This window comes from Parasteatoda tepidariorum, chromosome 7 (assembly GCF_982258835.1).
Source record: "Parasteatoda tepidariorum strain Cologne lab strain chromosome 7, Ptep-v5.0, whole genome shotgun sequence".
NCBI lineage: Eukaryota > Metazoa > Arthropoda > Arachnida > Araneae > Theridiidae > Parasteatoda > Parasteatoda tepidariorum.
Window position 1 is genome coordinate 21,907,341 of NC_141761.1, and position 72,089 is coordinate 21,979,429.

At 29.2% G+C, this 72,089-nt stretch overlaps 3 protein-coding genes and 1 long non-coding RNA gene across 4 annotated transcripts; 3 read left to right on the forward strand and 1 right to left on the reverse strand.

Annotated features, from left to right (window-relative positions):
* Nucleotides 1-21,539: 21,539 nt before the first annotated feature.
* On the forward strand, nt 21,540-22,661 carry LOC147806943 (uncharacterized). Its single transcript, XM_087168705.1, has one exon. It carries the CDS (start codon nt 21,540-21,542, stop codon nt 22,659-22,661), a length of 1,122 nt encoding a protein of 373 aa, XP_087024831.1.
* Nucleotides 22,662-23,320: 659 nt separating this feature from the next.
* On the forward strand, nt 23,321-24,400 carry LOC147806944 (ATP-dependent DNA helicase PIF1-like). Its single transcript, XM_087168706.1, has one exon. The coding sequence runs from the start codon at nt 23,321-23,323 to the stop codon at nt 24,398-24,400; it is 1,080 nt and encodes a 359-aa protein (XP_087024832.1).
* A 19,578-nt stretch (nt 24,401-43,978) lies between these two features.
* LOC147806945 (uncharacterized) lies at nt 43,979-49,513 on the forward strand. Its single transcript, XR_015435401.1, has 4 exons — nt 43,979-44,018; nt 45,232-45,311; nt 46,472-46,547; nt 49,352-49,513. It is a non-coding gene; the product is annotated as an uncharacterized LOC147806945 (long non-coding RNA).
* A 6,811-nt stretch (nt 49,514-56,324) lies between these two features.
* On the reverse strand, nt 56,325-57,217 carry LOC107444646 (uncharacterized). Its single transcript, XM_087168707.1, has 2 exons — nt 56,704-57,217; nt 56,325-56,602 (listed from the first exon to the last, which is right to left on the reverse strand). The coding sequence occupies exons 1-2, from the start codon at nt 57,215-57,217 to the stop codon at nt 56,325-56,327; spliced, it is 792 nt and encodes a 263-aa protein (XP_087024833.1).
* Between the last annotated feature and the right edge of the window lie 14,872 nt (nt 57,218-72,089).

Consider the following 72,089-nt stretch of genomic DNA (forward strand, 5'->3'; position numbering starts at 1 on the left):
ACAAAACAAATTAAAGTCCTCAAATTTAGCATGAAGTTGTAAAATGTAATGAAAGAGGGTCATAGCAATAATGTAAGTAGAAGTAAAGTTAGTACTGTAAAATAAAAACAATATTTTTAATCAATGAGCCAAGTTCTTCAAGAAGCAGTTGTAGAAGTAGCTAGATAGAAGTTTCTTTATATGAAACTTTTTATAGAATATCTTTAAAAGCACAATTGTTAATCTGGGCATTTGGCGATACAACACTTATAGAATTGAAGGATTTGTTACGTCAAGCGCTCAGGTATCATAATTTTGATCTAGTTGCGCTTCGATGTCATTTTGATTTATGTTGCTAAGTTAACTTTCAAACAATTCTATGGCTGGCAACAGCATTTATATTTTTTAAGTTGTTTATTTTTATTTCTTTTGAAATAACAGAATTCTTTGCCGACTGTTCTCTGTATATAAGATGAAAATAAAGTAAATTAATTAATTCCTAATTGAGTTTAAATTAAATATTATCATATTTTTAGGGCAGGAATCTGAATTGAACAACCTGATAATACTCACTCTGGTTATTGTTTCCGTTTTTAAAAGCGCTATATGTTGAGCCACCTCATCTAGATTTGCCATGTGATATTTTTAGCAACAATCATTGATCGATTTTCTGACGTTGCCATTCGGGAAGTTGTAATGGGGCTTTTTTTTTTGGTGTTGTGTAAGAGAAATATATATATAGATTCTTAATTTCGTTTGTGTAGAAGAATTCTTTTTCAGTAAAAATTTAAGTATTTAGTTATTTTTATTATCTACGCAATTTAATGCTAAATACGTTTATATAATCTCAGTTTTTCTTTTAAAAATTAGTCACTTAAGTATTGATTGCATAACGCTAAATCTGTTAATTTAAGAATCTGTTAATTTATTTTTACCGCAATATAATTGCTTCTCTCAAGTTTTTTTATTGAAATAGCTATTAGTGTAATTTTAATCATAAGTGTAGTAATTTGTAAGTTTAATGCCAGAGATGACTGACGATAATAACACGAACATATCATTTTCATGGCATTTTTTGGTTAACCTTGCGCAAGCAAAATATGTCAAAAAAATTTATACCTTCACCAAACTTTTTTAATTTACATTAAATATATTTTTTAAAAACTACTTTTTTAAAAATGTTTTTTTTTTAAAAAAATGGTTGAATTTCTTTGCTTCCGGCTAACCGAGCAGTAACCATTTTAGTGTGGATCCTAGACTAGCCCAACTGGTGGCAATTTTTTTAAATCACACCAGGAAAGTTTTTGAAATCTCTACAAACTAGGTTTCCAAAAGCTATTTTGGGGAGATTATTTTGAACGTCTGATCACACCACCAAAATTCTTAAATCTGATTGGTCATTTGATATCTATACCTACTCGAAAGTTGGATTTCGTTGGAAAAGAGTTAAAGGGTTTATATTTTTTGCCATTTATGCATCTGATCGCTTGCTATTAAAATAATCGTTATTGTTTAATTTTTTAGCTGTTATTTCATTTATTGCCGTTATTTTTTTATTTCTTTTGTGTATGATACTGATTTAAAATGGCGAGAAAATGGACAAGTGAATCAAAATTTAATTTCGAAAACGTATGAATGTCAAAGATGAGATATCAGAGTGAAGGTAAATTATTTTTTATTTCATTAAAAATATATTTTAATAAATTTGTAATAGTTTAATTTTTTTTTAAAAAATAATCAAAAAGCAACGTTAATCCCAACAATTACCGTGAACTTCGCGTGATTTCAAATAATCGCGAAGAGGGGGCTATTCTAGGATTTTACCCCCATTTTATTTATCAGTTTCTTTCAGCTACCGATGTCCCCCATCAGAGCAGAGTAATTCTTCTATATCTATCCTGCCAGCATTCTTTATTCCTCTCCACTCACCATCTGTTGGTAAACATTTAAAAAAAAAAAACTTCAAGAACTGCAAGGAAATGAAGAAATTGATCCAGATCCTGAGAATATTCATCCAAATGTTTAAAGCTTATCCAACACTTTCAATTCTCACTTTGAGTACTGCGATCGACGATTTTTTTGCCTCACTTCACAAGGATTTTTCGCCTATGTTTTTATAACGAAAAGCATCTTATATTTCAATAAAGAAAAGATTTAACATTCTCACATATATTTGAATATTACAATTCAAGTAAAAGAAACAAATCAAAGCAAATATATATCTTCTTTTGATGAAAATAAAACTACAATTGACTGCATAATTTTAGAGTTGCAAGTAAATAAACATGGTCTTTAACTATGGAGATGAACTGTTTAAAATATGGACAGAGAGGAAAAATAAAAACAATCGTAATAAAAGAAAATTTGGAAACAAAACACAGCTTTGTACAATGTTAAATTATTTCTAGCATTCTAAGCACAATTGATAAAATAAAACACATTTATCTTACGTAGAACTTAAGGATGCAATAAATGTTTAAAATGAAATTTATAGCTTGAAGAATGAATCTTTTAGAATCGAGAAAAAAAAAATACGGAATGAATAAATAACTTTGTGTTCTTGCCAGCTTCGGGATTTTAGGTTAAGTTTTGGATCTTTCAAATGAGATTACAATCAATCTCGCTAAACATATTTTTAATTCTCTCATTTGAAAGAGATTTCATCGTAACATAGTTTTCATTGCTTAACAAACTCTATTGATTGCTTGTTTTTTTCGCTCACATCAATGAGGAAAAATATATTTACTGGCTTCTTTCAAAAATCACTTAAAATATGTTCGTAACAAGTTTTGCCAGATTACAAAACAAGGAAATAGAGGATCATGTTACGCGCGTAGATAGAGTGATCATGTTAGTTCATCATCTAGTCCTGCTGATCATGTTACTTCATCATGTCACTTCATCATCTTACATCATCTAGTCCTGCTGATCATGTTACTTCATCATGTCACTTCATCTTCTTACATCATCTAGTCCAGCTGATCATGTTACTTCATCATGTCACTTCATCATCTTATTTCATCTAGTCCTGCTGATCATGTTACTTCATCATGTCACTTCAACATCTTACATCATCTAGTCTTGCAGTCAGCCTTATTGTGGTGAAGAGGTGTCCTTGAGCAAAACGGGCAAAGTACGTCGGGAGTGTATTCTCCTGGCAGGATCACCAAAGGCGTGAAGGCCATTTCATTATGTTTAGCTATTGATTGTAGGCAAATTCTGAGGTTTAGTTGCTTTCAAAATTAAATGAATTAGTTATTAAGGATAATATATAAAATTATTGTTTACAGGAAATTGCTTTAATGTAAAGAAATTTTGTAAATGTTATATCACTTGTATGTTCACAGTTTTGATAATTTCAGACTTCACCTGCAATGTTTTTAAGTAAGTAATTGTTATGAAAGTAGCTAATAAAATTCGAATACATTTTAATACATCGTTATAGATGTTATGTGACTGTGTGCTATCTTGTAGAGCGAAATCTGCTTGATTTGTGAAGAGCAATTAACGAAATCAAAGAAAAGTAATTAAAGACGAAATTAAGAAAGGTCATAAAAATATTATATTGCTTCTTTAAATAAGTGTATTAATTAACGAGTCAATTATTTAATCGACTTTACATTGAATCAGTGAGAAAAAGAATCAATTAAATTGAGAATCGGAGAATTAATATTTACGTTAACTGGCGAATTAGTGGATTGTCGAATAATTTAAGAATACATCAATTTATATAAAGTAAAAAAAAAGTTATATAACTTATTTGTAGCATTCTAGCAAATATCAGTCAAACGACGAAAAGTTGAAAAATAGATCAGGTAATTGTACACTAAGTAAAAAGGAAGGTCAAAACTTCCAGAATGAGGTAAAATGTGCAGTGTTTCTGACCCAAAGGAAGCACTAAAAAGCTCAGTAATTTTTTCCGAAGTGTTTGGATAAAGATTTAGATAACAATAAATAAAGTTTTTAGAATATGTGACAAAATTTGGTAAATGTGGTAAAATTTGGTATTTTTATCATAATATCATACAGCATGGCATAAAAACCTATTTTTTGGTTAAATTTACTTTTTAGTCTTGTATTTTTTTTCCTAAATGGATGGCAATAAGAAACCAGAATTTCTGTTAAAGCATTTTTATATAAATATACATTTTGCCAAATAAATGGTTTAAACTCAATTCAATACTATAATAATTAGATTTTTAAGGCAAATTATATTTTTCTTATACCAGAAATGTTAAATAGTGAAGTCAAATGACGAATTTTTAAAAAAATCTTTTCTACAAATGCTCAATCAATGCACTTAAAATATAATTTGGGTGTCATGCAGATTTTATTTAGGTGCAGGTGCAAGGAGTATTGTAAGCAAATTGCATGCTTATCTAATTATCTATAAGTTTACTGATGGCGAAAGGAAACTTCATTCTCTTGAAACTGAGAACAAACTAAAAAAGGGGAAAGAAAACTTCACGCTTAAGGCCTTAACTCCAGAGCGAAGCATTATTTGAATTATTAATGCTGCAAATATGATTTTTCTGCATTAAAAATTTCTGGCTGTTAATGGGAATTAACATAAATAAATGTAACGTTGTTATTTAGTTGCTGAATTTTTAAGCACTGAATTAGATCCTGAAACAAGTTAAATACAAGTTAACTCTTCTAAAATACATTTAAATTTTCTCTAAACAAATTTAGCAGTAGTAAATCTATTACCATGCAAGTGCTTCTGTGAAACGTATCAAGCTAATTTTTGTTATAATTTCTAATTCCTACTAAGTTTTGAATAATAACCATCAAATATTTCAACATTAGCATTTTTAATTGTCTATAAATATTGTGACTTTATTTTTTTCCTACTTTCCCCTTATCGATGAAATGATGTATTTTCAATTAGTTGCTATGTAGATTCTAATTATTTTTTTTCTAATAAATATACTTATTTTTAAAAAGATTAATTAAAATATCATTTTTAAATATTGCATTTCACAATTTTTTTCATACTTGATGCGTAGGTTTTTTTTTTTAAATTTTTAGGGCTTACTTTTGTCTTAGACAAATACTTGAAATTATAAAAAAATCATAAAATTATCCACAAGCTTCGACGTTATTAACTGCCTTTACCGAAAGTGGCCAGGTACAAAGAAAACTTAAAAAAATATTTTAAGGCATAGCATAGCAGAAAAGAATCAATTTACGGATCAATGGTAATTTATTAAACTTTATACAGCGACCGTACACTTTGAGGTTAAAAATGGAATTTATTTTTAAAATCTGTGGTTTTGAGGTATCCCTGCTTAAAGTGAACTGTCGTCTTTCCCCACCCCATTGCGAGCCTTAGTCACCATCTTGCTTTTACCATGGGGGGTAGGAGTTGAATGAGGAAAACACGCATTGCTACTTAGATAAGTGAGATATTGCCGAGAGATGTTACTTACATTTTGCCTTTTTTAAGCTGAAATGGTGAAACGTATGAACACAAGTCTATTATATTAATAGTTAAAAAATTACAGCATCCCTTACGTCCATTCCTTCCTAACCATTACCAATATTTCCATTACCAACCATTCCATTACACTAATCCATTCCATTTCATTACACTAATCCATTACCAACATTTAAACTTTTAGAATTATTATTATGTAAATCGAGTTAAACTATTGAGTTTGTAAGTCAATTTATTAAATAATATTTTCTCTGTCGTCAACATGAGAGCCTAGTACAAGCCAGAGATTTTCCAACTCGTAGATCTCAAGTTGGTTTTAAGACACATAAGCTATTTTCATATTTCGAGTATCCTTTAATTATCAAAATGGAATTAGTTGAATCAGTTATGTGTTTTCTATAAATGTAACCCCAAAACCTAGTTCTGCTCCTTACTCTCTACGTCAGTCTGGGTAATTTGAAAAATAAAATGAGATTAGAAAACGTGAAAATGTAAACAGCTTGGCAACTATAACTTACAGTTAAATGATAGATATAAAAAAAATCACCACAAAAGAACAAAAACAAATGTACTTCAACCCTCTTTTCCCTTTTCCTCTCATTGCAAATGCGGCTTTTACAGTTTTACTTAGAAAAACAAAAATATTTTTATACTTTTGATAATATTAAAATTTATTTTTCTTATTTTAATGCTTTCCGTTTCAAATATAAGTTTATATTTTATTGTTCCATTCCGAGCAACTGAATTTTATTGTTCGATGCAACTGAAAAGTTAGAAAACTCTATCAGGAGTTAAAAAAAGATTCCCAAAAGCTTAGGGAATTCAACAGAATAGCGATATTATCTTAGGTATTTTATACATAGTAAAAATATTGATGTTTGAGAAAATTAATCAAAATTTAAATACAGACACAATTTATGAAAATATTTAATGTTCAACAAACTTTTTATTTTAAATACAAATTCAATTGTCCTCAAATAAAAAAAATAATGATTTTAAGCAAATAAGAATAGAATAATAACTTCTCAAATGTAGAAAAATGTGTACTTTCCTTTTGAAACTTACATAGACAAAAAAAATAATAATAATAACTTTCGATATGTAATTTCGTAATGTTATTATAAATTTGCCTAAACCGATAAAACTTAATCGATAAAACTTAATCTGAACTGTCGAAAATAAGTTTGAAAGCAAATTTTTTGAAATAGCAATCAGAATACATTAATTTAATAATAATAAAAATATAGCAAATAATCATTAAGAAAAATACCTTAATTGTAACTATGTCAAAATAATAAAAAATAATTCAATCACAATAATGGGAACTATTAATGAAAAATAATTTATTCACGACTATGGTAAATAATAAAACATAATTTAATCGTTGCTATGGTAAATAATAAAATATAATTTAATCAAATACCTCTGGGGGTACTGGATTGGAGATCGATCGTTCTCTGATTCAGGTTAAAATTACGATCTGTGGATGAATGAATGGATTCATGAATATGTCTGCCTTTTAAACAGGTGTGACGTATGGTGTGGCGAAGTCGAATTCTTGGTCATAGATGGCACCAATGAAAAACAAGAATCGCACACTCTGCCTTAAATTTGCTCGGTTTCACCAAGCAGGCTTGCCCGTGTGGCAAGTGGCATTAGAACCGACCGACCAACATAATTTAATCGAACAATGGAAAATAATTAAAAACTAATTTATTTTCAACTATGGCAAACTATGGTAAAAAATTGTTTGCTCAGAACTATGGCAAATAATAAAATAAAATAAAAAATAATCGCAATTAAGAAAAATAATAAACAAAGTATGAAACGAATATACCCGATCTCTAATTAAGTTTTTCATTTCGAAATGTATATTAAACATCAATGAAGCTAAAATTCATTCTCTAATGGCAAATTCAGTTTTGAGTGCGTTGTATTAAAGTACATTTTTTAATGCATAATTGTGAGTTTCTAAGTTTTCCAGACTAAAATAAATTATTAATAAATATTAATAAATGAATATATTTGTGTGATTTTTATGTAAAATTAATATCGTTTTGGTTCAATCATGTTCAATATGTCACTGGTGCTGTGTTTCAGAAATTTAATTCCTTTATTTAGAAGTAATATTGTTACAGTCATTAAGAAATAATATTGCAGCCTTGTTCTTCTATTTTTTATTCTATTTGTATTTTGATTTATAGGGTTCTAAATACTTTGTAGTTGTTAAAAGTTTGAAAAAATATTATGGATCAACACACTTTCAAATTCATGACAAATTATAGGTGAGCACTAATAACAGAACAGCTAATTGGACGCTAACGCAAAATACTCATACAAAAGAAAATAGCAATTTCCCTCTAAACAAAAGATACAATCAATTTCAAGAAACTAAAGGGTAATATAATAATACAAGTTCCGAAGAAATTAGCAGTAGGGACTTATTCAATCATATATAAGCCAATAGGATGTGCTAATTTAGAAAAATTTGCACATCAACGTGTGTAAATAGATATATGTTATAAAAAAACATGTAACACAAAGTAATAACGTGTTTAGCAACTAACTCAAATGATTGAGACATAGTAAAATGACACAATAGAAGGATTATCTTCGAAGTTCATAAAACTGCTTTATTGAATAAAGGTGCCAGATATATAAAAATATTCCCTTAGCATTTATAACAGAATGGGATTACGTCTCAGTTCAACTCAAAAGCTTATTAAATTGTGAAATATTATTATTAAACTCAAATAATCTTGGTAACAAAGATTTTAGAAATAGAATTGGAATTTATAACTGCAAAAAAAACCTGCAAAAAAGAATTTATAACTGAAAAATATTTATCTGTTCATTCAGATAAAATCAAAGTTTCTTAATTTAGATTAATCTCCTCTTTTCTGAGTCATTTAAATACGAAATAATGCTCTAAGTATTAAGAAAAAAGCATTGCGGCTCCTTTTATAAATCACGCTAAATAACATGAGATATTTTTATCTGATTTATTTACTCAATTACACCAGGAAGAAAAAGAATGAAGAAGACAAAAAAAAAATATCTGATCATCAGTAATAGGATCACGTCAAATAGTTCCGTTTCAGTCTTACTCAAGAAATGGCTTGTAGTGTTAGATTGTAGGATTCGTCTTTGATGCGATTTCTGAGAGTCTAGAATAAATAAAGACTGTAGATTTTGCAATGCTTCAATAGAATTCGAATATATTCACTGTTATATAAACATCGCGGATTAAATATTCTATAACAAACAAAAAAGCCTGGAGATCAAATTTTCACCCAAATCAAAATAAAATATTTTATTAAAAAACTTACAATCATGTTTCATTAAAAAGCGTTAAAAAATAATGGCTAAAATGCAATGTTTAAGGTAATGTGAAGAATAAGAAATAAAACTTAAATGTATTTTCAATGATAAAATTCCTGATTTGAGATTTTAAGCTTTCTTGATAATAATATAACACTATATTTGAATTGTGGAGATTTTGTTAATTATTTATTTAAACTATATGCTGATATCTAGTTTTTATGTGAGACGGAAAATTTAAACTGTAATATGTATGCGTTTTTAAATTTTGTATGCAATAAATCTGGAAAGTATAATCTATACAATATAATCTAGATAATATTCGGCTATTTAATAACAATTTCTTCATAAGTTACTCTAAAAATATTCATAAATTATAGGTAAATGTAATGGTTATATTAATAATGAGAAAGAAAGTGTAACCGGTATTTACAACCGTTTATTAAAAGTATTAAATCTGTGAAGTTTATGACAAAAAGCAAAAAAGAAATGAAAAATAGCGTAGAATAAAAAAAAAACAGTAAGTTTAACTAATTACGAATGTTAGCAAATTAATTATCAAATTGTTAAGCAATCAAGTAACTCGCATTCATCCCAGTTTTGCTCTTTAATCAAAGTTTGCATCAGAATTTATAATTCTGAAAATTCTTAGGTAATTAAAATATATTTATTCTAACTAAAATTATAGATATAGATATGATAACTTCATGCATTGGTCCCGTTATAGTACAAGGAATTCGGGACAATAGTACTACCAAAAAATAATTAATAATGCACACAATAGTTAATAATGCAAATAATTTTATCTATTTGCACACTGTATTAAGAGTTTTTAAATATCGCCTCTACTTGATTGCCATAAGAAGCCCAACAGTTGTTTGAATGGTTTTAACTGTTATCATAAGGGGAAAAATTCTACTGTCATTGCAGAATATTGATGAGTCTTAAAACCGTTGAGCTGTAACGTAAAAAGAGCACGCGTATCAAGGTAATTTTTGTTCTCGTAATAAAACCACGGGAAATGAAAGCGAATTTAGAGAGTAATTTTCTATTAACAATTTCCTCTTGTTATTTTATAAAAAAGAGCGGAAATTTTAAAGTAGAACGGACGGAAATTTTAAAGTCAACATAGTAATTTACTGTGTTTCATTTTGTAGTATAATAAAATTTCTTAAATTTCTTAATTTCTTATACCTTTCAGAAGTAAGTTAATTTGCCATTTTTGAAGTCATAATTGTCTTATTCATTACATAAATAAACTTCCAGTATGTTCTTTTTTTTAAAAAAAACATCCTATGAATGCCGATCATACACTTTCTTTCATCCTAAAATCCAATTTTATACAGTTTATACACATTAAAAAACTTGGAATCAAAAATTATTTTTGATCTAAATAAGTTTTGCCAAAATATGACCCAATTCTTAACTGTCTCGCTAATAATAACGCTCCTGAATCATTTAACTTTCCCCCATTACCCTTATAAGCACAAATTACGAATTTACCAGAAAAGATAAATGATCTCGACTGTCATACGACGTTCTTCTTTCTCTTCCAAAATCACAAAATATCAGTCCTTGTAGCACTGTCCATAAGACTTGATAAACCGTGAGCTCTTAGCCCATTCCAGATGTCTAACTGTCGTCAATCGAGTTCTTAGATTATATACAAGTAGGATCTTAAATACAAGACAAAACGCAACAAAGAAAATATCCAAGAAATTCAGTACTACAATATAAACATCTTCAATTTACTTTCTTTATTATTATTTAAAATTTCATTCGAATCATTGCTTGGATTCTTGTGTGGTATATCATTCTCCAATAATATTAAATCAGTCATCAATTCTGACACTGCGCTCATTAGAGAAATACCAAAGTATCTTTATCGTTCCAAGGCTATGGAAAGGTCTGTTACGCTTCAGACTGAGGTTTATAATGAAATATGTATGTGAATATGTTATGTAGTTAGAGATAGATATAATTGAGCACCACTAAAGACTAGAATTGCTGACATTGAATGCGTTGTAGATACAAAAAGGAATCTTAACAATACAGTCAGTCAAAGAATCCTACTAATTTGAAAATCTTTATAAATATCTATAATAAAAATACCACCAAAAATTCGATAAATTATGGTTGCTTGGGTAGGGTTCAGACAAGCAAACATCTTCACCGGATGAGGAGTTCTGGGTCAATCTGATCTTATCATAATGAGGGAAGAAAAATGGATTTCACAGTGAAAATTACGAAAACTTAACTTCTATTTTTTTTTTCTTAAACAGTCTTACACTATAAAAAATAACATGTGAGCGAACAAAATTTTAAGTACAAAACCTAAAACTTAAGCACATAATCAAAGCAAAATGAAATTCTAGCCTGGTTCACGTACACAGATGTAACAACGTAAACAACTACCACTCCAAATTAATGAATTGAAGATGGTGCTTCATAAATTAATGTAAGTGACGGTTACGCTTTAGGAATTGTGGGCTGTGTAAATCATTAAATGCAATTAAATTAGGCCAAAAAAGGATTGATGAAATTATTTGGAACATATTTGGAAAATTAGCTTTAAAATTATTTTTGGAAAATCAGCTTTTAAATTAGCTTTAATACATTATTTAGAAAATCAGCTTTATAATTTTCAACTTCCAAAGTAAAGTTTATTCTGTTGTTGCGCATTCTTTTGAGTCTGATAATTTGAGAAATAATAAAACCTCTTAACACCTCACCATTGATGTAACAGAAATAGCTCTGTAGACTGAGTACAAAAGACTTCAAATTTTAGGTACTCAGTCTACAAGACTGCTTCAGTTACTTTAGTGTCAGGACACTCAGAGGTATTATTATTCAAAAGAATTCGACTTTTTGAGAATTACACTGCCCACAAATGCCTAATTCGACACGGGTCACTTATATTCATTTATGATGCACCATCTTCAATCCAATAATTTATAAGGGATGGCATTTGATGTTGTGATAACCGTGTGCCTGGACCTGGCTAGAAATTGGTCTTGCTTTGACTGTGGACTTAATTTTTTGGTTTTTTATTTAAAATTGTTACGTTCTCATGTCATTATTGAAAGTGTAGGATCCAGCCAAACGCAACATAGCTCACAACTTTTGATGTTCACCACGTAGCTATAACGGAACCCAATAATTTTTCGTTCAAAGGTATGTGGTGTTGTTGAATGCTGATGAGTTACAACACTTTTTTATTATTTAAATCCTTTTGATCATTTATCTATCATGTATCTGCTCTAATTTTCGTCAACTGTTTCTGCACACGTTTATTAGAGTATTCATTACCTATTTGTATATATATCTACACACACTGGCGGGAAAAAATCCTAGCACCAAGAAGAAATTGTGCTAGATAAATCAATTCAAATTTAGCGCTTGATGGATAAGTTTGGTGGTAGTAGCGCAACTGTAAACATGCAAATCAAGGTTGCTTTAAATGCGTACTTTACAGTTCGTAAGCGTTATTTTTTGTTAAATTTTGACATAGAGAGTTGCTGTTAGTTAAGAGTGCTTTTAAGAAGACGGCGAAGCCATTATCTACAGCTCACTGACTTTGACCGTGGTTGTGTAATGCGGTTGTGAGAAGGTGGATTTTCTTTCCGCGATATTGCAGAAAGATTGGGGATAAATGCATCTACAGTGCATGATTTCATAACCCTATTTTGCAGCCGACCCGATTTTGGGTTTATGACTACTGATGTCTAACTCCGTAGCTAAGTAATTTTGAACCCAATCCAGAAGATAAGGGAACTTCTTGATGAAGTATTGGAAGAAATTTGCCCTCGTGGAGTTTTTTTTTTTTTTTTTTTTTTTTTTTTTTTGATGGAACTAACCCGCGTTAGCGTTACATTGAGAAGAAAAGCTACAAAAAAAACGTGGTTAATCCGACGGCAATATAGCAAAAAAATATGACCCCAGAAATTTGTTTCTTATAAAAATTTTCATATATCCATAAATCTCCTCAAAGTTGAAGCTAGGCTTACGAAATTTTGTGCAATTATTGCATATAATAACCAAAACAATCGTCACAAGTTACAAATTTATTACTTCATTTTTTGGTATACGGTGTTCAAAAACACTATCGATTTTCTCTGTCAGTCCCTCAAACCTCGAAAAGCTTTAAACTTCGTTGATAAGTATGAGAAATAGCATCAATTTTTCTTCTTTTCTTTGTATTTATAAAGTTATATAAAGTAAGTTTTACATTTCTTCAGTTATAAAATGATTCTTCAAGTATTTCTAGAGAAATATTAAAAAAAATATATCAATATAGAAGTGTTTCCATTATCTTGCCACCTCCTACGAATATATATATAGAAGCAGAATTAAAATTAGTTTGCATGATATTCAGTTTTATGATAGTATTTTATTATTTTATAGCCGTTATTGAACAGCCGACCCAATATTTTGGGTTTTTGAGCCTTGTAATTTTGAACCCTAACCGGGAGCAAGGGAACTCCTAGATCAAGTACTGGGGGAAATATGCCTTCATGGAGGACTTTTAAATGGAACTAACCTTCATTTGCGTTACATGGAGAGAGAAATCACGAAAGTCTACCATGATTAGCCTGACAGCAAGGGGATTCTAACCCATGATCGGTCTACAACTGAGGATATTTTACATCAGCAATGCGGTCGATGAGAGCCGGTTGTGGAACTCGTATCGACCAGCCATCACTGTGCTTGGAACTCGGTTCACATCATTGGAAAGTGAACGCTCTATTTCCTGAGCTCCTACTGTTAAGTACTTTATTATTTTTCTATACCCTTCGTTGAACGATTGGCCGAAACTGGGGTTTACGGTTACTAATGTTCAACACTGCAGCCTTGTAATTTTGAACAGAAACCTGAAGTCAAGGGAACTCCTGGATCAAGTACTGGGAAAAATTTGCCTTCGTGAGAGAGTTTTTGATGCAACTAACCCGCATTTAAGTTACATAGGGAGGAAAACCACGAAAACCGTTAAACTTGACGACAAGAAGACTCTAACCCATGATTCGTTTACTACTGACGATATTTTATGTTAGTACTTTGGTCGGTGTCTGTCGGGTGAGGAATTCGAATCGACCAGCTATAGTTAGGATCGAACCCGGGTCACCTTATTGGGAGACGAGTGCTCTATCCCCTGACCCACCACGACTCTGTATTTTATTATTGTTAGAGTAACAGTTAAAAAAAAACAATTTTATACGCAGAATTCAAGAACACAATTTTTATCTTATTCGTCTTGTAAAAAATCCCGCCTTCCAAATAAAATATTTACATTAATTGCACAAAATTTTAAAGGGAATTTTCCTCCGGCATTTTATAAATGCTGCATTACATTAGCGTAACAAATTGTAAACTTAACAAGCAATTACTTAATACAATGCAGAAAAGAAAATTATTTATACTGAGGGGTATTTCTTGATGCATCGATTTGAAACTTACTTTAAATGGAAAAGCTTAAATAATGATTTTATTATAATTTTTCTTCTATTCAAAATCATTGAACTTACATCGCATTTAAAACAACATTAATGACTCTATTTATAAAAAAAAATGTTATTTCAATAGAGCATGTCTTTTCAAATTAATAAAAGAAATGCTGTTTTAAATTTCAGCGTATGCTGAAAATTTAAACCCGAGTAACTTTTTTTAAATAGATCAAAAATGTTCACATTTTACATTAAAATATAAATATTTATTCCCTTAGACCCACTCTTTTTCTTCAGTTTTTTCTAAATGGTTTAGAAAAAAGGACTTGATTTCGCAAATATGATATTAACTTGAAAAAATATTCCAAAAAAATAAGAACTGAATGGCAAAAACATTTGTAATTAGTCAATGGCCTCTTTTTAAACTTAGTTTCAATGCATTTAGTTTCTATGCATTTTAGTTTCGTTCCTGCAGTTTTATGACACACAATATCGATATTTTTTTGGTCTTTACTTGCGCTCTTTTTAATAAATGTCTAGAAAAAAAAGGAACCGTCGGATAATGTTCAGATAGGAAATTATCTATTTGAATAAAATGGTCAAGGACAGATATGCCTTCAAATGTCTGAAATTATTTTTTTTTGTTTGTTATGAAATAATACTAAAAGGTAGGAATACGATGTATTAGTCTCAAATATAATACTTTGATGCCGAAAATTTAAACTAATTTTTCTCAATAATTATTTTTTTTTCTTAACTCCAATATGATTCCATAATACAAGAAAAATCCTGGATCAAGCATTGTTATTGTGTCCGATAATGATACTAATTTTATCTCTAGAATGACCGACATTTTTATTTACCTAGAAAAACCATCGCTGTAATTTTGACTGCAATAAGAAAATGAGAGTAAATATTTTATTTCTAATTAAAATATTATTAAAAACAGTTTTATTTGTAATAATTATAACATTATTCAGTATATTTAAAGACATTAGTGTTAATATACAGAAAAATTACCCTTTTTTTTAAAGGAAAAACAACGTAAAACAGTTTCATATCATAGATATCTATTTACACATGTTTCGAAAAAATAGTTACTGACGAAAATGTTTTAGCTTTTTGCACAATTAAGCTTTAGGCATGACGAACATTTTCGTTTATTGTTGATAAAAAAGACATTCTCAACGTTTTTTTTTTTTTTTTTTTTTTTTTTTTTTTTTTTTTTTTTTTTTTTGTAGTTTCAGAAAAGTTAGGGAAGAGGAAAGCGGGCAGTTCCTTTGCAGAAATATCACTTCGTTGACAAAGTTTCAAAATAAAGGACTTTCGAGAAACTTGTGAAGAGTTACACGCTTTACAGATTTTAATATGCATTGGATAAATTTCCCTTTTTCAGAGAGATTTTTAGATTTTTAGGACTTTATTAAAGCTTCCATGGCTACGAATAGTACTTAAGACGCAGACATTTTTTTTCAGTTCCCAGTTTAATAAGTTTTTTAAACATGTACCAAAATTTTTTTTAAAAAAAGTGTAAGTAATTTGAAGGTTGGTGGATTTCTTTATAATTCATCGGTGTTGTAATAACTATTGAAAATCCCTGTGCCCATAAACAGTGAGCAAGTTTTGTAAACGTAAGAAAATGTATGTTTAATAAGCTACATATGTTGTTGTCTTTTCCTGGATGTGTCAAACTGTTTAAAAAATATTTAGTAATAAATTCTCTTAATTAAACTCAGTGGCGCGACAGCCCATAGAGGGCCAAAGCCTACTGCACCCATCTCAGTTTTCTAGACCTTGGGCTCTGGCGTGCAGGAGCAGATGTTCCGGTCAGGTGGTCAGCCGAACGCGGATCCTCCAGTGTTTAGTTCCCAAGCATGCTTGGTACTCATTTATCGATGGGATGAAAGGCTGAGTCAACCTTGCCCGGCCCCAGGATCGAGCCAGGGATATGTGGCACGACAGCGCGAAGTGCTACCTTTCAGCCACCGGGCGTCGTAATAAATTCTCAGTCATCCAGAAAATAAAATCAAAATTCCCAGTTTTTTTTCTGAATAAATTTCTAACGTACGTACTTTTTAATGTTAATCAAGGGCTGTTTATTTGATTTTATTAGTTTTCCTCCATGTAGAAATACAAATTCAAATGTTTTTTTATTAAAATTAACCCTTACTCAAATGGTTGGGCAAGTTAGTCATTTCTAAGCAGTTTGCAAGCTCATATCTCAAAGTAATCTAATGTAAATGTAATGCAATCAAGTAGGTATGTTTATATTTAGAAAAGTTTTGAGAGCAGAAGTGATCAAGAGGGAATTTCCATCGAGAAAAAAATCCTTCAAGGTTGTTCTATCCAGGCTTGAAAAAACGTTTGCGTTTTAATAAATAGTGTTAACTTAAAAACAGTAAAAAAAAACATATAGCATATTTTTTTCTTTTGCTAAAAAATGAGTCTTTTGAGTGTTTTAGTTTTATGTAAGTTGAAAAGTCTTATATAATTCGTTGCATGCTCACACTCTGAGAAAATTGGGTTCAATGTTGAAACATAACATCGGTTTCTTGAATCATGATACGATACCACTTTTCTGCAATGTTAATAAAGTGTTAAATTAAATTATTTCGTACAGGTTGAACCAGAGCTTCATGCTATCAAACTTAATAAATTACGGTTGATTACTAAAACTGAAAAAAATATTAATTTTACCGCAAGTTAGAGCTGCATTTTGATTCAGCCTGTTTTAAAATTTCTTACATAATTGAGTTTTTCCCCTGAAATCTACTCAATGAAAAGTAAAGTTCAATGCAAAAATACGTTAATGAGCACTATTTTTTCAACTGATTATTTAAAATAAATAAGCAATATTCGGTATTTTAAAAACTATATTTATGTTTTTCGGTAATGTATTTATTTATGTCAAAAGCAATTTCTCTAAACTTAAACCAAGCAATTTATTGGTTCAAAATCACGATTTACGTCGCCTTATCGATCAACGAATTCTTAACATGTAAACACAAATTCTTCGCCAACAATGATAATGCTCTCTCGTTACACAGATAGCTGACATTGTCATCTTAAAGTTTTTTTTTCTCATATATTTCCAAAACCTTTCAGAAAATGTCTTTACTCACCATTTCTAAAACTTTCTTCGTGATTGAATGAGAAACTGGTTGTATTAGGTGTTAGATTTTCTTTTTTAGTATGAAGTATTAAAGAAAATGACGTTGGGAAATTTTATTCCTTTCTTCGTACAGATAGAAAATATATCACAGAGATAATAATTTTTTTTTGAAAATTCTTTTCTTATCTCCGCAATTTAATATTGAGCTTTTACTTCAGTGAAATATTTAATAATGCAAATGAATATGGAAATGTAATATTATTTTATATTTTAAAAATATATATAATAGATGTATGTAAATAAAGCTATTTGCAGTTCTTTTTTTTTTTTTGGAAGAATTTTTCTAACAAAAGTCTGTGTACATTACTTGGGGTTAAATTTTTATTCTTTTTTTTTCTGCATAAAGAGTAGAGGGTTTACTTTTGAACATGTTTTTTTTAAATAAACCGTATTGTTAACATTTAATATTTATTTAGTGTAAATTATACATTTCCTTAACTCATAAATCGAGAAATTGAATAGTAGCTTAATAAATTTAAAAATAAGCTCATTTTTAAAAGTGAACCAGTGATTCGAAGATAGTCAAAAGCATCGTTTTCCAAATGAATAATTGTCTACTTTTGGAATTTTATTGTGACTAGCTATGCTGGTATATTGCACCAAATTTTATTAAAATCGAAAATGAGTCGATCCAAAATTGATTAATCTGACGTGGAATGACTCAATAACGAATCGCTATGACTCCTGAGAATCAATATGAAATTTAGTGTTTGTTTTTTTTACACATTCTGTTTTGAGAAAATTCTGTATTCTCATTCTTTTCTGTATTTTCATTCCTTTGTAGAAATCGAAGAATAATTAAATTTTCCATCGGCTATTTCGAGTTTTCCTTATTGAGATAAAAAAGGGATGTAAATTTAACTACGTATGCATACATTTTCTTCTTCTTATTGTTTCATGTGTTAATGTTTTGTGCCCTTCAGCGAAGTCGGTATGCCATTGAACAGCAATGTTAAAAAGGCAAACTTTATGTACCTTTTTCTTATAAAGTATTCATCATAAGGACTTATAATTTTTCATGGAGCTTCATTATACACTCATACATATACTAAAGTGATAATTATACAAATAAATATTTTATCTAGGAAAAAATAAAGGGTACCGCTGTAAAATGCCGTTTTTCGACACGTTATTGATAGTTAAAAAGAAGTTACATGAATTATATCGAATTGTTCACCTAATAACACGTACTCATGCACAAAAATATATTGTTAAAATTTCAAAGCAGTGCCTTTTACAATTTTTAAGAAAAATGTACACGGAAATTGAAAAATAACATCTTGAGAAAACGCCAGTTTAATATAAAAATCACACGTTTCTAAAATATTCTGGCAATAATTCTATTTTTTTAGTTCTTACTTATACCCTACTTATTTTTTTAAACTTTTTTCTTGTTAGTTTTGTTCACCAAAAGCACATTTTTGAATGCACGGAGTATATTATACATTACAATGTCAATGTTAAAATCATAAATATACTCAACTTTAGAAAAAATGCTGGCTTATGACCTGGAAAACTTATGAAAACTTATGACCTGGACAAAATAATGACATTATGCAATCATATTTAAATCCACCAATTCATTTATTATTTCATTGATTTCGTCAAATTGGATAAAAGAATTATTCAAATTGGGTATTTTTCTTTTTTTTTATCAGAAATATTATGCATCATCAACACTTATTTATCTGATACCAAAATTCTTTCGTAATATCTTTACTTTTTTAAAAAGGTTTATTTGATCTGGGCATATTTAAGCGTGAAAATAAAAGGAACAAATTAATAAAAGAAACAATAATTCCAGAATTAAGAACTCAAATGTTGTTTTAAATATTCGCAAATGCCATCGTCCAACGTGTTCGATAATCAGATAAAATATGAAATTAAAAACCTGTGTTATTGCTATATTGATTGTTAATTTTCAAATACATGTTTTTAACTTATAAATTTCATATTAGAAATAAAGGTTTATCTTACATCTTGCAAAAACTATTAAATAATACAAGAATTTGCGATGATGTCAAAGAATTGAATCTTGTGTTTATATTTTGAGCTTTTATATGTGGGCGTGGCACAGCCAGTGGATCGTTTGTTTGCTTTTTGAAATTTGCATTTAACTAGCTTCTAATTTGAGCAAATACAAATATTATATATCAATGGAAAAGTATATAATTGAATATTAAAAAAATAAAATAAATCTTAAAATCAATTTTTTTTTAAGTTTAGGGGATGCTGACTTTCACTGTAAGAATTTCGAGATCAAATTACAGTGAAAAAGTACCAGCACTCAGGGTATAGGTCACCCCCCCCCACACACACCTATTCATATTTAATGGATTACAAGGAAGAAAAAAAAACATTTTTGCCAGAACATGTTACGGAACAAAAAAAAAGTCTGATAGATCTTAATTTTTGTAATAATAAATTACCGTAAAATCACTCTAATTAAATAATCATTAATGTAAAAATTAAAAATGGATTTTATGAATAATGCACTAATTACTTCGTAATTCTATCTGGAATACAATGTTTATGCTGTTCTTCTCACATCTTCTTAAATTACTTGAGGGGGCTTCTGTTTTGAAACTAGTGTGCCCTTGCTTTACTTGTAATAAAAAATGAAATAAATTTTCGTGAAGATGGCTGCAAAAATATGTTTAAAATTAAGTTAATGCTAACTTATATGAAGAACATGCGGAAAGAAGGGTTAAGGCTGATTCTATTAAGGCTGATTCGGTGGGAAAGGAAAAAAAAAAAACAATTTTTGCGCTTAGAAAGGAAGAGTTTTTTCGTAATTCAGCCAATCTTTACTGCATAATAACTAAGATGGCGATCAAAACTTCCTTTCAGTGAAAACTACCCCCTTGGTTTTCAAATCTGTGGTTTTATTTTATCCATTTTATCTGTTCATTTTAAAGCTTACGATATAAAGCTTTAATCATCAAAACATACGCATGAATCAGTAGATTATTTAAAAAATTATTTAATTAAATTTAGATAGATTTAAAGTCTTTTATCCTGATGAATGTGTACTGATACTGATGAAATACTGTTGTTTCATACCGATGAAAATGTACTATTGTGACATCGGAAAGCGTATAGGATTTAATATAACTTTTACCACGCGTGACTTTAACTATTTGTGGTCAAGGAACTTTTTTAAAAAAAATAAAATATCTGGGACCCTATGACAAACTTCATGGAATCGGAATTGACTTTCCTCAAAGAAATCCGAAACTGGAATCAAAGAAATCGAAAACCCCAACATCATGGAATTGAATCCAAGGAATCCAGTTTCTGACAATACAATCCCGCAGTGACGTAAAACGTGACGGTGGAGTTTTAAAGCGGGTGAAGTTTGAGATTTAACCAATTATCAACGGGTTTTAGTGTGTAACGGAGAGATACCATTGGAGAATTTGATCTTGATAAATCGATTCTAATGCAAAATGCAGAAAATAAATTACGATCGATTTTGATATTTTTTCAGATGCTTTTTAAGGAAAATTTTAAAATGTCATAATGAAACGCATTTAAAAACTATTATTTGCTTCAGAAATATAATTATTTTTGACATTTGTAGTTACATAAATCTATTACAAACAATCTACTGTTATTGCCGAATTTAAATATGGAATACTTTTCGTGTCTTCTTGTTAACTAATAGAATATTTATAATACGCTAAAACGTTTACTCTTTGTTATGAGTGATGATCATTCTCAAAATATGATTGACCAAGAAAACAATGTAATTCATAAATACATTATTAATTAAAAACAATGGTACAAATTATTATTTTTTCATTCATGGAGAATCAATTTAAGTTGAATTTGATAGTGGTTTTATTTTCAATTTTATAATATGTTACAAGCACAAATCAAAAATATTTTTTTTAAACCACATATTAAACTGTAGAAGATAATTACTTTTATATAATTTCAATCTGCTCTAATGAAACTCAGGATGTATGCAATCGTAATTTGTTTAAAATTTGTTTTACAATTCTTTGAATAAAGCCGTTTGTATAACAGTAAATAAAAGCCAAAATACATCAGTAACACATCAAATATATCTGGAATTTATTGCTTAAACAAGATTAATTTTAAGGAGAAAAAACATTCGCATCTTACTAAGAAGGAAAGTGATATCATTGCACGTGTGTTCAAACAAAAATTGAAATCCCTGATGAAATTGATTACACATCACTCGGTATTTGGTGAAACACAATGTTGGCTTTATTCTGTTGAATGGCAAAAACGAGGTTTACCTCATACGCATATTTTGATTTGGTTGGTGGACAAAGTACGCCCAGAAGAAATTGACAAAATTATTTCAACGGAAATTCCAAATCCGAATGTTGATCAAGAATTGCTTGACATTGTGATTACTAATATGATCCATGGTCCATGTGGTTCTCTCAACATGACGTCACCATGTATGGATAATGGAAAATGTACGAAACGTTTTCCTAAACCATGTCAAACTGACACTATCACCAATATCGATGGTTATCCATCTTACCGTCGTAGAGATGTAGACAATGGCGGTCAATCATATGAATTGCGTCTATCAAACGGTGTAAGAGTTGACATCGATAATCGCTGGGTGGTTCCATACTCACCATTGCTGTGCAAAACCTATAAAGCACACGTAAACGTTGAGTTATGCAGTTCGGTGAAGTCTATCAAGTACATTTGTAAGTACGTTCATAAGGGGAGTGATAAAGCTATATTTGCTGTTCAAAATGTAAATAAGAATGACGAAATAACACATTATCAAATGGGACGATACATAAGTAGTAATGAAGCTATTTGGCGAATTTTTACATTTCCTATACATGAAAGGGATCCTGCTGTTGTACATTTGGCTGTGCATCTTGAAAATGGACAGCGTGTTTATTTCACAGAACAGAATGCACTGCAACAAGCTTTAACAACACCGAAAACAACTCTTACTGAATTTTTCAACCTTTGTAATCGACAAGATATTGTTGGTGAATTTGCAAAGACATTAATGTATACTGATGTTCCTAAATTTTTTACATGGAATAAACAATCAAAAAGTTGGGAACCACGGAAACGAGGCACTCCAGTCCCAGGATTTTCCGACATAGTTATGACAAATACTTTAGGACGATTATATACAGTTCATTCTAAGCAACGCGAATGCTTTTTTCTGCGTTTGTTATTGGTTAACGTTCCTGGACCGACATCCTTCCAATACTTGCGAAAAGTCAACGGTACTTTATACGGCACTTTCTTTGATGCGTGTCGTGAGTTACATTTATTGGAGGATGATAACCATTGAGACCTCACACTTGCAGATGCAGCACTGAGCTCATCTCCACAGCAAATTCGTCAATTATTTTCAATAATATTGACAACGTGTTTTCCGTCTGAAGCATCTGCTCTGTGGAATAAATATAAAGACTCAATGAGTGAGGATATTTTGCATCGGATTAGAATTACTAATCAAAATCTCAGTATGGAATTCTCCGCAGAAATATATAACGAGGCATTAATAATGATTGAGGATATTATTTCGAACATGCCGCTCATAAATTTTGGCATGCCAGCGCCAATCCGCCAAGCAGCAGATATCATCAACAGCGACGTTCAACGTGAACACCAGTTCGATATAACTTCTCTGGCTACTTTTGTTGCTAACAATGAACGATTGCTTACTGCTGAGCAACGAAATATATATGATCAAATTAACGTGTCAATTGCAGCACAACAAGGTGGATTGTTTTTTCTAGACGCACCAGGTGGCACTGGTAAAACATCCTCATCTCACTGATACTTGCACGCATTCGATCTCAAAATCATATTGCATTGGCAATTGCTTCATCAGGCATTGCAGCAACCTTACTTGATGGTGGACGGACAGCGCATTCAGCACTTAAATTACCTTTGAATATTCATACCAATCCCGAAGCAATGTGTAACATAAAGAAGCATTCAGGCATGGCTGAAGTTTTGAGAAAATGTAAAATTATTATCTGGGATGAATGTACAATGGCCCACAAGCATTCGCTTGAAGCTCTCGACCGGTCCCTAAAAGATATCAAAGATAATACTCGGCTTTTTGGTGGTGCTCTACTGCTGCTGTCAGGTGATTTCAGACAAATATTACCCGTCATTCCACGTGCGACATATGCGGACGAAATAAACGCATGTTTGAAAGAATCCTATCTGTGGCGAAGTGTCAGTAAATTATGCCTTACTCTTAATATGCGTGTTCAACTTCAAAATTATCCATTAGCGTCAAGATTCTCCGAACAACTGTTAGACATTGGCAATGGTAAAATTCAATTGTATGAAGATACACAATATATTCGACTCCCACAGAATTTTTGCAACATGGTGCCTACCAAAGAGGAGTTAATAAAAAGTATCTTTCCAGATTTGCCACATAATTATACTAATCATGAATGGCTACGTGAGCGAGCTATTTTAGCCGCAAAAAATTTAGATGTTGACGCAATCAATTTTAAAGTACAACAATCATTGCCTGGTAGTGAAATTACATTCAAATCGATTGACACTGTTGTTGATCCTGATGAAGTTGTCAACTATCCTGCCGAGTTTTTAAATTCACTGGATTTACCTGGAATGCCACCCCATAATTTGCGATTGAAGATTGGTTCACCTATTATTTTGCTTAGAAATTTGAATGCTCCGAAATTGTGTAATGGCAAGCGACTGGTCATAAAAAAAATCATGGGTAACATTTTGGAAGCCACTATTTTAAGTGGAAAATTTCAAGGCGAAGTTGTACTTCTACCGCGGATCCCAATGATTCCTTCAGATTCGCCTATACCATTCAAACGTTTGCAATTTCCAATCCGCTTAACTTTTGCTATGACTATTAATAAGTCACAAGGTCAAACAATGACAATTTGTGGCTTAGATTTAGAAAACCCGTGCTTTTCTCACGGTCAATTATATGTTGCGTGTTCCAGAGTTGGAAAACCCTCGAATTTGTTTGTGTTTGCTCCTGAAGGATTAACCAAAAATATTGTACATCTAATGGCATTACGATAACTTAAGTTTCTTTTAATTGAAAAAATATATCTGTTATAAAATAGTTTAAGTTTTCTTTTTTTTTTACCTTTAATTAAAATAAGTTTAAGTTTTGATTTAAAACAACCTCTACATTTAACTTCACTGATAGTATATACATACTCACACGCTATCGATTGGTCGAATTGTGATAAGATATATAAAATGACGTTAATATGATAACTTTTTAATAAAAATTTGCATCAAAACGATCCAGATTGTTACAGCTTATTCAAAAAAATTTGAAATTTTCCAATTAATGACGTGTGTACAGGACATCGTCTGTCGGGTCCGCTAGTATATATATATATATATATATATATATATATATATATATATATATATATATATATATATATATATATATATATATATATATATATATATATATATATATATATATATATATATATATATATATAGGTTCTTGTCATAAACCCTTAGTATTTATTAATTCTGAAAATGTTTTCATTAAAACTACCATTAATCAACATTAACATTAATCAACCGGGGGAGAGACATCATCCTGCTCTTGCAAGACAACCTTAGTCATTTCTTTGTAAATTGATGAAGGAAGGAAGCATTGTATATGCATATTATGCTGAAGCGAAATAATTGCAGTATGTGTGATGCATGATGGAGTTGCATGATGGATGCTAGTCTTGTCCCCCATGTGGGTCCAGTTATTTAGATGTTGCATTGAGCAGCGGCTATCAGTCAGTATCCAAAGGTTACCGTAAGTGTTTTTTTCGGAATAGTTTCAAGACTCATATCAATTGCAAGAAGTTCACTTCTGAAAACAGAATAGAAGTCTTTGTTACGTTGACGTAGAGAATCTGTATCTTCAGGAGTATCAATGAAAATTCCCCTTCCTACCTGACTACCAATTTTGCTGCCGTCAATATATATTGTGATGTCTTGTTTGGAGATTTTATTAATTACCTACAAAGACAATTGTCTAAGATGTTCTGGCAGAAAACACGCAACGTTGAAGGTAATATGTCTCAACGTTATTAACCAGAAGATGATGAGTGTTAATTTCACTAAACGAGATATTTTCCTTAAGTCTTTTGGAGAAAGTCCAGTTATTGACGTATCTTCATTTATTGTTTTGTTGACATTTTGTTATAACATTTAACAAGGATGGCCTTGTCTTCTGATGTGGAGAGGCTGCCTCAATAAACTTCAAAAAGGGCCATTTCCGAAGAGCTGCAGTGCTTTAAACCAGTAATAATACAGCTGCATTTATTTGTATTTGTTCTATATTTTTAAGTAGGTTACAGAGACGAAACAATAAACTAGGTAGCCATATTCAAGTATAGGTCTATTTAGTGCCAGATAAGTAAATAGTCGCATCGAATAGCATTTCCTGCTTTGTGATTTCTTGATTTATCTTCATTAATGTATTTCAGTCTTCCTATTTTTTGGTAGTGGTTTAGTGCATAGTTCGTTTTATCTCTTTTAATATGGATATATGTCAACTTGATCTCTGCGTTAATTTTGCTGTTTTTATATCTTGAATTACGGTTTAGATAACCAGATTTAATAGGACATTTTCCTTTCTTTAGAAGAGGTTGTAGAATTTTATTTCTCTTAATATAATTTAGAACATATAGTTTTATATTAAATCTCGGAACTTATTCCTTAGCATTTTTAAGAAAAATATTTTTAAAATTTTGACAGTTATTATTCAGATTATTAGATAAAGGCACTGCAGCCATATCATTATTCACTGAATCTATGAGCGAGATCCATTTTGCCTTATCGAAATTCCAGAAATTATCTCTAGAAAGAAATTATTCCTGCTCAGAACGATATTAAATGCCTCAGAACTGTCATAACTGAAGAAAGTGTGAGTATGTGTTTCATCACTGAGAATCATTTATTGTCCTCCATTTCGAAGAATATCGGTTCCTCTACTATTATCCCTGGAAAATCCCCAGATGGCATGTTTAGCATTTAAATCCTCTTTGACTATAGTATTTTTGTCCATAAATTTGGAAAAACAAGTTGGTAACTTATTTTGATTAGTTAGATGATAGACATTGAAGATGCTCTTAGAGACTTTTCTCTCCACATGATTTTCAAACCTCGTATTTCAAGATCAGAAGTCTGATCAACGGGAATGCTTATATTGTGGTAGTTGATATCGTCAATAACGAAAGTAGAGCCTTCTCCTACCCCAGTAGATCTATTTTTTCTATAGATGTTGCATTGTTGTTTATGTTTAAGAATTGTGTTTGATTTTAATTTAGTTTCTTAAAGAGCTATCTCTTAGACGTGGTGTGTTTCTAACACTTTTGGCAGTTTGTCTAATTTAACTCTAATAACCAAATTGGTCAAGTCATTGACGTTACATTGCAGAATTTTCAAAGTTTTCATGATAAAAGGAGACTGTGGCAAACTTGTTGAGCGGGGCCCTTGTCCTAAACCTCGAGCGCGTCCCTGATTATTCTACACGATGCAGCCTCGAAAAATCCATTTGTAAACAGATCCAAGAGAGAGAGAGATGTACAGCTTTTGCTAGTCCTAAGACTGGAGCACCAATAAGAGAAAGACTGTCTTAGTTCTTGACCCTGAGTGACCCTAGCAGGAGAACACTTTCCCGATATATTTCATCGTTCCATCTAGTGTCACCCCCTCGCCAAGATTAGGTCACCTACAGGACTTAGAGGAAGTCTGTGTTTTGTATTAATGTATTGATAATGGTAAAAAGTGTATAAAAATTATAATTAATAATAAAATTCGATAAACTATCTATAAAATTGTATTTTCTATTGATAATGGTATTAGTCAAATACTGTATATAAGTTCAATATTAATATAATTTTCCAAATACTCGCTGAAAAACCTGATATAAAATTTTCAAAAGTTTTTAAACAATTGCATTAATTATGTAAATTTTATCATAAAATGTAAATTTTGTCATAAAATGTAATTTTGTCATAAAATGTATAATAAATAACTTTTTATTATTATTAATATCACTATTTTTTTTAATATTCAAATTAAAATAATTCATATGCAAAATGCAATTTCTGGTTCCCTTATTCTAATAACTTTTAGAAACTCAATTTATCTATTCCACAAAATGTGATACTAGTTTAGAGAAGTAAGACGTAGAAAATGAATTCTAATACCTGAATACAAATACAGACGTGTTTGAGTTAATATACATGAGTTGTTATCCCAGATGTCAGGCAATAGGAATTTTAGATAGAAAATTTCTATATAACACTTTACAATATCTTTGCTTTATTCAATATTTACTGAGAGACAGTTATTGAAATTAAGGTGGATGCAGATAAATTAGATTTTCGTATAGATTTTATTACGGAATATATAGAGTATAATGGTGACTTTTTCTGAATGTATAAGTTCTATTTGGATGCATAAACCCTCAATTTTATGGTAAACTTGCCGTAATATGTGAACCGTCGGCCCACCAATGGGTCACTGATGAAAAAGAAATAATGAATCGCAAGTAAAAGAGTTTATTAAAATAGATAAGATACTGAGATATATTATATGATAATGGAAAAACCTTTTTAAATAAGATTCCCAACAGAAATTTTGAAAATAAAACTAACAAAACTTATATTACAGAAAATTTTGTGTCGAAGCATGAAAAAAAATTAAAGGTCAACTTTACTTTTCCCAAACGCAGTTTTTCCTCTTAACATAATAATATTTAAATAACACAATAATTCAACAAACCACAAGTACGATAATTTGATGAATCACGACAAGGACGAAGAATCAGTCGAACAAAGCTAAAAAAAATCTGTAAACTACACCAACAAGTGGAAACCTCCCACTGATTCTTGTCAAACGGTATGTCAGCTGTTATCTGACATACAGTTTGAAAAATCAAATGGCGCATTTTACCCAAAAAACAATTTGAAATGAATAATTTTATTTGTTTAAACAATTCGGATAATCCCGCACATGACTTTAAGTCGTACTAACTGCACTGCAAAAAAAAGTTAGTGTGTCTCAGCGCCGAAAGTGAGGACAACTACTTAACACCGGCTTGGTGTAGGACATAATTCTTAGATATAGTATTTCATTACGTCAATGTTCTTAAATTTTTTGTAATGAAGTCCACCACCGATATTTTTGTTATTCGGTAACACTAAAAGTTACAAATTCCGTTAGTTTTGATTACGTACACATAAGAGTCAGTAAAGTTGGTCTTACGATATTATAAAAATCGTTAATCCTTAATTTCCAACGCATATGTACACTAATTCTTAAAATAAAAATAATTTTCAAATAAGACATAGGCGTAAAACAAAAAGAATATTAAGACCAATTAGAACTAGGCATTGCATATCAGAAGCAAATAGAAATTATACATTATGGAACAATTTAATGCAGTTATAATATAGGTTCAATAATATAAATAATAAATCCCCGCAACTAAACCTTAATACACAACTAAAATCATAGGCTGTAAAATGTTTTCGGATATCTGAACACAAAAAAGGGTGGTAAATGGGTGTAAGTAAAAGGGGTAAGTGGGGTAAAATTAAAAGGGTGCTGCACCAAAATCCAAGAATAGTTCCTGGTGCAGTCCTGTTGTAGACTACTTTGTGTAAAGAAGCCGCTACCAACCACCATGTTTGCTATTTGGCAACTCTTAAATTTATAATTATCAGTAAAATATGATCACCGAAAAATCAGCAAAGTTATGTTTGCCCGACAATAAAATGTAAGAATCAATAATTTAGGTTGCATACACAAAATCTTAAAATAAAATTAGTTCGTAAATGAAATATACGTTTAGCAGTGATCAATTTAGACGAATTCAAACTAGGCTTAACAGGGCAAGAGAGAGATGATAGAAATTATATATTATAAAATTATTTCATGCAGTTTACAAATATTTGCAAGTTAGAAGTTAGTTATTTTTGCCCGACAATAAAATGTAAGAATCAATAATTTAGGTTGCATACACAAAATCGTAAAATAAAATTAGTTCGTAAATGAAATATACGTTTAGCAGTGATCAATTTAGACGAATTCAAACTAGGCTTAACAGGGCAAGAGAGAGAGAGAGGATAGAAATTATATATTATAAAATTATTTCATGCAGTTTACAAATATTTGCAAGTTAGAAGTTAGTTATTTTTGCCCGACAATAAAATGTAAGAATCAATAATTTAGGTTGCATACACAAAATCGTAAAATAAAATTAGTTCGTAAATGAAATATACGTTTAGCAGTGATCAATTTAGACGAATTCAAACTAGGCTTAACAGAGCAAGAGAGAGAGGATAGAAATTATATACTATTATAAAATTATTTCATGCAATTTACATAGATTTGCAAGTTAGAATTTAAATATCTTTATTACAATAATCTTTAATATTTATCTTTATTACAAGGCGATCTGCAGCTTGTTGGTGAATGTTGTCCTTTTCGAATCTCCATAAATGGGTGAATAATTCGTGTACATTTAAATTATTTGCTAGTTTAATTCTTGTGTAAAATGATGATCAATTTAATGTTCTGTTTGCACTGCGTGTATGTTTCAATAACGAACAAATTTTTTTCTAAGAAGTATTGTATAAATGCATCCTTAATTTGTGATTGTATGGTGATTATCATGTGAACCATATGTAACTGTAATTATAAGGTTTAGTGTTAGTATAATTTCAATTTTAGTTTACATTATTGTAACTAGTGTAAAAGAGCATCATTATAGGTTTTCCCAACCTCAGAAACTATAATCGGTATTGGTGTGGCAGAACATTAAATGAAAAGCTACATATGTATAAAGTAGTTGCTCCCACTTGTTTAGAACAGGAGATGTTTAGAACACGAAAAACTATACAGTGTATATGAAAGTTCGACTGGGAGTTGTATTTGGAAAAAAGGATTCTTTCACACAACTCTTAAGGTTGTTCCACATCAAATTCTAAGAGACATTGCATCACAGTGTATTGTGTTCAGTACGCAGCATAAAAAATGAACTGCATTGAATAACTTTTCATCGAATGATTGGATCCTCACGTTCTAGGACTGATTCTTAATGATTCAAGGGGGTAACTTTAAATGTGTTAGTTAATTAGTGCAGAAGATATTTTAAGTTACGAAGTCAGGCACAAAAACGTTATTTTCTCTGAATAATCATACCTTTTTTTTTGAGGGATTCGGATTTCTGACAACCAAAATGTAGAAGGTAGCCGCAATGTGGGAACTACGGTGCCCATAATTTGGTCAGAAGAGCGGTTCAAAGTTTGTACCCCTTAATGTTAATTTTATTTTTTGCGTATTTCGTCATATCTCGAGAACTAGGCGAATGAAAACTTTTTTGTATACAACTGTAAAATTCATTTATCCGAAAATAATTCAATGAAAAATATAACTTTTAGAATATATTTATTTTTTTAATATTTTGATTAATAATGATCAAAAAAGTCTGAATTGTAAGGCACATAATTTTTTACATTATTTTAAAGGATGCATGTGGAAAAAAAGAAAATTTGAACAAAATCGGTCGAATAATTACTGAGAAATCGAATTTCATAGAAACCGTATTTTTAATGTTCGATTTCGCATTAACTATTAGACTGATTTCACTTAAATTACGAATTTTACTATGCAAAATTACATCCTTTAAAATTATAATTTTTTTTTATAATTAAAATTTTTTTTTGATTATTATCAAATTGAGCAAAAAACACTAAATATACACATGGTTATATTTATATTTTGCATGAATTATCTTTATAAACGAGTTTTATAGTAAAAAAAAATTTTAATTAAAATTTTTATTTTTTCATTTTAATTTTTTTAATTTAATTTTTTTAATGAAAAAGGTTCCCGAGATATGATATAATAATATAAATAATAAATAAGCAACAAAAAAAATTAAGACTTGGGAGTCCAAAGTTTGGACCTCTCTCCTGACAAAATTATGGATACCATATTTTCCAGATTTCGAGTACATTCTATATTTTGGGACTCCAAACCGTCGAAAAAAAGGGTATGTTTACGCAAAGAAATGACTTTTTTGTGTCTTATTTCGTAACTTGAAATACCGTCTGCACTAATTAAAAAGCATATTCCAGGTCTCCCCCTCAAACCTTTAAGATTGAGTCCCAGAACATGAAAATCCGATCATTAGATCAAACGCTATTCTCTTGGTCTGTTTTTATTTTGCACACTGTATAAACATATTTTAAAGGCGAAGTTTTGTTTCTGCTTATAAATATCAATACAGAAAACAGCATTAATTTCCCCTCAGCTTATTCCAAATGGCAAAAAAATATTTGGTGATGTTCTACTTGGTCTTTTTGTATTATTGATTTTCAAAGCAAGCCAGCATTGGTGTTTTCGAAAGAGAAAATAAAGCTGGTATGTTACGGAAGTGTGAGACTTTGGAATGAGATTTTCAGTCTTTAGAGTTTCGATTAAAATTACACCTTTAAATCGTACATGAAATCTGAATTTTGAGTTATTGATACACTCATAATCTTTTGTGTTTTTCAGTATCATGTTTGCAGAGATGCTACACTGCAGTTTTCACAGTATTCAGTAGTAGTTGTCAAGTTTTTACAAAGTCAATTTTTCAACTTCTGAAAACGGTTAAATCTCCAAATGTTATAAAGTATAAACAATTATAAAGTATTAAGTGAATCCAGTTAAAACAAGATAAAATTATTAAAATAAGCACATATTTTAAGTTTATTAGAAATTAATATGCAACGAGTTCATAACGAAATAAAGCGTGATCATTTCTTAATATTGTTAATACATTATATAAAGAATAAGTACATGTTTTAGTTTCGCTAAATTTGCACTTCACTTACCATTAAATTTAGAGTGTTTATACAACGAATCTAACACTCAAATTTCTGATCCATATTTCATTGCTTTCCCAATACATTGTGCTAAATATGTTAAATAATAAGTTTTCCAACAATGAATACCTGTCCAACGGTATGTATTTAAACTCTTTTCTTCTAATGTATTAGTGAAACTGAGAATTTCTGCAAAGGATAAAAGTTTTAGTTTGATGTTGACAACTAATACAATAAAAATTATTCTTTGTGAAAACGCAGTTCATAGAAAACTCAACTAAAGGAAACATTTAATGCCGTAATTTTGTTTATGACAAGCAATATCTTAGATTATTAATATAATGAGTTTTAGTTCAAGAAAAGTTTATATCAATCGTTTGCTGTACTTAAAACATTATTTTCTGTATGGCAAAACTATTTATTAACTAAATATAAAGTGTGCTTCCACTATAACAGGGAATAATTGTTTTTAAGAAGAATTGTTTTTTTTTTTTTTTTGTGAAATAAAATTCTTTTACTTCCATAAAACAAGCAGAAACTATTTGCTTCCAAAATAATTATTTTATTTTGCAAAATATTTGCATAACATTAAAAGAAATAAAATATAGTTTTTGATATTCGAATATTTAAGGTGACAAAATGAATTCAGTTAAAGCAAAAATAATGAACTCTAATTTGTTATAATTATTTTTGGTCTTCAATTTGCCCTTCCTTTTTAACGTCAGTGATTAAACAATTTCATTTATGTTAGCAAAGTTTATTCTGTATTCGAAAAACCTTATTAATTGAGATTTTTTTCCCAAATTTTGTTAATATTTAGATATCAGCAGTATAAAACTCTGGTGAAAAAAACTTATCCATTAATTATTCCTGAATAAAACTTGCTTTCCCTTTGTAGCTTTTAAAAGACATAAATAAGATGCAGGCTTTAATAACGTAAAACTAGAAGTAGCTAAAAGTATAAGAACGTTAAAGCTACATGCTATAACTCTTTCTTTCCAATATAAGAGAATGATTAAAACTACAAAAGATTTGTAACAAAAGAAGAATATTTTCCTTTAAGGTTAGTAATGCAACCGATAGAAATGAATCTTTCAGAAAACAAACTTTATAAAAGATTCCGTTAAAGAAAATCTACAATAACGTAATAAAAATTGATTTCATTTATGAACCGCAACACCTCCTTATATTACTAAACTAGTTTTAGAAATAAATAAGGAAGAAAATTTAACAGGCATCTATTCAAATTTAAGCTAGTTTGTCTTTCAAAAGAAGTAAGCAAGTTTACTTGAGGATATGATTGAATTATTTTGTTGTACACTCTTTAGATAGAAAAAGATAAGTTTTAGTTTCCCACACTAAATTAAGTTGTATTTCTTTCCAAATTTAAAAAGAATAAACGAGCAACTTTTATTTTGAAAGTAATTTGTGGTTTAGAAAAGATTGTTTGCACGGACAAATAGGTGTAATTTATAATTTAACTTAAGAAACTGGATCTATCTTTTCAAGAATACGATTTTCATTTGAACAGGAATGATATTTAAATTTTGTGTTTAGAATTTTTAATTAGAAAGTTTTGTTACAGGCTTTCTTTCTTTGAGCATAATTTTTTATTAATATTCGATTTTTTTTTTTGAAAAATTAGTCAAAGGTAAATTAAGACATAAAATCTTTATTAATATTTCTATATCTTAAAATGAGGTTCATTTCTATAGTAAAACAATAGCCGCTATCCGGGACAAAATTTCAAATATAGTTTTTCGTTAGTTTTTATACAAATTACTGAACTCACTTTTTTAATTATTCCATTTTTCTACAAATTTAGTAGGATCTATTTGGCAAGTAACTTCGGTGAGAACTATTTTTTTTTGGTTTAAAGATTGTAAACATAATGACTTTATCAAACGAATGTAAATTCAACGAAATAATCTGAAGAATGTAATTTGGCAAAAATTAAAAGCTTTCATGACACTCATATGTCCGTAAATTGTTAATTCTTTCTTTATTCCTTAAAATATTCTCAAAGTGTTCCGACTAAGATATAATCTTTGATAATATGTAATCAGTCAATATATGATCCAAAAATGCGACTCTGTAATAAGAATAAATGTAATATGCAGAAAATGCAATTTTAAAAAAAAATGAGAATATTTATTTCAGAAAGATAATTTCTTTTAAATGTATTACTCTTGTCTACAAATAACACAGGCCTGCGATGAAAAAAATACAAGAGGTCTGACAGCAGAACTTAATGTATTTTTTGGTGCTGAAATGGAAAATAATAATGAAAAATGTCCATCACGTCACATTTTTTAGAAAAATTCAATTTTACTGGAATTTTTATGAACATTTACCATAAAAAAGTTTTCGTTTTTGAATTTCCTCCCTTCTTGACTGACCAGCATTGTACTTTGATCAAATCTACAAAAGTACCCCTCTATCACTACTTCCTGTCACCGTCCCTCTCTCTGTAACAATCTCTCTCTACCAATAGCGCCGCGAGAATCCTTATCTAGGTCCGCTGACCTCTCAGAAACCCTAGCAAGCGTGATAGGGAGTCATTTTAAAGTTTGCCTTTTTCTGTGCGTTTCATGAAAGATGGCTTTGATTTCAAAAAATTTTAAAAATTTCCCAGAGGACTTTTGTTATACATGCGGCGAATATAGTGCGGTTAAAAGTCGCTTGAGGAGCATTATAGACTATGTAAGACAACTTTATCTCGCATATTTTGACATAAAACTCGGAGATCAGGACAAATCTTGGGCACCTCATAAAGTTTGTGTGCAGTGTCTCAATGATCCACTCTTATGGCATCAAGGAAAGAAGACTGCTTTACGATTTGGAATTCCTATGACGTGGAGGGAGCCACAAAACCACTTCGATGATTGTTATTTTTGTTCCTGCCATGTTCGTGGGTATAACCGGAAAAATCAAAGACTAATATCTTATCCTGATAGTATTCCATCTGCCATACTCCCCGTTCCTCATGGACCTGATGTGCCTTTGCCTCCAGCTGAATTACCAATAATCTCTCCAGAGTCTTCAGACTCGGAACATCCAGAAGTTCAAGGCTCCGATATCGAATATAAACCATCTCTAGCCGGTTTACCTCAGCCCTCCTCTCAGGTTGAGCTTAATGATCTGACTAGAGATCTTGGCCTTTCGAAAGAGACAGCTGAATTGTTAGGCTCTAGACTGAAAGAAAAAAACTTATTGGCCAAAGGAACATCATTTTATTGGTACAGGAATCGTGAAAAGGAATTTATTAAGTTATTTGATGAAGCTGAGAACTTGGTCTATTGTTCTGATGTTCCTGGATGAGCAAATTTAATGTCATCTACAATAAAGATGAGTGGAGGCTGTTTATAGATTCATCTGAAAAAAGCCACAAAGCTGTTCCTTATTATAGGAGCCAGTATGCATCAGTACCAGTTGGACACTTAGTATATTTAAAAGAATGCTACGAAAACCTGACTCTCGTCCTGAACAAAATAAAGTATATCAACCACAGTTGAACCATTTGCGGTGATTTGAAAATTATCTCCATGCTTCTTGATCAACAAGGGATGTTTATAAAGTACTCATGTTTCATTTGTGAGTGGGACAGTCGTTCGTGACAAGACTCAACATTGGGTCAAAAAAGAATGGCCGAAAAGACAAAACTTTGACCCAGGCACCAAGAACGTTATCCGAAACAGCTTAGTTGATCCGAAAAAAGTACTGTTACCTCCGCTACATATAAAATTAGGTGTAATGAAGCAAGTGTTAGGTGTTTGTCAAGGTTGTTCCAAAAGATGGTAATTGTTTCTAATACCTGTGCAAAAAGTTTCCAGGTTTATCCCAAGCTAAGTTGAAAGAAGGAATATTTGTTGATCCACGGATATTCGTTGATATCTGCAAACTCATGAAGGATAAAGAATTTGAGACTAACATGACAGAAACGGAAAAAGAAGCTTGGGTTGCTTTCAAAGATGTCGTCAATAAATTTCTGGGTTATTACAAGGATCCTGACTATAAGGAAATTGTAATGAAAATGCTGGACAAATTTAAAACCTTGGGTTGCTCCATGAGTGTAAAAATGCATTTCCTTCACTCACGTGGACTTTTTCCCTGAAATTTTAAGAGCAGTCAGCGAAGAACAAGGGGAAAGGTTCCATCAAGATATCAGAGATATGGAGCGTAAATATCAAGGAAGATGGGACAAGAACAAGTTCGCTGACTACTTTTGGATGATAGCTCGGGATAAACCTGAGATTAAGCATAAAAAAGAACATCATAAATAAGTTTCAGAGGAAAACGAGTACATACTTAAATAGAAAATTTTCTCTTTTGTTTTTTGCTTGCCTTGTTTGTTTTGTTTTTTGTTTCAAACTTTCATATACACATACACAATATTTGTTATTCTTGGTTAATCGTCAATTTTACGTAAGTTATCTCAATAAAAACAAATTAAAATGGTATGTTGGTGATTTTCTTCTAGAAACTGATGTAAAAAGTTTGAACACAAGGAACTTATTGTTTTATTGCAGAGGTGACTTTTGTGGTCTGGTAACAGTATTTTTTATTCATTTTAACCTATAAAAAATTAGCTGATAGCTCAAAAATCAATTTTCTTTCACAAGATTAAATTTTACATAGATCAAAATGAATGAAGAGAACAGTTACCGGATAGTACATGCAAAATTATTTGAGAGAATTCCTTTCCAAATAGGATTTTAGTAAAAGCATTAATATCGATTTTTTAAAAAATCCTGATGTGATTGCGAAAAATGAAGGTCATTTTCGAAATCAGCACATCAAATAACATATAAATCAACAATAACCTCTCTTGTATTTTTCAAAAAGTTCAATTTCGCAGGCTTGTGTAATCTGTTATCTATTGGTCTAAAAGAAAACCAATGATTTAGTTCAACGTTTAACACAATCGTGCTTTTAACCAGGACTACCCACGTCAAAATTCATGCTGGTACTAGCAACAAAAATTTGCTAGTTTTTGCTATGTATTGCTAGGTCTGCTAGATTTTCATGCTAGTATATGCTTGCCAGCATCACATGCTAGATACCTAGCATACATCGTACTAACATGATAAGCTATGTACAAGCATCTCATGCTTATTAGCTGTTTAAGCTGGCTCCCTAGCATGGTAAGGTAGGTACCATAGCAAGCTATTATATGCTTTTTTATGCTTGCCAGCATCACATGCCAGATACCTAGCATACATCGTACTGGCATGATAAGCTATGTATAAGCATCTCATGCTTATTAGCTGTTTAAGCTGGCTCCCAAGCATGGTTAGGTAGGTACCTTAGCAAGCTATTATATGCTTTTTTATGCTTGCCAGCATCACATGCTAGATACCTAGCATACATCGTACTAGCATGATATGCTATGTAGAAGCATGTCATGCTTATAAGCTGTTTTAGCTGGCTCCCAAGCATGGAGAGGTAGGTACCTTAACAAGCTATTATATGCTTTTTTTGCTTGCCAGCATCACATGCGAGATACCTAGCATTCATCGTAATAGCATGATATGCTATGTGCAAGCATCTCATGCTTATTAGCTGTTTAAGCTGGCTCCCAAGCATGGAAAGGTAGATATACCTTAACAATCTATTACATGCTTTTTTATACTTGACAGCTTAATGTGCTCTACAGACAGCTTAGGCGAAAACAGAATTTTTTATTTTTATCAAATCCTTAGACCTTGTTATATTTATTTAAAGTAGGTCCTTAGAACTTATTTAAATTTTATTATGAAGATTATAAAATTGTTATTATGGAGAGTAAATAAATACAAAATTTGTAAAATGTAAGAATAAAAAATGCAAAGCAGTTTGCTTCCTTATAAGGTCTCTTCCAGATGGTTATGTGTTAAAAGTAAAAACCTTACAGACTTTATCTTTAGTTGGAAAAAGCGGTAAAAACTGTTCAACTTTGTTGTTATCATTCCAAAAATATTTTTTGTGTATTTATTAAGTCTCATATAAGGCAAAATTCATGCATGCTCATCAAAATTCAGACTGGTACCAGCAACAAAAATATGTTGATTTCAAACTCATGCTGGAATAGCAAAAATTCCTAGAAACGGATGGTAGAATTCTCTTGCTGGAATAGCAAAAATTCCTAGCAACCGATGGTAGAATTCTCATGCTGGAATAGCACAGAAAACTAGCAAGTGATGACCGTGATTGTTGCTAGACTAGCAAGATATTCCAGCAACACAAGCTGGTATCTGTATGCTAGACAAGCAAATAAAGTGTACCAATACATACCATGACATACTAGTAATTTTGCTGGTACAAGCAAATATTTTTGCTAGATCATGCTGGTTTTTTTTTTTTTTTTTTCGCTGGTATATTGCATTTCAAGCTTGTCTAGCAAATAAATAGTAAAAATTTTAACCTGAATCTAACTTTAATACTAGTTCATTATCGCTGGTATACATAATGTATTTAAATTTGCTTCATTTAGAAATATTTTTGGGATTACATTCAAATTAAATATTGCATTCGCTATAATGTAACCAAAACATATTATTAACAAGGTTTTCTGGAAACATGAGGATGCTTAAGAACAAAATAATGATATGGAATTTTTTTTTCTATTAATTTAGGTTTTCTAACCGAAATAGACAGCATTTTCACATAGTTCTATTTGAGAAATATATAGCTTGACATTTCTAGCCAAATGAATTTCTTAGGCAGCAACAGAACAGGGCCCGTGACTTTTTACATTACATAGAATATCACGTTAAAAAAAATTTAGTCAATATTGCAGAAAAATATATTCCCTTAAGATTCTTTCATTCAAATTTATGTCCGACTTTAATTTGAAGTGATGTTTATGAGGTACAGATCAAAATTAAATTAACTATTTTTTACGTGTAACGAGAAAAATAAAAACATAGTCCATCTTTATTACATATTGCAAAAATATTCATTTGCATATAGTGATGCTATGAAAATGAATTGAGCAAATATTTTTTTTTAATTTTACATAATGCCTTTTAATTGTGTAAAATGTGCATTTAATAAAAATTGTAAGTATTTTCAAAATGAACACACATAATTATTTCATGTATTAATTTTATTTATATAGTATTATTATTATCTGGGTTGGCTGTTCAAAGACGAATATAAAATAAAAATATAAAATTATAACATGACAAGCCTTAAGGCTTGTCATGTTATAATTTTATAATTTGTTTATACGTTTAATTCGTTACGTTTAATTGTTATAATTCGTTTATACGTTTAAATCACCATGTGACATACAACATCCAATTTATTTTTATAATGTAAGTCATAAATATTTGTAAAGACAATGGGCTACATAACAAAAGAAAATTTAACCCACGTGGTTTTTCTTGCTTGGTCAATAGAGATATTCACGCTGCATGCGAAAAAACAACATTTGCCAATTTGATGGAAATTCAAACAAAACCTTATTAGTAAATTCTTCGTCGGAAAATATATTTCGCTAATCAGTTTCTTATTCTCATAACCAAAAACCATAAAAGAAAATATTTTTTATACAGTAGGAATGGTTCTTGAGATTTTCCACCTGTGTCAAGCATATATGTGTCACCTGTGTCAACTATATATAGTTGAGATAGTATTTCATCTCTATGGTGTCAATATGTTCCGCAGTTACTCTAAAATGAATATTGTGCTTTTTCGATTATTAAACTAGTTACCGTTTAAGGAATTTTGCAATTGAAAATAAAATCTAAAAAACTAAATGAAAAACAATAAAAAACTTTCTCTCTCATCCTTTGGGATGTTTCCCAAACAGTCGCCAATAGCCCGAGGAGTAACTCTGGTGCTACGACTCTGACTGAATCATATTTTTATTTCCCATTTGGTTCTTTTCAAACTAGTTAATATAACTGTTGTGTTAACTTTATAACGAAAATAATATTTGAGGGGTCAATTCCATCTGGGGTCAATTCCAAAGATGCGGTAAAGAATGAGTGCCTGTTTGAATTGCCATTGTGTCGTAAGAAACAGGGATGTCTTAACAGTTGGGCAAACAGGACAATGCCCAGGGGATCCGAAAATACTTTTTCAATAAAAAGATATTTCACTACCTGTTAAAAGTATTTGGTATCCAGAGATTGAGGGTGCTCCACGTGTTGGCAGGGTGTTTGCCCTGGGAGCCCCAAAAGTAGCTACGCTACTATTTAGAAACCCATAAAAATCACCCACAGCTCTCGTACAGCTTTAGAAATCAAATGCTCAATACCTTGAATTATGTAACGTTTAAAATAAATTTGAAAGACCTATTCATAATGTGCGTAGCTTGCTTTTCCGGCAAATCACACCGTAACATAAGAAAATTTCGTGAAAAAATTAGTTACTTATTTTTATTAGAAAGTAATTAAATTTTTATTAAAAATATGTCCTTTATTGTTCAATTTAATTAATTTTCGAGATCTTTGCAGTATCCAGTGTTAAGCTTGATCACTGTGATTTTAAAAGTTTAATTTAAGCTTTAATAAAATCTTCAATAAAAGCTTTTAAAAGCTTTAATAAAATCTTCATATTAGCCAGCATTTAATTAATGTGCAAGTACATAAAAAAAGAGAGAAAGAAAAACTGTTAGAACAATGTTGTCCTTATTTATTTATTTATTTTTTCTTCATAATTGTTGTCATTGTCACAATTCTGTCATTATTTTCGAAAGCAAATATCAAAAACTGTTTTTTTTAGTGAATGTAAAGTTAAGAAACAGTACATTTTTGCGATAACTAGATAAAAAAATATATATTTATTTATTATCTATATGCATTTTATTAAATATGTTTATATAGAGTTATTAAATATGTAGATTTATTTTAAAATATTTATTTATTATTACAAGGAACATAAAACCCTTAATTATATATAAATAATTGATAGAAAACAACTCGGAAATTAATACGAGATAGTTTAAAAAAGGAAAATAAATAAAAAAATTGATGTTTTTTTTAATTTTTTGATAAACTAAATAAATAACTGAATGTCATAATAAATTTGTTTCTTAATAAAATAAATAATTAAAAAGTTGAAAATTTTATTCAATAAAACTATTTTTCATCGATTATATTTAGTTAATTGAGTTAATTTGTTTTTTCTATTTGTTGCTTTTCTCATAAATATTTATATGCAATATAAAAAGCGCATTCAAGTAATAACATAGAAAAAAAAGAAAAGAAAAAAATGTACATTTTAATAAAATTCTATTAAAATGCGCTTTCTGAGACTAAATAGACTGAACGTTCTTTTACTCCCTTCAATTAGTGAATTTTTACTGAACTTTTTCAACTTTTGATCCGTAAAACTGGTGCGCTCTCTTCATGACTAAACTCGTTTGCACCTTGCTCCAATTGTTTACACCAGTGTTGCCAGATTGGGCTACAAGTAGCGGATTGGGCTACTTTTAAAAGTCCCCGCTACTGAAAATTGAATTTTCGCTACTTGCTACTTTTTGGGCTACTTATTATTTTTCGAACGCTACAAATCTTAAAAATGCGCTACTTTTTTTCCTTACTGAAATATATATATATATATTTTTTAATATTTTCCCTTCCCATTATAAAATGATTCTGAAAGTTTGTAGCTTCTTTACCATTTTTAAAAAGGACATTTTTGTTGTTGTTGAAAACGTTCTCGCTTCAGTTTTGGATTCTTGATATGTTTTACTGATGGAGTCTATAATCTTTCCATGTTTATGTTTCAAATCGTAAACTCGGGAAATCGCAAAGATATATATGGAAAAATGCACGGAGAGTATGATGGGGAAAATGTTTTTTAACTCCAACTATTATTAATCGTTTATTTTCTGGAGGAAAAAAATCACGTTACTCGCTTTGAAACTCAGAAAAATTAAATCCAAAGTCATTAAACCTGATGAATGAAAATAGTTGTTGTGAATGACAATGAGTTTTCAAAAAATATCGTACTGTTAAATGCTTTTTAGTGAATTCATTTCACTTTTGTAAATCACCATCTATTCACAGTTGCACGAAAAATAGGAAAATTTTTATATCTCTCTAGAGCTTAGATTTGCCCGTTGTAAATGATGAAATTATTTTTTTTTAAAGGAAGCTATAATATGTATTGCTATGGTTACAGTTTTTATTTTTCACCTCATTTTTCCAAATATGCAATAAATAAATGAAACAAATAAAAATGAAGTTTTGGATAGTTATCATATTAAAATAAAATTCGTATTACCAAACGCAAATGATAATCAGAATTGGCATCGAGGAGAACGACATGAAGAAATATTTCATAGAAGGCCAAGGCCCACCCAATGATGACGATGAAACGCAAAAGAAGGATTTTGTTATTAAAACAAAAATATATACTATGAAATTTCAAATAATAATTAACTATAACAATGAAATTATGAATAAGAATGACTAAGTTAATTGAAACATAATGCACTTAGGGATCAGGAAAATTGAATAACGACAATTTTTTTTAATTCGAAAATGTCAACATTTTAAACCTTTCGAAACATTTATAGTAATTGCAAAATAACTAGGAAAGATAATTACTTTAAATGATAAACACGGTAATGTATATGCTGCGTGTTATAAAAGGAGTTAAGAAAATTATTAAAGCTACTACAGTGAAACTAGCGTAAACTGATCAGAAGTGAAACTACAATTTGATGGTTTTATAAGAGAAGTCATCTTATAAAAATGATAACAAATTGTTTTTACCAGTTTTGCACTTGATCATCAAAATCTTAGATAGGTGATTAACTTATAGAGATGGTCAACTTAACATGTTTCACTGTGCAAGTAAAGTAAGCACAGCAACTAAGCGAGCTGCGAGAAAAGAAAATATTTACGAGCATTTAGTGCAAATCTATCTTTTTATCATTGTTTTTTTTTTTTAACTTTACAACAGATGTTACAGCTACTATAAATGAAGAAAAAAAAATTTGCTAAAAATATTTGTTGCTTCGTAGACGCTTTAAAATACTGTTTCATATGTGGCCCAAATCAAAATATTCATTTGTTCACTAAATTACTATCAAAACTATTCTCAATCGAGTTTGAAACAATTATTGATGCTGTTACAAAGAAAAGCGAAGTCATATTTCTCATCTGCGAGCTGAATGTTTGTACTTTGTATTGTTTCGAACTTCAGAGCAGAAATGATTAAATAAATTATTTTGCTTATCAAAAAAAGATTTTTTGCCTTTTATTTTTAAATACACACAGATGTAGGCCCATGAAGTTGAACTTTTCTGAATTTCTTGTTGGAGATTGGGTCCTAGTTAGGTCTTATTTTTAATTTCCTCCAAACGCGAGATAATTTTTATTTAAAAAAAAATTAGCTAGTGCGAACATTTTTATGTGCGAGTAATTAAGGTTCTTGAGGTTGGGGAACGAAGCGAGCTGAGGTCGAAACCGCTTAGTATTCTTATGCAGCTCAAAGACCGCACCAACATTAAAATATCGAAGACAGTTCCGACTGATTTTTACACATAAAAAAGCTTGAAAAAAACGAGCTATCCAATATTATTATAATTTTAGTGTTTTCTGGCAAACGGCGCTGTTTTACAGAAATAAAGCCAAATAAATTAGAGCACTCAAAACATGGCAAACTTTACACTTTATTTATGCTGTGATATTAATTTTGTTAATATATATATATATATATGTGATTTATTTTTGGGCTACAAAATGTTCGAATCCGCTACTTTTGGAGCTCCCATTCGCTACTTTTTAATCTTAAGTTCTGGCAACACTGGTTTACACACATGGCGGCGGCAGATTCATATGAATGAGGTGAGTTTTCTTTATGTTATTTATTATTATCACTATTATTTAAATGCACTTTATCTTTATTATTAATAGTTGATTTGAGTTTCATTTAAATAATGCGTGCGCATTTATTATCTATATTATAATGTTGTTATTAGCATTGAATTGCAATCATGTTAGGCTTAGCAGTCTATTTACATTTTGAATTCTTTTAAGAAAGATTCTGTTTAAGTCTTATTTTAGTTTACAGTAAAAATGTTGCATCTTAAATACTTATATTACCGTCCTAATTTTTTTGTGTGACGAAATTAGCTTTTAAATCATATTTAATTTCTCTAATTGTTTGCGTCATGTTGTATAATAGTTTTAGCATTTGAAGATAATGTTAAAGTAACGTTTGTATAATTTCTATTAAAATAATTTTTTATTTTAAAATTTATTTTTCGCAGTTATGATTAAAATTTTGGCTTGCTGTTGTCCTATTCTATTGAAATGTAATGTTAAAATAAATTCTTTTTGTAAAAAGAAGGAAAAAAAAATTAACTGTTTTATTTTATTTAAGATAATATTTTCTAATGGAAATATTAAGTAAACAAAACTTTTGAATTTTAATTTCAGAGTATTTAATAATGAACAATTTTGTGATTTACAATTAATAATTTGAACAATTTAATAATGAATCAAATTTGTGATTTAGAATTACCAAAAATATATTACAAATTAGAGTCTATAAAAAATGTCTATCAATTATTTCAAATATTTATTTTTAACCTAACTATTTTTATTTGAATCTTTTTGAAAAACATGCTTGATTTGTCAATGGCATTTCCTTATTTTTAATAAAGTAAATACATTAAAAAAAAAATTAATAAATATGTAAGGACTAAAACATTTTAAAAATCATTAATTTTCTTGAGCATTGTTATATCAATGTAATCAATATTTTTTTTTTAATTTTGTTATAGCTAACATTAGAAATGTTTAAATTGATTTATAATAAATTCACGAATTCACAGCCGGGATTTAAAAAATTATTTTGCAAAGTATACAAAAAGAAAATGTAGGAAATTTTAAAAAATTTAAGTTGGTTGATTAAAATAAAATCACTATAACAAAAGGTGTTGTGAATTTATCTTCAGCTTTTTCATCTATAATTAGATTTATTTTTATTAGTGTAGGTATCTACCTCTATTTATTTTAATGCTGTTTCTTTTGCTCTATATTTGAAATATTATAGTGGTGCACAGCCTGCGACTAGTGAGCCAGATGTAGCCTGCTGACTGTTGATATGCAACAAGGAAAAGCTTCTAAACACAAGTAAATCTATGTTGTTTCTCAATTGCTTTTTCCATTGTTATTGCTCTGGGATTTCAAATGGTTTTAAAAAAGCAAATATTTTTATTGTGTTATTATGCAAATTTCAGTGATTACGCTTAGTTTTACCTTATTTTCTCCAATTTTTTATAAATTCAAATGGGGTTTTGACTGCTTTTAGACAGTTAAAACTACTATCGCTATGTGGTTATTAAAATCCTGATTACATTTAATACGATATTCAGATTCTTGAATTGTGCTTTTAGTTATAATAACCACTTCTATATGCTCTTTATTTGTGCTCTTTATTTTGTGTCTAACAATTAAAAGTATTTGATTTTCTGAAAACATATTATCAAGTTTACTGATAAAAAAATTACACTGAATTTACTGATCACAATTCGTAGAACATAAAAATTAGCATATATGCTGTCTACATGAGCAAATACATGTGTGGCTCTTAGTTAATCTACCTGCTGTATTTTCACTTTAAAAGGTGACATTCCTATATTATAATGAAAATATGGTGTATAAGGATTGTATTTTATAGGAATTAGTTGAAATGCTTTTTGCAAAATAAATCCATTCTCTTTTAAATAATACCGCTTTTTGTAATGAAGACGTAAATGAAGGATGAAAAAAAAAAAAAACATATTTTTACTTTGTTCGTAGTTCTAAAAAATTTTTACCAAATTTTTTTTTCTATTATACTGTTATTTAGAAAATCCTATAATTTATTGCCGTCCGAGTATTAATGCAATTTTGCTTTATTAACACAGCAATATATTAACAAAAATTTCAAAGCTATGAATATCAGTGGATATTTGGAAAAACTTGTATTTGAATGCTTCATGAATTTTGAAATTGCTGATTTCTCTAAAAAATTTTTATTTAAGTTGAGACTTAAACCAATGAACAATACTTTTAAATTTTAATACTTATTCTTTATGTGTTCATTTGCTCTAATCGTGACTTAACTTAGAGTAACTAACTTATGTTTTCTACCTAGCATTTCAGTTAGAAATATGTATATTCTCTCAGAATATACAATTCATATTAAATTTGGTTAATCACCCATTTTCCAATAACTATTTATAAAACTTATTTTTTTATGAATATTTATAACTTTAAATTTATAATGTGAATGTTTTATTTTGATTTAGAAAATCCATTGAAGAGGACATTACAGGAGCCAATAAACTGACAGCATGGACAGAAGGGTGTGAGAATTGGCGGGAAGTAAGTGAAGTACTTAAGTATTTAGTTTAAAATTGTATGTTAATCAAGGTTTTAAACACGCCATCTAGTGTTTGTGTTGGAGGGATGATTGTTTTTAATGAGGGGTTGCTTTGCTTAAGGAAACTTTAAACAAAATTATGTTGTGGAAAAAGAAAACTCCAAGAATTATTTCCCCCGTTTTTTTTCTTTCTGTAATTGATAGCAATAGGTCCTTTTCATTTGGACATTTTTTACTTAGTTTAAAATATATTTTTGCAAAAGATTCATATTAGAGATAATATGACTATAAAAAGTTAATTTAACAATAAAAATATAAATATGTGAAAAATTTGTTAAACATACTAAATTAAAAGAACTTTCTTTTTAAATATTTGGAGAGGCAAAATACATTTAATCTATTCCTTGCAACTTTGAAATATGGGAATTGTAATGGAACTCTCCTTCCACATGAATCTTTCCAAGCCAAATTGATAGATACTGAAGCATCAAAATTTTGATCCATCAGTAAAATTTAAGTTACCTGCAACAGGGGTCTGTCCAAACCGAATTTACTACCATTTAGCGGTACCTTCACAAATTCAACTTCAGGAAAAAATGGTCGTTTCACAAAGTATTTTTTCTTAAAATTTTATTATGTGTATCGTAGGAAACAATAAATCCATATTTTTATTATAATTGTGTGTTGATTTTTTAATATAATTTTTAATTTTCAAAAATTATGTCTAAATTTTCACAAAATAAGTATCGTTCAGAAAAAGCTTGACAGAGTACTGTACAAGTCATAATGGAGACATAGAATTGAAAATTCTGTTATCTTGAGTCTCAATTTTGATGTTGTCTCAATTTTGATGTTTTTGGATCATTAAATGGTTATATGTATACTATATGCATATAACGATTGGGAAAAGGTACTAGTTTTTTTTATTTAAGTTTCATCTCTCTCTCTCTCCTTTTTTTTTTTTTTTTTGACTTCCCACAGTGGTGCGCAGTTATTTTTCAGGTCTAGTTATGGAATTGAAACAAAATTTGTGATGAAAAATTACTCCCATGGTATGACATCCTCTTAAAAACACAGTGTAGCATTAGATTAAATATAAAATGGAAAGACAAATGAATTTTAAATATTTTTTGTTAAAATATCTTAATGTAAAAAAAAAGCATTTTGAAAATATTAAAATAATTTAAAACAATGTTTGTATGACTTTGTAATTAAAAAAATTAAAATATCTAATTTAAACCAACTAACCTTAGTATATACTAAATCAAGTAATATTTATTTTTCTTTAAATTTTACTTTTATTTTGAGAGTTTATTACTCAATCCATTTTACAGAAAATCTTTTAGAAAAAAAAAAGGAATTAATAGGGTTACTCCTCCTAATAAATAAATATAGGGTTACTCCTTGTAAAATGGTCTTAGCATATTTAAGCATTGCTTATTGAGTAAGGTATTTATTCATTTGATAAACTTTTTTATAACATAAAAGGTGTATACTGCTGTGCAATAGATGCATTAATAAATTACAAAAAAACTCACAATTGAGATTTTAACATCTTTGTAATTTTTGAATAATATAACATTTGCCTTTCTTACCAGTTATCTGAATTAAAATCAATTAAATTAAAATTAATCATCTGAAATTTTATTTCAGTGTCAATAGTATTAGCAAAAGAAGGAAAGTAAATGTCAATCCATTTACTAAAAATATATTCTGAAGCCTGACTTCTTTATTTTAAATTCCACACTTGCTGAACACCACTTCCTTTGAAGTCTCAAAATTTGTCATATTGTTTGTTTATATTCTGTTTCCTTTGACTGCATTGGCAAAGACTGGGAATGTAACAGTGTGTTATGAGAACTATTTTAATTTAGAAGTTGAAAGTTATTTTATTAATTTATGAATGCCTTAACAAATGTGTCTGATTGAAATTACATAAATGACTGTTTTTACTTTGGCTCTGATATCATTAATTAATCCTGATCACAACAGTTTTAATTACAATATGCTCTCTGCCTTTTGCAACTTTGCTAATTTAAGTAGTGGAGACAGTGTAGTTCTATTTGTTATAAATTTGATAAAATATTTCCCTACACTAAGTTTTTAGATACGAAAAAGGTGTTTATTTGGTTAAAACATAGATTCTGCTGTTTAACTTTACTATTTTATTGGAGTATTCGCTTCAGTTTCTTATGAGGCCAAAATTCAAATATTGTCAGGACGTAATGAGATAATACCAATAATGTATAATGCATATATTTTTGTGTTATATATCCAATATTTATATTTCAGAGCTTATTTCATAAATTGCTTTGAAAATTCTATTAATTTAAAAAAAAAAAAAAAGAACGTCATACATATCTGAATGGCAGAGATTACACAACATACTCGTCACCCAGGTAAAGGCAATGTAGCGACTAACATGCTCATATAAAAAATTGCAGAAGCTTTCCTGCTACTTAATGTAAAATTTTACAGTGAAAGATGTTTAAAATATCACTTAGATGCTACATAAATGTTTAAAATTGTGAAAGTTCAAACTAAATATTGTCTTAATTGAAATTTTTGTAAAGATTTAAAAATTTGTTGTTTATTTTTTACTGAAGAACTACCAGAACTACTACAAAGTTCAGCTTTTAACTATACAGAAATAGACATCAATTCATCCACAGCTGGAATATTTTTGCTCTTTAACAAACAGATTTTTTTAGCAAAGTTAAGACTTTTCCAAGTGCTATTGTTTTTTAAAAACTTGTTTTTATTTTTATTTGCCTTTTTCCATATTAACATTTTATTTTTATTTCAGGTCAGATGAGAGAATATCTAATGAAAAGAGGAGTTACTGCCACAGAAATGGAGGAGGCTATGAAGAAAAGAAACAGATATATATCTGATAAAATCCAAGATATATGTTTTAATATTGCTAAAGTTAATGATTCTTAAACAAAATAAATCTTTTTTAAGTTTTCTTATTTGTCTTCTCTTATATGAATATCAATCAAATGATTACTGGTAATTATATATTTTACACAAAATTTAAATGAGTTGTGGTTAGACATACAGCTGTGGTTTTGTTATTTAATATCAAAAAAGGTATATTTGCACCATATTTAATATTTGTTAAAAAAAAAAGGGGTTCCTAGATACACACATAATAATCCTACTGTTAAAAAGCAAGCCTGAGAGGTGGGCTTCATAGTAGAGAAAGAGTAAAAATAATTGCTAGTAGGAAAGCATTAAACATAACAAAATTTAAAGCAACAATTTGAAAATAATGCTAGAATAGCAAAGATTATAAGAAATTAATAATAGTGATATAAATAGCAAAAATTTAAAGCAACTGATTGTAAAAAAAGTAATGCTGGAATAGCAAAGTTATCAAGCAACTGTTGGTAGGAAAATAATGCTAGAATAGCTGAGATTCCAGGCAACTGATGGTAGGAAAGTAATGCTAGAATAGCAGAGATTTCAAGCAACTGATGGTAGGAAAGTAATGCTAGAATAGCAGAGATTTCAAGCAACTGGTGGTAGGAAAGTAATGCTAGAATAGCAGAGATTTCAAGCAACTGGTGGTAGGAAAATAATGCTAGAATAGCAGAGATTTCAAGCAACTGGTGGTAGGAAAGTAATGCTAGAATAGCAGGGATTTCAAGCAACTGGTGGTCGGATTTTTATGCTAGAATAGCAAAGATTCCAAGCAACTGTTGGTAGAGAATTATGCTTGGAATAGCAATAAAAAAAAGCATCTGTTGCTATGGAATTATTGCTAGTAAAGCATAAAAAAACAAGCAAGTTGTGGTCTTGATTGTTGCTAGACCAGCAAGATATTCAAGCAACTGTTGGTAGAGAATTATGCTTGGAATAGCAATAAAAAAAGCATCTGTTGCTATGGAATTATTGCTAGTAAAGCATAAAAAACAAGCAAGTTGTGGTCTTGATTGTTGCTAGACCAGCAAGATATTCAAGCAACACAAGTTGGTTAATGTATGCTGGACCAGCAAGATATTTAAGCAACACAAGCTGGTTTATTATGCTGGACCAGCAAGATATTCAAGCAACACAAGTTGGTTTCTGTATGCTGGACCAGCAATAAAGTGTGCCAATTCATGGTATGGAATGCTAGTAATTATGCTGGAACCAGCAAAGATTTATGGTAGTATATGCTGGTATTTTAGCTGGTACATAGCATTATATGCTTGTCTAGCAAACAAATTCCAGCAAAAATTTTAACCTGGGTAAAGAGAATATAAGGGCTAGTTCACTCCGCTCTTAGAGCTGAAGCTACGATTTCCCTCCTCATGACGTCACTGCGTCCACAGATCTCGGAAGATCGCACGCAAAGATATTATGATAACTTTGCATCTTTCTCTTTGTAAAAATAAGTTAGACTTTTTCTGGTTATTAGCTTTCAAACTTTACGTAATTAGCACATTATTTTCATTCATAAACATAGTTTAAAAAAACTTTCTTGGCCATTATATTAAAAAAATACCACTTTAAACTTATAGAAATATTTTACTAGTTGGCGAAAGTGACACTATAAATACTTTATTTCAAAAAGTTCAGTTTTAACTTTAATTATAAAGAAAAATGAAAGCATATATCGACACTTTTTTATCTACATATTCTTTCATAACAATAAGTTGAGTTAAATTTAGAATCCCCGATTTTTAAAATACGCCGTTAATAGCAATTTGTTCATACTTAATCATTAGGAAACATCAACCTTAAACGCTAATTACTGAAACAAAATAATAATTTAGGTTCATAATGACATGAGAAATTTTACAATTGTTTATAGATATTTAAATTTAAGGTTATATAATTTATAGATATTTAAATTCAAGAGAATATAACTTTTAAAAAATCATAAATACTTAGAATAACTACATTAAAAAATAAGTTATGAAATTAGGAGAATTTCAACTGTACACTATATATTTTATTTATACTTTTTACTTACGTTTTAATTTTCTTTGACTTTATCCATTTCTTAATTTTTTTCACATGCCTTTCTTTTTGAAGTAACGAGGCGGTTTCTATTTAGATAACGATTTTTTATAAAAGTTCTTAACGATAGAAAAAACGTATTGCTGTTTTATATTAACTGTGTCATTTCGGAATCCATTCCTTACATAGTTGTTCATTTACTTTAGGAAAGACGCGGAAAATTATATTTTTTCCTTTTGTTTTTCTATCAGAATTTTTGCAAGTTGCAATCGCGCAAACTGGCATTTCGATAATAGTTTTAAATTCTTGTAAATTCACTGCAAAAATTGAGGAAAGTCATTATAGAAAATGACAAATGTCTTAGAATATCTCGCGAAAAGTAATGCTCCAATATTAGTTATAGCTAGTCAGGCCGAACGCTCCGTTCTTGAAGTAAAAGTGCGAGCTTTGCGCCAAAGTGACGTCACTAGAGAAAATAGGAGGATTGGCGCGGAGAGAGTTCCTTCAAAGGAGTGAACCAGCCCTTCTATTTCTCTTTAGCCCTGGCTTTTAACAGTGGTATAATTTCGCACTGGTTTAACAATGTTTTCAAATATATGTATATATATATATATATATATATATATATATATATATATATATATATATATATATATATATATATATATATATATATATATATATATATATATATATATATATATATATAACTAAACAAAGTTATGTTATGGTAAACAAAGTTTTACCATAACATAAAGCGCATTCAGAAGGAAAAAAAACCAGATGGTTTTAAAATAACAGTGTTTTATTGCAAAAAGAAAGTAAAAAACATATACAACATGTTCAGCGACAAATCGTTTACTGGGAAATCATAAACTCAATGAAAACCATCATATCAATCTGGTATTATAATTAAAAAAATTAGTAACAAAATTCAATTTGTTCTTTAAATAATAGCTCAAAGTAGTTAGTTCTCCATATTTTTTATTTTTTATTTTCTCTATGTTGCTATATTATGCCTCTATCACACGAGAGAAAAATAAGAGCAACAGTAAGTGTAACTTCAACTCTATCTGCAACACCAAAGGCAATTTCTCCGCTCGGAGTTGCCGATAGGGTTGCTTAATTACCTGAACGGTTGCATGTAATTGGGCTACCATATTTTGTTACTTATCTTAACTTTTGACTCATATTTTATATTTTCATGTGGTGCTATTATGTCATAGTTTCTCAACGATGTTCGTAAAGAGAGGAAAAGGAAATCACAGACGCTGAAGAATATTGATTGATTTTAATAAAATTTTGTACACTTTAAAGTCTTTATTCAGCTGCAAATAAAAATTCTGAACTCTTCATTTCCACATTAGTGAAGTAGCATAAAAGGATTATGATTTCTACCTCATAATATGAAATGATATTAAGATATCAATGAATTTCATGTTGAAACTCTAAAAGGATAAGGGGGTAAAAGGGGAAAAGGGGAAAAGGGGCATCTAGAATTTTCACGATTTTACGTTAAATCGAGTGACTAATATTATAGAAGTTATTTATGTTTTATGTGTAAAAATATAGTTTATTCATACATATTTACTATCTAACATTGCTAGCTAGGCAAGTTCGGTATCATTACCTATGTATACGCTAAATCAACTGACCATAAAACCAAGCTGTTTGATTTAATACTTCAGCAATTCGAAAATTTATAAAAGTTTCCTGTGTAGAAAGTACAATTATTTGACTTATATTCTTCATGCAACTGACATTACTATGTAAACAAGTAAAGAATTTCTTCAAATTTGTTTCTTTAAGCTTAATAAAATAAAATAGTCCTTTGAAATAATTCTTTAGAAGAAATGAGGGTTTAATATATGAAATATACAATTTTGAACTTACCTTTTACTCATAACATATATTTGGAACATCAAAGCTATTAGATATATGAAATCAATTCTATTTTTTTAAAATTTAGTCTGAAAAATACATAATAAATAATGTCAGACTTGTTTATACTATAATGTCTCAGAATTTTATTGTCATAAAATGCATTTACTTTGCATAAAGGGATTATCACTTTTATTCAGCTACACATTGCATATCTGAAATATCACTTTTTTGTGAAAATTATTTTTTCCAATTTCTTTGTAAAATTGTTTTTTAAATACATAAGAAGATTTTCAATATCATACTTACAATTTATTATTGTAAAATTTAAAACATTCATTAATGGTATAATATAATTTAATTAAAAATTACATGATTTATCTTAGAAGAAATTTATTGTAGTATGCATTATATAAATTTAAATTTATTAATAACTAAGAAAAATAATATTTTATTAAGAGCACACTTTTCATGTACCCTATTATTTTGTTATATTCCTTTGTGTGTTTCGTTTTGCATTTGAAATAATACAAGAATCAATTTAAAAAATAAAGCATATAATATCAAGTGAAACATTTAGAACATTATTCATTTACATTTCTTATTTTTGAATTTCATTCATAAAAACAATATTACATCTCTTTCCTTCTTCACCAGACAAACCTTGCAGGATTATCTAAAGTATCTGAAATAAAAGAAAAAAATCACTATCAAGAAAAAATTTTAAATGCACATTATTTGAATAAGGGATATTAAATACCATTAATTTGAAATCACTTAAGTCTTCAGGTATTCCTTTTAAATTTATTTTAAGTTTGACAGATATTTTGATTATAGTTCTAAGATTATTTTATACACTAATGAAAGGTGGCATATATATTTGGTTTTGTAGTTTTTCGGTTTGGACTGAAATTTGCTTTAAAAAAAATTCTATTTCTAAACGAAGACTATTAAAAATGAAAAAATATAATGACAAATTAGTAGGGTAAACTTACATACTTACTCCCATTGTAGAAAAGTAAAGTATCAATAGATAAATGTAAAGTATAAATAAAAAGTAAAGTATCAATAGTTAACTTTGAATAATAATAAACAAAATATTATGCAAATCATTATTCACCAAAGAAAAGAGGGGATGAATGTAGAAACAGATAAAGGAATTGGGAATTTTTATTTTTAAAAATTACTTCTTATATACAATATTACCACCTTTTTTCTTAATACTTTTCAACAATTGCGGAAAAATGTGGTAACTTCGTGAGGGACAAGATAAATAATTGCCACACATCTTTTCTAACTTGTTTTAAAATAAGCTTTTCAAAAATTAAAAGAATTCTTAGGGATGAATAAAATAATTATTTCACAAATAGTAATACCGTAAACCGGGGCGAGTCTACCCATTTTTTCAGTTTGTCAACTTTGAAGTGGTCAAACTTTTGTAAATATTAAAGAAAAAAGGCTTTTAATAGGTGTTTGGTAATCGCTATTTATCCCTCTTTAAAGCTGTGAAATCGATTTCAGAAAATATTAACATTTACGCTGTTACTGTATATTTTTATAGAACTGCTGACAAATCTCTCGTATGGGGCGAGTCTACCCATTCTACTAAAATGAATGTTAACATTGTAAATAATCAAATTTTACTATTAAATTGTTATTTTAGTTACTATATAGGATATTTATGAAGTAAAATTCCTAACTTTATTATACATTCCATTTTTTTTTATTTATAAAATAACACAAATTGAGTATTTGATCGATTATCACATTTTGATCACAGTTTTGTTTTTATAATTATTAACATTATAAAATAACATTTTTTTCTGATTATTGTTGATAAAAATAAATTAAAATTAATTCAAATTTACAATTAAATAATTAATAAATAATAATAATTAAAGATTATTAACAAAATCGAAATTCAAACATTGGGAATCATGAAAAATCCTTTTCCCATTCTTTTGGGAGGTAATAATAATTTATAAATAATAATTTATTTAACTTGCATTAAATAAAAAAAGTTTATTTTGTAATATAAAAATTGAAAAGATAGGTAAAATAAACATATTTTATATTTACATTTATATTTAACCTATAAATTTTCTTATTAATGATAAATTTATCAATGCAGAATTAAAATAATATACTCAAATTCATTTAAAATGACTTAATTTTAATATAAACAAAGTTCTAAATTATATTATTATGCTTTATTAAAACTAAATACGAATGGGTAGACTCGCCCCGCGAATTCTGGCATTTTGTTTACAACAGCAAAACTTACATTCTTTTTGGGGTTTTTTTTCATATAAAATTAATGTAATCTTAGTCTTAGATAAGTATATGATTAACCAAAGTGAAAATAGTAATAATAATAATATACTTACGGAGCACCAACTAAAATTTTGCTGATTTACAATACAAATCTCTCAAAAGACGTTTGAACAGGTCGGTTAAAAAGACACCAAATAAATAAAAACGGATCAAACTACTACAGCGCCATCTTCCTTAGAGTCTGAACTAAGTCCTCCGTCGGTAAAAATTTTTTTATTTGCAATTTAAAGTAGTGAAAATTAAATAAAACTAAAATGGGTAGACTCACCCCTGGATGGGTAGACTCGCCCCGGTTTACGGTAGTAATATTTTCTTTTCAAATAATCGGACACAAGCTTTTACAATCAACAGAAATAAAGATTACAATTTAAAAGCAAAGAAATACAATCATTATTATATTTTATGTTATAATAATGCCACAAAGTTTGGCGAGTTGCCTAGCGAATATTTTAAAGTAAAGCTTTTCGCCAATATTTTTTTTTATTTGCAATGCAGCAGTAAATACGGACATTATCCTAACGACGTACAGAGATCAAAAGAAAAGAAAAATACAGACACAGAAAGAGATGAAATATACAAAATACAAAAACAAAACATCAAACACAAAAATTAAATCAAGAATTTAAATTCAACAAAAGGTATCTGACTTCCCTGCATCGGGAGTAGATGCGCTTCTTTGTGAGAACTGAACAGTTGAGGAGATGTTCAGCGTTCATCGTCTCACCACTGCGGCTGAGGGGGCAAGCAGGATTATCCACTATTTTAAGACGGAAAAGATGAACGTATAAGCAATCATGCTTAGTAGCAAGACGAAAGGCAGCTGCAGCACTGCTTCTTGGGCAATCGGGGAGATTAAAGATGTCATTTCTCCACGATTTTTCTTTTGTCCGTTCTTTTAGCAAAAATAAATGCGTTGTCTTAATTGCATGATTAATCATTAATGAAGGGACTTATAGCTAACCAAGTTATTTGGGGCTTGATTAACAAAGCAACCTTTTTTGGCCAGTGCATCCGCTTTTTCGTTGCCGGGAATACCACAGTTGGATGGAATCCATTGTAAGGCAATCGTTTTACATTTTTCACCCATCTCTGTCATTAAAGATCTACATTTCACAATGGACAAAGAGCTAGGGGCTTGAGAGCAGTTGGCAATGGCCAGAATCGCAGCTTGGATATCCGAGAAGATGACAGCTTGATCGAAAATAGAAGGACGATCATTTAAATGAGTTAAAGCTACTTTGATTGCCTCAATTTCACCATCAAAAGCGGTCTTGGCTGTTCCCAACGAAAGGTAGTGGGAGAAATGCTCACAATAAATACCAGCACCGGCAACGCCATCCATCTCAAGCTTTGAGCCATCATCTGTATATATGCGCAACCATGCTTCAAGAGGAAAACGATTGTGGATAGTCTCAATCCCCGCGCTGAACGAAACTGCTGTGCAATGCTGGGCTTTTAAGACATGACTCAAAAGGTCCAAGTGATATAATATTTTGCTAGCTTCCATAGGATTTAGGGGGGGGGCAAAGGTTCAAATCGGGAATGTATATCAAATTCATCCATCACTTTTAATACAGCTTGAAGATAGCCTTCCTGAGTCTTCAGCCTACGAGGTTCAGAGTTGGTCAACATATCGCTATGAGGTAGGCGAATTAGTTTCTGATAGAGCTCCAAAGCTGATTTCTTTATTTCATATTGTATAGGGAATTCATTGGTATGTAGTAAAAGTGCGTCAATAGGTGTGGTCTTGACAGCACCGGTGACAAGACGGAGTGAATTATTTTGAAGTCGTTCCAGTCTATTTGTACCACCTTCAGATACTGTAATAAGAGGAGCGCTGCAGTAAGTCATGACAGGTTTTATAAAAGTCTTATAGGTATCAAGTAGAGTTGTGGTAGCACAGCCCCATTGAACTCCTGGTGTTGGCTCCAACTTTTAAAATTGTGCCAAGCTCGCAAAGTCAACTAAGACTCTACCGATAACAATTCTATATGAGCGAAATTACATAAACTAATTGACAGTAAGTAATTAACTTCTCTGTGAAATGTGATGAAATATTTAACATTGTCTTAAATTTAAATATATACTAAATATACTCGAATTGTTGCTTCTGCTAAGCACTGCATACTAAAATATAAGAAAGAAAGCATAATTTTTTCACAGTTTTAATTCATCTTTAATGCGTGTTCTGAACTAAACAATTACTAAAATATGCGTAAAAATACAACATTTATTTTATTTTATAAGTTGTTTTGTTGACATAGCTATGCAAAATGCTATTTTAAGAAAACAGAAATTTTATTTTATTTCAAAGCACAGTAATGGTTAGAATTATTAAAAATCGCATTGTTATTGACAACAGAAAAACTATTTTACACTTTATAATAATCACCGTTAAAATATTGATTATAACTTTGTTTTTGAGAAATTTTTTTAGAATCTCAATTTATAATATCTACCACTGGGATGTAAGAAAAAGTAGATCAACTGACTTATCGAACAGGTTGAACAACAATTTCAAAGGCATATGCTGAACCAAGATTCCCATAATTAAAAACATCGTTCATACAAAACAGAAATATTAATGGCAGATGAAATAATTAAAAGCTTTCTTACCAAGTATAAAGGTTGAATGTAACTTTCACGTTTCTCTGCTTCGATAGATTCGTTGTTTGTGGACACTTGCCGGTCGTCCACTATTAAATTAAACTCGGTTACGTTACAGTTACGTCAGGTAGAACCTCAGGCAAACTTATTACGGGTCAGTTTTAATTGAACTGAAATCTTCGTGAAATCAGCATACGAGTCTCTGAGGGTGTTTGCTTTCACGAGTTTTTCAGTGTAACGTTTATAATTTTTTTAACAGTATGATAATAACATTTTATAACTATAACATTTTCAAGAATACTTAAAATTTTGTATAATATACGCTCAGTGCAATTTATCACTATTTTGTTTAAAATATTAATCCCATATAAGATTGCAAGTGCATAGTTTGTATTATGTTTTTAATATGAAACTTAAAATACAAACAATCTTAAATATTTAGAAAAATATTTTTTTCAATGTAGATAAAATGCTAAGCAATAAATAATACCTCATTAAATTGAAAATAGCTAAAAAATACATACCTTAAATATTAATAATATAAAATTAAATACAATGGATTAAATTTCTGAACGCATAATATTTTTCTGAAAATAAAATATAATTTTCATTCTTAGCTAATTAGTCAAGACTAGATTTTCTGGAAAACTTCTTAAAATTATAATAATTATAATCCCAAAAAACATGTTTTATTCATTACCTAAGTTTAGAAGAATTTTTAATTATTTATGCATGTCCTTAAACTTAATTTTCAAGCAATATTTTGATGCATACTGCATCCATATAAATATTTGTTATAATAAATTTTTAAGGCTAGTTGGGGATTTCTTTTTTGAATATGCTTCCACTAAAACCCTTTGATGGATACGTATCTTATTAATAAATTATAGTTATCGAGAATATTTAATCTTTCTCTGCTACTTATATTTGCATTTTATTCGTTTAGAATTCTATTTGAAAATCACAACTGGGGTAAACGTATTTTGTAAATATTTATAGAGTTTCAAAATTGCATGACGTGTTAAAAGGATGTTTTGAAATAAGTATGAATAATTCTGAAAACCTTATTGTTAAATATTATTTTGACTTCTTTAAATAGTTTTGAAAACTATAGTAAGAAGTTCGTGATAAAGGAGTACCGGACTATGACGTTTTCACAAAGTGCGAAAGTAATAATTTGCAAAGGGAAGTAAGATTTTGTTTTGAAATTTAATTCATTCATAGTTTCTGAAATTTAGTTTAAGTAGATAAAATTTGGCTCCTAAATTAGAGTTCCAAAAATTAGTTAAATGAGTTTTTTTTTCTTCTCCTTTATTAACGTTCGAATAAATCCTGATTCTGATTCGTAATAACTGTCGAAGGATACATAAAACAATCAATAGTTTTAATTTCTAATACCTATCGCGGATATTTCAGTTTCCTTTAGGTAACTTTGCATTTGATCTATCAAGATATCTATATATCGATCAAAATATCTATATTAAGATTGATTTAATTTTTATTGCTTGAAATATTTCACATTTTTTCATTTATTTCCGTATCTTTATTTTGAATCCTGTTCAGAGACGGAAAATATTTTGGAATCGAATATATATTGGAATTAAGCAAATTCCTGGGAAATTACACTGTATTAGTTTCTGAAAAAAATATATATTTGAATTTTTTCATGAAACAAAACTATCATTGATATTTCGGAATAAGTTATATAGTATCTAGCAAAATGACACGAACTTTTACGTTGAAAATTCGCGTATAAATATGATGTTTCCTAATTTCAGGCTCTTCAAACGGTTAAAAAATTACACAAATCATTTCTCAGAGATGAAGCACCTTAGAGTTAAGATTCTTAAGGTGTGGTAGTAACAAGGAGGAGGATCTAATTTATAATCCAACGAACTTTAACAACTCGCTTTCGTTTTTGGAGATTTTCCACTTGACTGTAGTTGAGTGTAATTATAATGCAAGTTTTTAGTTCTCTTAAAATCTACTGCCTGAACTAAAACAAAAGTCAAAAATTGTGTTTTTCTTTATTTAAAAAATCTGCCAAATAGGAGAGTGAATCATTAAAAGATTCTGGATTGTAAAATCGCTGGCTGGGATTCTACGGAACAATTTTGATGTTAACTATACAAAATTAATTTAGTGTGTTTATATTTTTGAATTTTGTTTCCCATATTTTATACGTTCTACCAGACATATTTATGTAAACATATTTTTTTGAAAACATATTCAAAATAAAGAAGATAATTATTTAGCCGAAAACTAAAAAGCTCAGAAAAAGTAACACAAAAAAAGTTGTTTAAAAGAAGGTCTGTGGAGTGCAGAACTACACTTTAAAACATTCTGGATCTAATGACTGCAAAGACATACCCTCCAACTTATGAGGATTTTGAAAATAATTCTTTCTAGTGGTAGCGAACCTGAGTAGAAATTTTTAAAGCAAATGGATCTCTCATAAAACTTTTATCAGAACTTAAGAATCTAGCCATATGGCCTGCACTTTTATAAGTAATAGTGGACAAGTTACGCTAAAATTAATTTTTTTTAAATATTAAGACATTATTTTTGCTACCGTCTGAAAAGAAGATTTCTGAAACTACGGAAATTCCGTAGCAGTTGGAGGGTATGCAAAGAGTATCGGCACTCTGGGTGCAGAATCCGTAAAATCCATTTTACCATAAAATTTTGATTTTTTTTAAATTCACTTAGTCAAAAAGGAAGTTAAAAATAGAAACAATATCAGCTAAGCATGCAGCCAAAAAGAAAGAGATTCATTGTAAGGAAAAGTATACTTGAGGCAACGCAAAAGCTAAGTTAAGATCATGATTCTTACTACGAAATATAAATGCTTAGAAAAGCCTTATAAGAAAATAAATTTTGTCAAAAAAAAAATAAATAAAACTGTTCAATTCACTTAAAGTGTTCTCCAGATATGGCGAAATATTTCAAAAATAAAATTAACGTTAAGGGGTCCTAAACTTTGAATCACTCTCCTGACCAAACTATTGACACCATATTTTCCTGATTGCAACTACCCCCTATATTTCCAGGATCAGAAATACGAATCCGTCGAAGTAAAGATATGTTTATTCAGAGATAGTACATTTTTGTGTCTTATTTTGTGACCTAAAATATCGTCATTTCTAATTAATTAACATATTTGAGGTCACACCCTTTAACCATTAAGATTTAATCCTAGAACAAAAAAGATACAATCATTAGACCAAACGTTATTCAGGGTAGACCATTTATTTTTTTACGCACTGTACAGTCGGCAAAAAAAAAAAGATATCACCCTGAATAACTTTTGTTCTAATGATCGGATTTTCACGATTTAAGTGTCAATCTTAATGGTTCCTGGGGGTGACTTCAAATATGCTAATTAATTAGTGCTAACTATTAGTTAAGTTACGAAATCAGACACAAAAACGTACTTTCTCTGAATAAACATGCATTTTTTTTTACATATTTGGAATCCTGACCCTTAAAATAGGGGGGGTAGACAAAATTTCGAAAAAAATGGGTTGTAAATTAGGTCGCAATAAGGATTTATATATCTGGCGATGGTTTAAAAATATGCCAAATTACCTCGCCATAGAAGGGGAAATAATTTATAACAACCATAAAGAAACTGAATGAATGACAAGATGGGAAAAGATAGTGCTTCTCGTTGCTAAGCAACCAAAAGAATTTTTCGCGTTGCTTTCTGGGCTTTTTTTTTTTTTTAAATCTCCTTTAAAAAGGAAATTTAAATAAATTAATAAATTATTTTTGATTCTCCAAGATTATGGAATCTTTGACTTTTTATCTGACATTATTTATTTTTTTAAAGCTGTTTTAATGTAATTTGTAGGACAGTTTTGAATTAAAACCAAATTTTCATAAGTTATCATAAATTTATGAAGAGTTGTAGGGTTAAATGCTTTTGCCCCTCACTTCAAGTTTCTTAGGAAAGGAAAAAAAAGTGATCAAGCAAAGGTGGACCTGAAAAAAGATAGCTATTCTGATGCATAATCGCAAAATTTTATAGAAATCACGGTATTTATTTTCGATAAAGTTGTAAAACTTAATAAATTTTATATGGCATTTTAAAAGCATTTTGAGATATATATATATATATATATATATATATATATATATATATATATATATATATATATATATATATATATATATATATATATATATATATATATATATATATATATATATATATATATATATATATATATATATATATATATATATATATATATATATATAAAAACAAAACAAACCCCAAGAAAATTACGAGTTGATGTTGTTTACACACTCCTTTCGTTAGTTCTTTAAAAAACATGATTAAAAGAAAATTAGGTTTATAATACCCTTAATTAAACAAGAGTAACAATTGTTACAGTTTTTACAATACTTTTTCAACTCTGACACTCTTTTCATGAGATAACTTCTTTTGCCAACGATTTTGTCCCTTTTTTTTTGTTAATTGAAACCAGCTTACGCATTCTTGTAATTTTTACATTTTATCTTTGAAATTTCAATCTCGAAAGACATGCATGAAGTGACGCCTAGTCCAAAGAATCTAAGTTAAATAGTTGTAAGGCCGATTATTACGAAAACAATTAACTACTCTGGTTCAATGAAACAATTACAGTAAAACTTGTGTAAGTTGATCACTTCATGTGCATTGTTTTAGTGGCCAACGTAGACAAGTGGTCAACTTATAGAAGGGGTGGGACATTGTTTACTTTTTCGTTTCCTACATGTTGCTATACATTTAAATTTTTTTTTTACTTGACTTAAAAATTTGATTTAGCAAATGGCCAAATGAATATCTCAAGAAATGTGTTTAAACCTAAACGAACTTCAATTTGTTACGCAGAAATAATTTTAATATTTAACTAACTTTTTTAAAAAAATTATTTTGTTAGTTATGCATTTGAAGTGTTTAATAAAAATAATTTCTTAAAATATCAGAACACGAAAACATTGAAAACTTTAACAAAACAAAATTATTTTAACACTTCAAAATTTATTCTGTTATTACTACACATATAAGCCTATTTGCTCACTATTGCAACTGGAAGAGCAACTTTTCAACTAACACACCTGTTTTCAATGAATGGTCAAAAGCTGAGTCCCTACAGTTTCCCCAGATGGTCAACTCACAAAAGGGTTTAGATTAGCTTTTTACACTATTTCACCAAACAAGTGAAATATTAACATATATTGCAAAATGACAGAAACTTTTCTGAATTTTTTTTTCTGGTCAACTTATGAGGGTTTTAGAATAGAATTTCATAATACTCCTAGACAAAATTAACTTATTTCAGTGGTCAACATACAAGATAGACAGGTGGTCAAGTTACAAAGGTTTTGCTTCTTTATTATGTAGGAAAATTTCCGTTCTTGATAATTGAGGTCAACTTATTCAGATGTAAAACTTACAAGTGTGGTCAACTTGGCAGGTTTCACTGTATAAATAAATCATTAATGTTCTTGTTTTTTTATTACGAAATATTAGGAATTTGTTTACATAATTTCTTCAAAACGTGTGTTAAAACTATGATTATAAGTTATTTAAGAAGAAGAAAGTCAAATGGAGTAAAAGAACAATTTTTGAGATGATGATTCTAAAAATAGCACGTTTTTCTAATCTTTTTACAATTTTTTATTTTAGTAGTTGTTTAACAAAACAAGGCATATCAAACATTTTCCTGATATAGCAATATTTTTTTGAACTGTGCAAAAGTTGAGAAATCATACAAACAACTTTTAAAGCAAATATTTTCAACTTTTTAAGACAAAAGGGTTAGCGCACAAGATTTTCTTTGAATGTTGAATTAAAATTGCATGCCCATAGTTTTTTGTTCATTTAAAAAACAAAACAATCTGTTAAATTTTTCCCCTGTGCATACGCATTTACTTTTCATTACTCGAATAAATAAGAAGCAATAAAAAAAATAAAATGAATAATTTATCTTCATTTTTCGTAAACAATAGTATTTTTAGTAAATAGTCAGCTGTTCTGCTTCGAATGATATTGAGTGTGATCAGTAGAATATTTTTAATTTCTTAACAAGATTTAATTCTCAGATAGCTGGCAATAATTCTAAGTTTTCTTTCAATAAGAACTTAGCAATAATTTAAAAAGTAATTTTATTTTAAAGAAAAACATAAATTAAAGTACTTAAACGATTGATTAATATATTATTGGACAAAAATATACATAATAGAATTTAAAAAAAATTGCATTAAAATTCAATAAAAAAGTTAGAAAAATAATTCTGCGAAACACGCACAGACAGGTAATTTACAAATTTATTTTAAGATTAAGGCGATATATAAGATGTAAAGAAGTTTTAAAAAACTCTACTCTAAACTCAGCTGCACGACAGCCCATGGAGGGCCAAGGCCTACTGTGCCCATCTCAGTTTTCTGGACCTAGGGCTCTGGGGTGCAGGAGCAGATGTTCCGTTCAGGTGGTCAGCCGAACGCGGAACCCCCAGTGTTTAGTTCCCAATCATGCTTGGTACTTATTTATCGACCCACTGAAGGGATGAAAGGCTGAGTCAGCCTTGCCCGGCCCGAGGAACGACAGCGCGAAGCGCTACCGCTCAGCCACCGGGCGAAGTTTTAAGATGATTAAAAATGTTGACTACGCATTCGTATTAATAATTATAAAATATATATTCAAGAAATTGATAAATATATTATTCCAAATCTATGCATACGTATGTATATTATTGAAATTGTATCAGTTATTGAAAAAGAAAATCAAAAATTAAAAAATAATCACATTAAGTAAGCACAATCTGGTGCATAATCATATTCTATCAGAAGCACGCCTTTATAAGACTAGACATTCGTTGAATAAAGTGTTTTTTATTCAAAATGCTTTATTTATAATTTCTTTACTAAATTACAAATAAATTATTAAATGACTAAAAAGAAACATCATATTTTATAGTTTGAAAGAAATAAAAATAAAAGGATTAGCAAACGATTATTAGCGAAAAAAATATGAATGAAATTTTACACTACGCGCGAGAAGTCAAGTTCCTCGCAAGTTTATCACATTTTAATATTAATCGCCCCATTTAATCATTTTTTTTATTGTCGCCAAATTATTTTTTCAAAAATAATTAATTTTAATTTTTTTCAGCTTCTAATAAATAAAAACAGTTGAAACTTCAGATTTTTGTATTGAAAAATATGTAGATTATTATGGTATAAAAAAATTCATACCTTATAATTCAAAATTTTTTCATCCTCAATTTAATTAAATAATAAAAAATAATTAATAATTACTAAAAATTATTTTTTTCATGAAATTATCTTTGGATAAATGAGTTTTATGAGTGGGCGCAATTTTCTTCAAATTGCTTCATTAGTTTTGAAAATATGACTAAAAACGTAAAAAGTGAAATTAACATTAACGGGTACGAACTTTGGATCGCTCTCCTGACCAAACTATGGAGACCATATTTCCCAGATTGCGGCTACCCCCTATATTTTGAAGCTTAGAAATCCAAATATGTAAAAAAAAATACATGTTTATTCAGAGAAAGTACGTTTTTGTGTCTGATTTCGTAACTTAATTAATAGTTAGCACTAATTAATTAGCATATTTGAGGTCACCCCCGGGAACCATTAAGATCGACGCTTAGATCGTGAAAATCCGATCATTAGAACAAAAGTTATTCAGGGTGATATCTTTTTTTTTTGCGGACTGTACAATGGTGAAACTAAAAAAAAAGATAACAAAACTTAATTATAAAATTTATGCATGAAAATTAATTTAATCTGATGATATTTTTGGCACTAAATAAGACAAGAAACATAATTTATTTATATAAATATGACTTTCCCTCGATTAATAAGCATTTTTAATTTTCTAAAAGAAAGGTTCCACAATCTGAAACAGATTGTTTTAGCTGTTTCTTTCATTGCACAAAATTTATGCTGCTCAGAAATTATCAAGGTATTAAGAAAAATGTACTGTAAGTGCATTAAGATAAAAAAATTAATGTGACATTCGATAATAAGTTTGAGAATTAATAAATGTTAAACTTGTGAAACAATACCATAGGATTCACTGTATGGACGATAGGAAAACAACCATAGAGTAAAAATTGCCATGCTTAATAAGGTATATTTGTTTATGAACTTAACTTATTCATTGAGCTTATTCAATGAAAAGTTATGAACTATACTTTTCATTTTTTTTTCAAAATTCCAATTTATTAAAATATTATTAAAATTTTAATTTTTTTATTCTTATTTTAAGTTACATTTTGCTTCACTGCAAGAAATTCACAAGGGATTTGATCCATTGAATTCATTTCAGGGAATTCAATGGATCAAAAAAATTAAAATTCGATTATTAATTTGAGAATTATCACCTATTAAGATTGAAGTAAAACAAAAATGTTTTGACCGATTTACTGCCCTTCTTAAATGCAACTACTGAGTTGAAATTTGATGTTCTGAATGAGTCCTTTTCATTTATAAATGATATCATGAGTTTTATTTTCCTAAAATTCAAATTGTTTCGTAATTAATTCAAAGTTTAAGTACTTTTTTTATTTTTTTTCTTGAAATAAACATTATTTATCCATTGTTGACAAAAATTTAAATCTCTCAGGATTTTTATTTTAGAAGTTCGAGCTACACTTGATGCCAAAAATAAGAAGGAAAAAAATGAAAAAATAAAATTAAAAAATGAGAAAAAAAGATTAGATGTTGCCCCCTTACAAATCACAATAATCACATAATAAATTAAATTTAAAAATAAAGTACTATTCACTACAAAATATTGAGAATTGGCAAAATGGTTGCTGTCTAATTTTTTTTTGAAAAAGAAACTTTGTGTGTTTTCATCTTGGACATTTTTAACTGTTAATCCAGAACTGCTAGGTACACAATTCCTCCGACATATTTAATTACAGCTCATACACATTCTGTGTAAATTCTTTCCATGACTGAATAGACATTGAACAGTCAATCGATCAATATTGAAATTTTCGGAATGGTACAATGGTGTTTGATGTCGATTGTAAGCTGCATCATACACCCATTTCGGATTCACAAGTTCATACATGAAAAATTATTTGAAAGCTAGGGTTTTTTTTTTTCAATTTTACAAGAATAGTGAATGAGGCATTTATATTGCGTTGAAGACAATCTACGGTCTTGTGCAAGTTATTGGGTACGTGACAATGAATCATTTTATCCCTGACTAGTGATCAATACCCAGTTCTCGTATTTGCATGAAAAGGGTTCGGAGAGTCACCATTCGCTCTTCGGTAGGGTTCAATTCTCTCACTTTTGAGAGAGTCACTTTGGTTCTTTTTTTTTTTTTTTTTTTTTTTTGCTTTATACTTGCTTTATACTTCGAACGGAATCCTTTCGTTTTTCCACTTATGTGTAACGCTTAAGGTATTCCCGTCTACATTCTTTGGCTTTGAGTTTTTCAGCCTCGGTAAGTTTAGGCCTTGCCATCGTTTTTTTCTTACTTCAACTCTAACGTTTGGGACCGTGTCAATCAGTTTGGACCCTCTTTATTTGTGATTCACCTGAATTAGTATAGAAAACGATCCAGTTTGAACTGTAGGTTGGAATTTCTGATTCTTAATTAAAACGATAAAAACAAAAAATATCGTTCAAATGATGCAATTCTCTTTTATTCACAACTCAAGAAGTATTTATGGGATCTCTCTGATTCCATATCTCAAAACTAAACCCACCAACTTAATGCACAACAAAATTAAAAGTGAAAATAAGAATTCTAAAAAAATTATCAAATATTAGCGGTTGCCATAGCAACGCATGCGCACTATTTACTATTACTCTTGATTATTGTACTAACAAAGTGAGAACGCCATAAAATCAAACCAAGACCCATTTTGCCAATGGGTTAAAAAACAATAAAACAGTCCACCAAATTTAACAGAGAGTGGCAAAATAAAAATAAAATAACGTTATTATTAAATTTTTAGTATTACAATTATTATTTTCAATTTACCCTTAAAATGGAACATGAACTAAAATCTAAGTACTAGAAAATAAAAATTGTGCTAAGTTAACCTCACCTCTGAATTAGATACAAAATTAACATTGTTATTCAACTCTACTTTAAGAAAGAAAAAAATCGTAATCGTATCGTAATCGTAACATTTTGGAATAAAATTTCAGCAAAAGAAATAAAAGAGATAATTAAATCATTAAACAAACTTGTATAATATTCTGATTTTCAAACATTTTTTGACAAGAAAAAAGTATATTAGATAGCTCTTAAAAATAAGTAGATGCAAAATATTGTTTATCACTTTGACGGTACAAATTATGGTAAATTAAAATACTCTTGGAAAATAAAATGTTTGTCAATTTCGGCTTTATTTTTTTATTTTTTTTTTTTGTAGTCTATCTTCTATCCATGCAATAAAATTCGCGATCGCAACGAACTACAGGGGGCGTTGTTGTATGAGACGCATACCTACGATTTCTATAAACCGTCATTCAGTTAGTCTGGAGACGTCTTTAAAGTAGTACGTAGCAGTGTTGCCAGATTGGGCTACAAGTAGCGGATTGGGCTACTTTTAAAAGTCCCCGCTACTGAAAATTGAATTTTCGCTACTTGCTACTTTTTGGGCTACTTATTATTTTTCGAACGCTACAAATCTTAAAAATGCGCTACTTTTTTTCCTTACTGAAATATATATATATATATATTTTTTAATATTTTCCCTTCCCATTATAAAATGATTCTGAAAGTTTGTAGCTTCTTTACCATTTTTAAAAAGGACATTTTTGTTGTTGTTGAAAACGTTCTCGCTTCAGTTTTGGATTCTTGATATGTTTTACTGATGGAGTCTATAATCTTTCCATGTTTATGTTTCAAATCGTAAACTCGGGAAATCGCAAAGATATATATGGAAAAATGCACGGAGAGTATGATGGGGAAAATGTTTTTTAACTCCAACTATTATTAATCGTTTATCTTCTGGAGGAAAAAAATCACGTTACTCGCTTTGAAACTCAGAAAAATTAAATCCAAAGTCATTAAACCTGATGAATGAAAATAGTTGTTGTGAATGACAATGAGTTTTCAAAAAATATCGTACTGTTAAATGCTTTTTAGTGAATTCATTTCACTTTTGTAAATCACCATCTATTCACAGTTGCACGAAAAATAGGAAAATTTTTATATCTCTCTAGAGCTTAGATTTGCCCGTTGTAAATGATGAAATTATTTTTTTTTAAAGGAAGCTATAATATGTATTGCTATTGTTACAGTTTTTATTTTTCACCTCATTTTTCCAAATATGCAATAAATAAATGAAACAAATAAAAATGAAGTTTTGGATAGTTATCATATTAAAATAAAATTCGTATTACCAAACGCAAATGATAATCAGAATTGGCATCGAGGAGAACGACATGAAGAAATATTTCATAGAAGGCCAAGGCCCACCCAATGATGACGATGAAACGCAAAAGAAGGATTTTGTTATTAAAACAAAAATATATACTATGAAATTTCAAATAATAATTAACTATAACAATGAAATTATGAATAAGAATGACTAAGTTAATTGAAACATAATGCACTTAGGGATCAGGAAAATTGAATAACGACAATTTTTTTTAATTCGAAAATGTCAACATTTTAAACCTTTCGAAACATTTATAGTAATTGCAAAATAACTAGGAAAGATAATTACTTTAAATGATAAACACGGTAATGTATATGCTGCGTGTTATAAAAGGAGTTAAGAAAATTATTAAAGCTACTACAGTGAAACTAGCGTAAACTGATCAGAAGTGAAACTACAATTTGATGGTTTTATAAGAGAAGTCATCTTATAAAAATGATAACAAATTGTTTTTAACAGTTTTGCACTTGATCATCAAAATCTTAGATAGGTGATTAACTTATAGAGATGGTCAACTTAACATGTTTCACTGTGCAAGTAAAGTAAGCACAGCAACTAAGCGAGCTGCGAGAAAAGAAAATATTTACGAGCATTTAGTGCAAATCTATCTTTTTATCATTGTTTTTTTTTTTAACTTTACAACAGATGTTACAGCTACTATAAATGAAGAAAAAAAAATTTGCTAAAAATATTTGTTGCTTCGTAGACGCTTTAAAATACTGTTTCATATGTGGCCCAAATCAAAATATTCATTTGTTCACTAAATTACTATCAAAACTATTCTCAATCGAGTTTGAAACAATTATTGATGCTGTTACAAAGAAAAGCGAAGTCATATTTCTCATCTGCGAGCTGAATGTTTGTACTTTGTATTGTTTCGAACTTCAGAGCAGAAATGATTAAATAAATTATTTTGCTTATCAAAAAAAGATTTTTTGCCTTTTATTTTTAAATACACACAGATGTAGGCCCATGAAGTTGAACTTTTCTGAATTTCTTGTTGGAGATTGGGTCCTAGTTAGGTCTTATTTTTAATTTCCTCCAAACGCGAGATAATTTTTATTTAAAAAAAAATTAGCTAGTGCGAACATTTTTATGTGCGAGTAATTAAGGTTCTTGAGGTTGGGGAACGAAGCGAGCTGAGGTCGAAACCGCTTAGTATTCTTATGCAGCTCAAAGACCGCACCAACATTAAAATATCGAAGACAGTTCCGACTGATTTTTACACATAAAAAAGCTTGAAAAAAACGAGCTATCCAATATTATTATAATTTTAGTGTTTTCTGGCAAACGGCGCTGTTTTACAGAAATAAAGCCAAATAAATTAGAGCACTCAAAACATGGCAAACTTTACACTTTATTTATGCTGTGATATTAATTTTGTTAATATATATATATATATGTGATTTATTTTTGGGCTACAAAATGTTCGAATCCGCTACTTTTGGAGCTCCCATTCGCTACTTTTTAATCTTAAGTTCTGGCAACACTGGTACGTAGCATTGCAACGTTCCTTCTTTATTGTGGCTAATTAAATTTAAAAAAGAAAAATGTTTGATATTCTTTCTTATGCAAACGAAAACAAAATGGTATCTCTTTTTATTAGAGAAGGAATATCCAAAACATATCGGAAAAATATTTGTACATTAACAGAAAAAAGTATGTACTATATTCTTATAAGAGTTGAAACCTAATGCCCGAGAAATAGTTTTACTAAGTTTAATGATATAACATGAAAGGCCCATTTAAACTTTACATTCTATAGTTTTAAGAATTATATTACTTCAAAAATTAAAATGAGCAAAAAGTATACATAAGCCTCATAATTTTATGAAATTTAACTTTGTAAAAAAAGTCTTTTAACAACAATTTTTATCAAAAAATTTCAAGTTTCAATAAAAATCATTATTTAGAAACTAAGAAACGTAAAATAAAGAATGCTGATGAAATAAAAACAAAAAAACAATTCTTTTTTGTCGCCATTTTTAGTGCTACGAAAATTCGTCTTTGGGATTTGCCAAAAACAAAACAAGATGCAATTTTATTTTTTCAGGAGGGAAATATTTTACCGAAAAAACGAAAATGTACCAATTCCCACAACATGAAACTATCTTGGTAAACGTACGTTTTGGAAATGTTATTTCATTTGGAATCTTATTTATCAGAGTTCATATGGCGATATGATTGTTTTGAATCTATGCTATAGTCTATACCGGCTCATTTTCCACCGAAATCCGATTGACTATTTTGATTTTAAATAAAGTGTTTTATTTTATGACTTGTCGCAAAAATTTTAAGTGTAGATTGGCGGCACTTAAAAACCGCCAAATCGTAGCG

Coding starts and splice junctions, on each gene's coding strand:
- LOC147806944 (XM_087168706.1), top strand. CDS start 23,321: ATGGCTGAAGTTTTGAGAAAATGTAAAATTATTATCTGGGATGAATGT.
- LOC147806943 (XM_087168705.1), top strand. CDS start 21,540: ATGAAATTGATTACACATCACTCGGTATTTGGTGAAACACAATGTTGG.
- LOC107444646 (XM_087168707.1), bottom strand. CDS start 57,217: ATGGAAGCTAGCAAAATATTATATCACTTGGACCTTTTGAGTCATGTC. Junction 56,603..56,703: donor GGATGCACTGGCCAAAAAAG/GTTGCTTTGTTA, acceptor TTTTGCTAAAAG/AACGGACAAAAGAAAAATCG.